The sequence below is a fragment of the Thalia democratica genome, chromosome 3 (genome assembly GCF_965202585.1).
Source record: "Thalia democratica chromosome 3, ktThaDemo2.hap1.1, whole genome shotgun sequence".
Classification (NCBI taxonomy): Eukaryota; Metazoa; Chordata; class Thaliacea; order Salpida; family Salpidae; genus Thalia; species Thalia democratica.
In genome coordinates this window covers 30,667,834-30,739,922 of record NC_139167.1, presented here as the reverse complement: position 1 = coordinate 30,739,922, position 72,089 = coordinate 30,667,834, and the positions used below count along the sequence as shown (strand labels likewise).

Sequence of the window (72,089 nt, the reverse complement as noted above, 5' to 3'; positions counted from 1 at the left end):
TTATTACGAAACAATAATATAGCTAATCTGATTAAACTTTATTTATTTTATTTAGGTTATGTAAATTTTTGATAAAAATTTTAATATGAAAATGAAGTATATGTTTTAATACACTTCTTTAGCTAACTAAATTACGTTCTTATTGTTTATACTACAAGTTTACTACATGTTAATTTATGCTTTCAATAAAATGATAGTTCGTTGCTTTACTGTTTAATTTCTTCATAAATAGAAACAACTATAATCTGGTTAATTATAAACGAGAACAATATTGAATATTATGAAAAAATCTTTTGCCTTTCAAATATTAAGATTTCTTGTAGATTTAAACTAATAAATTCTAGTTTGTTTTAATTTTAGGAGACAGTAGGGCTAGACAAATATTTTTTTTTAGATCAAACTTTAAAAGGTAAGAATAACTTTTAAGATATTCAAAAATTTGGAAATCAAAGAATTTTTTTATTTCCAGAAAGTAGTTTTGGCTTGACTAGTTACATCGCTAATTAAGTACATCACTTTTGAAATGTAAAAAAAAATTAAAAGTGAAGTACCAATAGATGGAATTATGTTTTGTATAATAAAAAATTCTAATATCTAATTAAATTTGCTTAATTTCATTATCGAGTTTTTTCTGATGAAACCTATAACTGTTTACTTACTCAAAATTTATTTATAACATTAGTTGCTAACAAAGGTATTTTATAGGGGTTAGCTGAAATACTTTATAATTGTTTACTCAACAAAAAAGATTTTTTGAAGAATCTTGTCCCAAGTTTTTGTAATTAAAAAAAAAAACTAATTTGTAAAATAGATTTGTAGCAAATGGAATATTATAGCTAAAAAAAATTCTTTAAATAGCTAAAATATAACTCACATAACTTTTATTATTTTCATTTTTCTTAATTCGTATAGTTAAAAAAAATTACGGCTTTAAGAATTTTGTACCAATTTTGGTAAACAAGTGATTAAAAATATCAAATAATCATTCTTAAAATAGATCCTTTTTATTTCATGTTATTCTTATAAATGCTGCTCATTAAATTTTAATTGAGTAAAAAATAAACTTAATTGTGAAAACAATGCATAACATGTATAAAAAGAATGTAATATGTTTAAAGACAAACTTAACTAAATAAAGAACATATAATACTTTGTGTTAAATCAATAAAGTACACATATCCACCTGTATTACATTAGTATAAGATTTGTTCTTAATATGGGTAAAAATGAAATAAGCAAAACTAAGCCAATTACAAAATTGCTTACCTGCAAAGGGTGTTAATAAAGTCTAAAATCAATTTACTGTCTTAATGTTCATCGAAAACTTAAAAAGAGAAAAAACCAGACAGTGGAAGTGTATGTGACTAAAGTTATTGTCAAAAAAGTAATCTAAACTGTTGTCAACAAGTTTATACACGATAAAAACCGTACAGTTTAGGTGTTTCTGGTAAGAATTTTGTCCGAAAGTTTGTTTTTATTTTGTTAAAAGACGCATGCTAGTACATATGTAATAAAGAAATTTCAATACTACTTTTTATTTTTTCTATTACTGTTACCCCTAACCCTCGGTCGATAGCTTTTTTTTTCTTTTAGTTAGTATACTTTTATTTTTTTCTAACAATTAGTATCTATTGTTTGTCTAATAATAGTTTTTATTAGTTATTTTTTTTTTATTTTAATTATCACTGTTACCCCTAACCATTACTCTGGGTAAAACTCTTTTTTTTTCTTTTTCTTTGTTTATTAATTTACCTTTAAGTTTTTTTTTCTGTTTTTTTATTATCGTGCAAAATTTACCTTTGGTGCAAAATTGTCTTTGTGCATTTTTTTTTACCTCGTGCAATTTTGTCCCCTCGTGCAAATTTGTTTACGTGCAAAAGTATCTTCATGCAATTTTGTGTTCTCCTGCAATTTACTGTTTGGCAAGTTTGACAAAACATAGCAAGTGATAGCAAATTATGGTAAAGGATAGCAAATAAGGCGAAATATAGAAACTATGTTAAAATATGGCAAATATGGCAAAATACGTCGAATTTGAAATTTATGGCATATTTAAATAAAAATGTTAAAAGTATTTTTATTACATCTTCATTTATGTCCCTGATAATAAAGTTTAAATTCACTAATCAAGGTTATACATTTGAAATTTTTGCCCTCAATAATATATTTTAAATTAGTCATATTGGGGGCTTTGTTGATCAGCTACAAAATGGCTCTATAGTCTACTATTCCAGGAGGTACATTAACTAAACAAAATTTTGGATGTTTATATTACTATACTATATACTTAAAGTCTTTTAATTCCAGATAAAATTAGTTTACAATTGTTTTTTATCACCAATAAAAAGATACATTAGTTAAACTGTTCTGAAAAATGTTTAATTTTTTTAATTTCTGTTATGTACTTGTTAAGTATAAATAACATTTAATTTCCTTATAAATTTATTAGTTTAAATGTTTTTGAAGTAATTGCATACTTACTTCAAGGTTGTCAAATAACAATGAATACTGGAAAAACCAGGATTTTGAAAATTTAGGCTCAAAAACCTTGAAATGCCTGGAATTTGAGAAATTTTCGACAAAACCTTGAAATTTCAACATAAATCACTAAAATATCTGGAGTTTAAACAAACTTTACATTTTATATGGTAAAATTTTAATTTGACAAAAAAATTCTACCATTTAGATAAAAAAAGTTTTGTTATCATCAACAGTTTTTTTAGTAAAAAGTACATTTAAAGTAGTTTTACAGTATCTTTTCAATGTTGTACAGAGTTGCCACTTTACCTTGAAAAACCAAGAATTTGATAATTAAAAAGATAAACCTGAAAATCCCTGGAATTTGAAAAATTATAAATAAAACTGAAAAATCTTGAAATTTAAGAACCAGTGGCAACCCTGGTTGTTATACTATTTTTCACAATTTTTAATCTTAAAATAAGCTTTAAAATAAAAATGACTCAAAAACCTGTACTTTTAAAAAACGTAAAATTTCTTTAAAAAAGTGACAATCCTGATTTTTGTTAATAAATCTAACATAAATAAATTTTGGACTAAAAGCTTCGTTTTTTTATTTAAAAATAAAACAGTTTACATTTATTTTTACCTTTTTGTTGATAAGACACTACTTTGTTTGTATGTACAAAGCCTAATAAATCAGAGTTACAAAAAAAACTGAAAATCAGAAAATTCCTGGAGTTAGATAATTTGGTTTGAATAAATCTATAAAAACCCAAAATTTTAGAAAATTTGAATATTAACCTGGTAAAACTTGGAATTTTGGACAAAAGTCACATAAAAACTTAACTTTTAAACAATTTATTTATGTATAATATGGAATTTAGATTAGTTAGTAAGAATCTACAAAACCCAGTTTAGCATAAAAAATTGTTGTTGAAAAGTTTTTAAAATAAAGACACATTTAAGGTAGCATTGCAATATCTTTTAAATATTTATAAACCACTTTAGGCAGTTTTTCACCTTAAATTTGAACTTAAACTGAAAACATACTTTTTTTCTTTCTTTTTAAAAACCTAGAAAAGGTTCAGAAAACTCTGAAAAAAATTCAAAAATGTTTTGAATCCTTGATAAGTATAATAAAATATACTACTGATTTGTACAAAAGTGAAAGAAAATGCTTTTGTTTTTTAAGTGTGATAAAACAATTTTCTAATGGTAAAAAGGCACTTAAAAGTCACAAACTATCTATTTTAATTTGTTTTAAATTATTTTAAACTTTTGTCAACATGATCAAAATAGTTTATTATAATAACAAGTTTACCCTTTAAGTGACATTTTTTGTTTTTAATTTTTCTTGTCTGATACAAGACAAACTTTTAATAACGTCAGGGTTGCTTTACTTACACTTAAGATACATAGGGTAACTCAGGCATTATCAAAAATTTTTATCAGCTCAGGCTGTTATAAAACTAAAAAGAATTTTGATAATTTTCACAAATGCTCGTCTATTTTGAAATCTATTTTTTTAGAATTATTAGTTTCCATATTTTTATTAGTTCCTCGATTACAATTTCGGTGTTATTTAATATCTAAGCTTGATCAACAATATCTTTTTTCACTTTGTGGTTCAAATTATATTTTAATATTTTTCCATAAACTCAAGCTAGTTTTATGAAGCTCATGTTAGTTTTTAATAATCAGGCTTGCTTTATTACCACAAGAGTTGCCATCCTGTTATATATACATTTTCATTCTAAAATATTTATTTCATTCAAAAAAGTGTAATAATACTAAAAAATATATACAGTTTTTTTTTTTTAATATGTTACGTAATCTGAATAATACTAGTTTTTCTAAAAAGCACTCATCAATTTCAAAGTTTTAATAAAATTTCACAGAATTTATTAAAATAAACATTCTTTAAGACACTACTCTTATTTTCAAGTTTTTTCTCTGTTTTACAGTCTATAGTTGGTATAAAAAATTACAATAAAATTATTGTAGATGAGAAAATAATAACTTAAATATTCTTAATGTTCTTAATAACTTTTAAAATATTTATTAAAATTAGTTTAAGAATAGAGAGACTCAGGATACTCAGGATAACACAGAATATTTTAAAATTATAAAACATCTCAAGATAAGTCAGGATAGCTCATTTTTAATTTAAAACTTAAGATAGTTCAAGACAGTTCTAATTTTCACAAAATCTCAGGGAAGCTTTTATGATAATTAATCCAAAGACAGATTCTATTTAGATCTTTAATTAGATTTAGTTTATGCAGTTTCAATATATTGCTGCTTTTTATAACCAATTTTTATTAAAAATATGATCTTAATTCACTTTGAAATGCTTATACATTACATATTAGCCGTGGGTAGTTCTTCACTTGTAATAGAATGAACATTGAATTTTTTGTTAAAAATCTGATATCAATCTCGTTCATGATTTATGCATGTGAGGATTTTATGTGGTAAATTGATTTATGTGGTAAAATTAAATTTAGTCATACAAGATGGCTAATAAAATTCGAACTATTTTCCTATCTTATATAAAGGTAACTAACATGATTACACAAAACTATCCAGAAATTTTGCTTTAAAGTTATTAAATTTTTTAACGTTAAATCTTTGAAAACAGTATTTCTCATAAAGTTAGTTAACATTTAAATCAGTGTGCTAGAAACAAAAACTATTTTAAAAAACTTGAAAAAGCATTAGGATGACTCAAGGCAGTTTTTAGTAACTCACAGCAGTTTTCTAACATAAAGAATGGCAACCCTGTTACAGTAAAAGTTTGTTTACTTTTTTTTATGTGGATAGTTTAAGTTTAAAAAAGTAACTTTTGAATAGTGATGTTCTCACACAAATCTTTTAATTGTGGTGAACAACCATGTAGTCTGTCACTGATCTAAAAATAAATTAAGAATTATTCAATTCAAACTTTCATTTCTGCTTAAGCTTTTTTAGTTAATCTTTTTTTGTGTTAAAGTTAAAGCGAATATACAAATTGTAAGGAATATAATTTAATAAACATTAATCAATTTGTTTTATATATGACATATCTGTATGTGCAGTCACTGCCTAGAACAACTCAGAAAACATTTAAAGCAAAAACAGTCACATAGAGATTGAACATTTAACTTTGTTTTATAAACTTCTGTACAAATAGTTTCAATACTCTTTCTATATAGTAGTTCTCTATTTAGCTTCAAACTTTCTTTATCTTTTATCTTACTGAAGTACTTAATTATTTATTTGTGATTTTTGAAAAGGTATTTTTGCTAGTGTTTTTCCCATTTAATTATTTCAACTTATACAAAGTTTTTATACTATAAACATTTAAGTTATATGGGATTTACAGATATTTTTAAAACTTACAGAAACACTTGTTTATTAAGTACTGTAAAATTTTATTTCATAATGCTTTAAATCGGATTCTGAAAGAAGTATTTTTTTCTAATTAAAAGGAATTGTGACACATATGTCGGCTGCAGTTGTGAGGTAGTTTTTTTTTTCATTTGTAGCAATATGCAAACTGGGTAAAGTGATAATGAAGCAATAAGTTAATAACATCTATACCCTAACCCAGCTTACCCGTATATATAAAAAAATACTGAAAAAATATAAAAAATTATAATTCAACCTATCAAAAGCGACCCTAGAACTGCAGCCGATGTCATGACAACTTTTATTCCACTCAGCTCTCTCTAAATAATTAAACTAAAAAAACTCAGACTTATTAAAAATAATTTAATTTTCTGTTGTTAAATAATAAATTAAACATAGTACAGACTGAATTAAATTGAAATATGTCATCCGTGGATGATAACAAAATGTCACTGAACTGTAAAAACTTAAAGAATGATTCTCTAAAAGACGATGATCAGCAAACTATCGTTGCAAAACGCAGACTTCAAAAAGAGCTGAAAGACCTTAATTCAGACTCACCACATTACATCACTGCTTATCTAAAAGAAGACAACTTGTTTGAATGGTAAGCTGTGATTCAAGGAACTCCAGGAACTCCTTTTGAAGGCGGAACTTTTCTTTTAGATCTGACTTTTCCAGCTGAATATCCATTCAAACCACCGAAGGTTACTTTCAAAACGAAAATATACCATTGCAATATTAACAGCGATGGTTATATCAGTTTAGATGTTCTTGGTTCTAATTGGTCTGCGGCTATGTCTATACGAACAACATTGTTGTCCATACAGTTATTTCTCACCGACTGCAACCCCAATGACTGTCTCGTGCCAGAAATAGCAGCTCAGTACTTCAGCAATCCTGAAGGATACGACAGAGTTTGCAGGGAATGGACAAAGAAATACGCAACTGATGAAAAATAATTTTAGTGACTTCATTCAATGAAGTACTGTAACTTATCTGAACATTTACATCTTACAATATGTAATGTAGTATATAGAATGTTTCTAAGTTAAGTAGTATTTTGATAGAACAAATTTCAAAAGAACTAAAACATGTTTCTGTTTATATACGGGTAGTTGTAGGTTGCCTTAAATGAAGTTCCTTTAGTTATATAAAAAAAATTTAAGTTGAAATTTTATGCTTCAGTAGCTTTGATAAATACATTTATTCCTACAATTTTAAGAGTTTTTTGTTTTACTTAGACTTGTTTTTGTTTTAAAACTATACTTAAAGTATATAGAATATGCATAAATTTAAGTGTATTAAAAAAATAAATGTTTGATAACGACAATTAAACCATGACATAATTTTATCATAATGCTTTTAATTTTATTAGGAGTGTTATAAGCAACTTTTATTAATTTTAGTAAAACAAAGTTAATAATAAGGATTTATTTAAATAACTTTATTAGGATTTCTTAAGTATTAACTTAAGTATAATTTTTACAATCAAGAATAAAAAAAAATTATTTTTAAATTATTAACCTTATATAAAAAGTGTGATATAAATGTAAAGAGTATGAGTTTAATTTTTAAGATAATAAAAATGCAAAAACAAATTTTGAAAAAAATATAAATAAAATAAAAAAGTTTTGTTTATATACTGGTTTGTTAACAAGGTTTCAAGAAACAAATTATTCCGATTATTTGATACTCCATTAAAAATTCTTTGCCTAAATTAAGACTTATGCTTGAGTAGTTTTGTAAGAAATACTGGAACCTTAAATGGCGACTATGGTTTCGCTAGGATTTATTTTTATATCGAAACTATTCTTAAATTTATAAAATATGCATTAATATAAACAGAATAGAAAATTTTTAATGTTTGATTACGACAATTAAAACGAATTCTTTTCATCATATCGCTTTTAATTTTATTAGCAGTGTTGTAAACAGTTTATATTTATCATAGTAAATAAATTAAAAGGTAAATTCATTTCATTGTACTTTTCCGGTTAGTTAAAAATTGATAAAAACCTTTTTTTTTTTTAGATTCTGACAAATAAGTCTTTGTAAAGAATTGGATAACAAAATTATTAACGTTACTACAGGAAATATAATTTAAATGTAAGTAGCATGATTGTAGGTAATACGACAATTAAAAAGTAAACACAAAATCACAAAAGTTTTTATGGCTGAAAAGTAAAACTTAACATATTCAACTATTATTATGCACTTACGTTATGTACATTAACTTTAATAAAATCAAATTTAAACATATTTTTATAATTTTAAATGTTAGATTACGATAATTATAACTTGATATCTTTTTATCATAATGCTTTTAATTTTCTTAGGGGTGTTTTAAACAACTTTTATTAATCCTAGTAAAAGAAAATATAATATAGAGGTATATCATTAGTTTTTCAGGTTAGTTGAAGGGTAAGATTTTTTTTTAATTGTTTGTATACTTTTACAATTAAAACTTTGCAAAAAAATAGATAACAAAATTGTTTGTATACTTTTACAATTAAAACTTTGCAAAAAAAATAGATAACAAAATTGTTCTTATTAGAAAAGTGTAATTTAATTGTAAATAGTACGATTTTAGTTAGTACGATTACTAAATAGTAAAGAAAAAATATTACAATAACTTTTGATCGTAAAAAAGTAATAGCTTAGCATATTCAACTATTTTTAAGAACATGTAAAAGGTAAATTAACAAAACTAAAGCTGAATTTGCAATAAGCACGTTAACAAACTGCTGTAACGTAGATTTGAAATGTATACTTTTAGATAATACTTACTTTTGTAAATAATGATAACAAATTTAAAAGTACTCTTTTTTTATTAAACTGACACATGCTTCTGTGTGTTAACACACTTCAACGTAGCTCAGTAAAAAATAAATACTGTAAGGAAAGAATTGAAGTTAAAGTAAGTGTGTATATGTGTTTATTAGAAATAAGAATAAATACTATAGATAAACTGTTGTAGATTAATGGTTCACAATAGATACAATATATAATGTGAAATCCGACTGTTTAAAATTATACAACATTTATTATTTAAAAATCCAAATTATGATTAAACAAAATACAAATAAATAACAAATCAAAATACAAAGCACTCACAAGAAAGTTTTAGAAATACTGATTCATATGACTGAACCATCAAAAATCATTTAAAAAATGTTTAATAATTACGTCAAAAAAATTATTTTCTAATACACTATTTAAAAAAAAAGTCATTCACATTCCAAGACAGATAATTTCTTCTTTGTGTTTGAAAAAAAAACAGTTAGACATTTAAGTTAAAATTTAATTTATAACAATTGTTTTGAATACAAAAAAAGTGATCTCTTGTACAAAAAAAAAATAAAACAACAAACATTAATTACTGAATTAGTTAATTAATTTACAGATTTTATTTGAAGTGCCACAAAACTTTGTATACTTATCGTTTAATTATAATTTAAGGTATTTAAAGCTAGAGAAACTTGGGGTAATATAAAATCAAATTAAAACATAAGTAATCAAACTAGTTATAACCACAATGATCGGCTAAATTTAACGCGAACGGGGCTAAATTGCATGAAGACAATTGCACGAGGGGACTAAATTGCACGAGAACAGAATTGCATGAGTGGAGAAAATTACACGAAGCCAAATCTGCACGAGGAAACAAAATTAAACAAAGACGATATTGCACCAAAAGTCAATTGTGCACAAGTACATTTTTGCACGAGAATTAAAAATTTAAAAAAAAATTAAAATTAAAACAAGCATAAAAAAAGTTGAAAATTAATTCCAGAAAAAGAAATACTGACCGAGGGCTAGGGGTAAAATAGATAGTAAAAGTAAAAATATAAAAATAACTAATGAAATTTTAATAAAGAAAAATAATTTTAAAAATTAAAAACTTGATTAAAAAAATAAGAAAAGCTATCGAACGAGGGTAAGGGTTAGGGGTAACAGTTATATTAAAATAAAAACTAAAAGATATGTATAAAAAGTAAAAACCATAAAAAGTAAAAATTAAAAAAAACGAAAAAAAATAACTTACCGACCGAAGATATGGGTTAGGGGTAACAGTGATAGCAAAAAAAAACTTATTAGATAAAAAAACTATATTTTAAAAAAATCGTAACCCGTGCAAAATTGTTTGCTCGCGCAAAAGTTTCTTCATGCAAAAGTGACCCTTCGTGCAAAAGTATAGTCGTGCAATTTCATCCTCTTGTGTAAAATTATCTTCGTGCAAATTTGTGCACTCGTGCAGTTTTGTACGCTTGTGCATTTTTTATGCAACTACCCGAATTTAACGAGTTAATAAAACGGTTATATAGTTTCCTAATGGTAAATTTTAGACAACAAAAAGTTTTTTTTTTTTTCTAAGTAAACATATAATAACAACTTTAAGCCTATACATTTTCTTATATATGAAAAACTAAAGTTTTAGTACAAAAAAAAAATATCTGTGTAATTTGAGTAAAAAATAAGTTAAAGCGGTATTACTACAATTAACTGCAATATTCAAGTACATGTTTTTAAACAAAAGTGAAAACTAAATTACACATTATATTTAAGTATAAACTGATGTTATTTTGAAAAATCAGCTATAAACATCATTAGCACTTCTGAATAAACTGGTTCATTCTATATCTATTTAATGTTTTGGTTTAAACGTTTTGACAGTTGTTATAAAGCGTATTTATAGGAAAATAACTATACACAAAATAATTTTATATTATAGAAACATTTGTACTCTATAAGTTTTTTTTCTGAAAATGTTCATTCAAAGCCTTCAAAGATTTTTTCCAAACTTTTTTACCCCTTTTTCTTTGACACTTCGATAAATTTATTCAATAAACTCTTCTATATTAAGAAAGAATGAATAAAAACTTATCAATAAAAATTTCAAAACTTAGCAATGTTAAAGTTATCAGGTCAAAAAGGGATATTAAATTTAATTTGTAAAATATTTTAAAACTTTGCTATTGTTTAACCAGATCTAGTCTTTTTTTCAAATATCACTTATAATTTTTTGTAAGTTTTTAATTTTTAAATCTTTTAATCGCTAGTATAATTTTTACAAATAATCTTAAACTACAACGACATTTTGTGGCTGAACAGTTATTGTATGAAGATTAAATCAGCAAGTAGTAACTCATTTACTTAGATTTACATTCTAAATTAAAACAAAATAAAGTGGATTCAGTATTGGGAGTATAAGATCTATTTTTAGTGGAATTTATAAATTTTGTTTTGAAAAATTTTGCAGAATTTCTTTTATTATTATAATGCTTTCATATTATATTAATTGTTATAAGTATACAAGTAATGATTTTTTTTTTCTCAGCACACTACAACTTATATAAATGTGTTAATGCATTCGAAAGAAAGTAAATTACTATCAATGTACAAAACGGTTACTTTAATATTGGGTCCTATTTTAGCTGACCAAAACAGCCTCTAATATAATACAATAATATAATAATATCATAACAAAAACTTTAAATGTAGAGATGTTATATATACTATTAGATATAACTATAAAAAACAAATAATTATTATGTGGTAAACATAGCAAGTTATGGCAAGTAGCAAAATATAGAACAAATTACAAAATGTAGCAAAATGTGTCTAATTCGGCAAATATGGCAAATTCATTTAGCGTCCATAATATATTTTGATAGCTTCTGGATTTAAAGTTTGATATTTTTTGCCATTTTTTTTAATATTTTCAATATTTGCCTAATAATCATATTAGTATTAAAGTATCTAATTAATAATAAAATAATAACTTATATTTCTTAATCTAAATTTAAAATTTTTGTCCCTGATAAAATAATTTAAAAATATAAAGTTTTATTAGGGGCTTTTATAATTAGGCACAATATGGCATTTTATATCTAAAAAGGAACTTAAAAAATAAAAATATATATAATTTTATGAATATTTTTTAGTTATGATATTAGTTTTCTTTCAATACTTGACAAATGCAGCCTACTGTTTTTTTTAGCACAAAAAAAAAAGGATAAATTAGTTAAAAATGTTTTAATTCATATAAAACTTTTATTTAAACTCTGAATTGTTATGAAATTAATTAAGTGTAAAAGCATTTCATATTCTTATGAATTTTATAGTTTTGAATGCTTTTTGTAATAAGTTGCAGACATACTTGAAATTAAAAAAACCAAAAAATAGTATTAAAGCAAAAGTTTATTTTGTATTATGATATAATAATAATTAACAACCATATTTTACCTTTATGTTGATATGAATCTACTTATTTTGTAATTATGCAGCTAAGTAAATCAGGGTCTCAAAAATGCCTGGATACCTGAAAATACCTGGGGTTAGACAACAAGTTAGCCTAAAAAATATCTAGTAAAACCTAGAATTCGAGGAAATGTTTAATAATAACTTGGTAAAACTTGGAATTTTGAACAAAAATCAAATAAAACCTTAAATTTTAGAAAAAATCTTTTTGTAAAACTATGAAATTTAGATTAAATAAAAAATATTTTAAATGCAAAGAAGTTTTTTTTTTGTTCGATTTTTTTTCATCACATTTAAAATTGCATTACAGTACCTTCTGGATATTTTTATACCATTTCAGACAATTTTTTACCTCAAATTAAAATTTATACTGGATTTAAACTAAAAAGTTTGTCTTTTTAAAAACTTGGAAAAAAATTCAGAAAATTTGAAAAAAAGTCCCTGAAACCTTTGACAACCTTGATAGACTAATAAAAATATACCACTGATTTCTACAAAAGTGAAAAAAGGCCTTCGTATTTTAAGTGTGAATTATTTCTATTTTTTTTTAAATTGGTAATAAAGATCTTAAAAATCATATCTATTCAAATTTGTTTTAAACTTTTATCACCTTGATTAAATTAGTTTATAATTATTACAAGTTTAACTCTTTACTTACTTTCCATTGTTTTTACTTTTTTTGTAATACATGACAAACTTTTTATTAAGTCAGGGTTGCTTTAATTACGCTCAAGATACTTAGTGTAACTCGGGCATGCCCAAACTCTATATCAAGCTCAAACTGCTATAAAACTTACGAGTTTTGATAATTTTCATAAACTTAAGGCTACTTATAAACTCATATTTTTCTTCCTTGATTATCAGTTTCCATGTTGTTATTACTCCCTCAGTTTATACTTTGGTGTTTTTAAATATTGAAGCTTGTTTAAAAATAATTGTTTTATTTGTGGCTCAAACTATGTTTTTATATTTTTCCGTGAACTCAGGCTAGTTTTATGAAGCACATGTTAGTTCTAATAACACAGGGTTACTTTATTGCCACAAGAGTTGCAAGCCCGTTATAAATACAATTTCTAATGAAAGCTATACTTTTTATAATAAATATACTAACACTGAGGACCATATGCATTTTTTTAAAGTTAACACTTAATCTGAATAATACTAGTTTTTGTATAAAGCACTCGTAAGTTGTATATCTGAAATTTTAATAAAATTTCTAGAGTTAACTGGAATAAACAGTCTTTAAATAAGTGCTCTATTTTTTTTAACTTTGTTTTCTTGTGTATGATAGATTCAATAACAGAATAATATTGTTCAATTTATAAAAAGCAGGGTTGCCACAAAACCTGAAATCCTGAAAAAACCTTTAATTTAAATATTTAAGCTAAAAAACCTTGAATTAGAGAAATTCTGAAAAACGAACCTGGAATTTTGAACAAAAATCACTGATAAATCTGCAATTTTAGACAAAACATATCAAGTAGTAAAATTTTTCTATTATAAAACACATTTAAGTAGCTTTACAATAACTTTTCAGTGTTGAAATACTATTTAAAACGGTTTTTGTTCCTTAACCTTAATTTTTAACTAAAATAGACAAAAATTTGCACTTTTATAAACTTGGAGGAAATTTTAAAAATCTGGAGAAAATATGTCAAAAGCCAACCCTATAAAGTATTTACTTTTTATATTAGTTAGTGAACAACTTTTCAAATAGTCATTAAAACTAGTTTAGAATAGTGAGATCAAAAATGCTTTAATTTATATCAGGGTTGCCACACATTAGGGTACTTAAGAAAACTTAGCTGTTTTAAAGTTCTGTAAGATCCCAAGTGGATTAAGGGTAGCTCATTATACTTATTTTTTTTTAATTCAGGATGACTTAGGAGAGTTTTGATTTTTAAAAAAGTTTCAGGGTATTTCAAAGATTTTTTAAGCTCGGGACAATTTTTATTCTAGATCTAGAATGAGATTTAGTTGATCCAGTTTCAATGTTTTGGTATTTATAAAACTAATTATGGTTAAGAACATAATTTCTATTGATTTATAATTTTTTCAAAATTGTTCTAGCGTTGCGAATAGTTCTTCGATATTCTTAGGAATAACTTTGTAGTTTCTATTTTAAATCTGAAGTTAATATTTATCATGATTTTACTTTTTTTCATGCAAGTGACCATTTACTCTACCATTTATTAATCAATTAAAATGTCAAAAAAAAAGTTGAAACTATTTTATATCTTATATAAATTTAATTAACATGGTTACATAAAACCATCCAAAATAATTATTCGTAATTGATTCAAAACGAAAACATTGAATCATTGAAAATAGCATTTCTCATAAAACTAGTGAACATCTGATGCAGATTTTACACATGCATCAGTAAACATGAGGTATGAGTAGTTTGCACCAAAGGCTAATTTTCTTTTAATGATCTTAAAATTAAAACTCAGTAGGAGGACGGTTTAAGATCACTCAGAGACCGGTGCGGATTTTTGACTCAAAGGGGGGTAAACCTTGTTACCCTATTTTTTTTTTATTAAGGAAAGTTTTTTTATTAGAGTAACAAATTATGAGACAGGTTACTAGTTAAATTTAACTGTTTAGTAACCAAAAAATATTTTTCTCTTTTTTATAAATAAAGATCAGGAAACAACTTAGTTTTTGTTTTATTGTTTTTGAGATACTTTGTCTTAAAGTAAAACTGTTTATTTAAGTTAAAAGTTATTAGTTAAAATTATTAAGACATTTAGTGTTATAAAAACAAACTAATATTTCGAATGTTATAGCATTTATAACAGAATAAGTTTTTACAAATCAAGTATATTTTCTAACAATAATTTTCAATAAACTTAAGTACTTGATTTTCTGTACTTGTTTTTTTGGTGATTGCATGGGATGAATTTAATGACCAAAATTTAAATGTTCATTTGCTATACATAACTTAAATTAATTTTTACTAAAAAATTGACTTGCAAATCTTTATATCTTTCTGAAATAGTTTTCTATAAAAATAACAAATTCAAAGGTAAAGATATGGAAAATTCAACAATATCTATAGTTAACTTTTGCATTATATTAGTTGGTTTTTTTTTTGCTGATTTAGTTTTATTTTTCAAAAAAACAATTCAAATATGTGAGAGATATACGTTTATAGAGATAATTCAGCTGTGTAGAAGTGTTTGTATTAAAAATAACTTACATATTTGAAGTTTTACAACAAATAGGCTATTTTTCAGTTTTGTAGAAAAATTTTTTTAACTATTGTTTAGTTTATGCAGTTTTGCAATTCAGTTTTTTTTTTCTTTAAACGTTGTGATTTGTTGTCTAGCTGATTATTGATATTTCTGAATGAAAATTAATAAAATAAAAATAAGTATTTTACTTTTATTAATAAAAAAATAGCACGAAAGAGGAAGAAATAAATTTTTCAATAGAACAGCTTAAATGATTTATGTAAATGTTTTTACCTACAATTTCAGGCATTGTGTAGAAAATTTACCAATGATTCCGTGAATACGGTTTATTGTCTTAAAAGGTTTTTACTTTTATAGCTGGAGATGCAAATATTTAAAATCCATGCGCTAAACAGGGTTGCATAAAACCTGCAATCCTGAAAAAAAAAAACAAAAAAGATCTCGAAATTTTGAACAAAAGTCTTTAAAACCTGGAGTTTTATAAACTTTTACAAACTTTTTAGTGGTAAGATTTCAATTTGACAAAAAAATATCCATCGTATAACAATTTTTTTTGTCACTAAAAAAAATTATAAAATAAAACATACAAAAAAGCTTTAAGGTGTCTTTTCAATGTTGTTATACAACTGAACACATTTTTACCTTAATCTTGAATTTTAATTTAAAAATTGACTCTAAAACGTGTAACTTTGAAAATTGGCAACCTTTTTAAAATAAATATTAACACCATACAAACGCTAGATTTCCAACAGCTAGGGGATGATTGTATACATTGACTGTGTTTTGGCTTCAACATTTATTTGTTTGGTGCTAATTTCAAAAACATTCGCAAACAAACAAATTGACTTATCGAATAATTTCAGTAATAATTCTTTCAATAGTCTCTGGTATAATAATCTAAGGGGTACGACCAAACCTTATTTCAACTCGAGCTTGTCTTAAAGCATAAAACAGCCCAGATTAAGGACAACTAGTTTTTCCTTGATGTTTTTCTTTTAAATTTTATTCAACAGTAATATTTAATTGATGTTTTTTACAAAACTAGATATTAATGACTGCAAGTTTTTTTTAAATAGTTTATCTTTAAAATTAAACTTTTATACAATACGCAGCATTTGTTTAAATATTGATTAATATGTCATCCGGTCAAATAAACGAAATTGAAGACAACTTAAATCAGTTAGAGTTGGTAGAAGCAAATTCTGATAGTGAAACAGAAAAAAATTCTTGGACTAAAAAAGAATGTTGTTGTTGTTGTGCTGAAACTATGAGCAATTCTGTCAATGATCAACAAAAATTGTCGTCTTTGGATGCTTACAATGAATCGGTGCAATACAAAAATTTTAAAAATGCTTCTGTAGATGACGATGATCAGGAAACTACCTTTGCGATACGAAGACTTCAGAAAGATCTGAAACAATTTAAGTCAAGCTCACCAACTGACATAACCGCCTCCTTAATTGACAAGAACTTGTTTGAATGGGAAGCTGTGATTCATGGACCTCCAGACACTCCTTATGAAGGTGGAAAGTTTTCATTGCGCCTGAAATTACCCAAGGACTACCCATTTAAGCCACCAAAAGTTATTTTTAGAACAAAAATATATCATTGTAACATCAATAGTGATGGATATGTAAGTTTGGATATTCTTAGTACAGCATGGTCGTCATCTTTGACTATAGAAAAGATTCTGTTGTCAATTCAGTCTTTGTTTACCGACTGCAACCCTGTTGACTGTCTTGTGCCGGAAATAGCAAATCAGTACGTCAACAATCGCGAGGAACACGACAGAGTTTGCAGGGAATGGACAAAGAAGTACGCAATTGAAGAAAATGATATGTAGTTACTTCGAACAACAAATTACTTTGACTTCTTTGAAGATTTCTACTTTATTATTTGTTATATAGCATGTCAGTTATATTTTTGCAGGCTCAGTAGTATTTCGCTTGAATAAACTATAAATGAAAATAATATTAGCTTTTTTAGATTATCAAATAGTTCAAAAATAACGAGTTTTCAGTTTTTAATTAGTATAAATAATTAAGAAACAATCTTTATTTCAGAACATGAAATACTATGATTCTAAAATACTCTTTTAAAACTTTTTCATCTAATGTAGGTTTAATAAAACTTTAAAACATAAAAATATATTAGTAATTATAAGAAACCATGATTTAAAACAGTTAAAAATTGTTATGTTGAACATATATATATAATTACTAAAAAAACCTAGAACATATGTTTCATAAAGCTAAATGCTTTAACTTTCAGCTAGTTTATTTGAAATAAATACATAAAAGTTTAAACATATATTACAATATTTTTTTATTGTTTAAAAGCCCTTCAAGTGGGTTCTGTAGAAGGTGTTTAACTTTGAATAAATACCTTACTTTATGTATAAAAAAGTGTTATAAATTCAATACAAGTTTTGCTTTTAGAAGTAATTCCTTAGGATAAGCGACAATATCTCCCTCGCTCTGTTTTCAAGTTTAGTTTCTTTAACTAAAAAAGCCATATATGTTGTATTTTTTTGTTATAATTAATAAAATGATTAGCACCTTTAGATTAAAGAGTATTTATTTAAATTGGTTCCGCATTGAAATCAAACTTCACTTGACCCAAAATTTCGGTTCAAAATGACAACTAAGTAAACCACTTTTAAACACCTAGAAATTAAATCCGCACTAAATGTTCTCACAAATGGGTGGCTGGTTGCAGCATTAATTTAAAAACTTAATTTAGATAAATTTAAGTAAGAATTCATATGTTTAAGACCAAGTAAAAAATTTTGTTCTTACTAAAATATTCCTACTTTCGTACTTTATGCGGCCTTACTTTAGATAATGAATCTCTAATGTTTTATAATTAACAAGCCAACTTTATAATACTCGCTAACCTTACTCTATACAGAAAAATCTCCTGAAGGGGCAGCAGTATTTAATTGTTTTTAATAATAGATATTAGTAAAGACAAAAGTTTTTAAAAAATTACAACAAAACGCACTAGTACTTTATTAACTTTACTGAATCAAGAGCCTGATTGATTGTTTTATATCACAAAACGGTTTATCAATTTAATATGTTTTTAAGATAAAGAGTGCATTTCGGGTTGCAAATTTTTGCTAAGCGGTTACATGGGATTGCAGTTGCTGAACAATCTTAAGATAATAGTTACCATTCAGGCATTAAGCTTATTGTCTAAAATTACTCAGGCGTGAAACTTAAAATTTGAAATAACTTAAAGTTTTTAAGAATCTAGAATTTTGTATTTAGCAACCCTGCTTTGAATTTCATTAGTTTAAAATAGATTTGAATACTAATTAAAACATATTTAGACTTTTTGTTAGATGATAAAACTATTGTTTTTATTGTAAGTGTAACTAAAAAAAGTTTTTTGTTTTTTTTACTTCAGTTATATAACTTCAGTATTGTGTTCTTGATGCTTTATGTAGAAAAGTTTTAATATTAAAGAATCCTTTTCAGTTTAATTTACTAAAAAAAATGTGTTTCTTATTAAGTTGTAAATAAACTTGAATGTTTTTAACAATTAGGGTGTCATGTATTTAAATTAAAACAAAAAAATAATAATAACAAATTTTCATGACTAGCTGTTCCAAAACATTACTTTTTTTTTCTATACCTGTACCACAGTTTTTTAGACCTGCATTGGGGTATTTGACCATCACTGTTTTTGTTCCAGATTAGTTTTTTGCTGAAGCATTTAAATATAGTATAGCTTCTCTACTAGATAGTTGTCTAAAACTTCTAAAGTACATAACAATGTTTAAAGTTTGAAAAATTACAAGACAAGATCTAAATATGTAATCCAGTTCTTTTTTTTAGTAAACAAAATCTTGAACATAAATCTAATTCCTTTTTTATTGAAAATGTTAAAATATTTTCTATGCATTGTGAAGCTAACAGGAATAATAAAATGTTTTATACGTAAGAAACATAAAACTAGTGATCTACCGAATCCAAGACTCGAATTCAGATTAGGCTGAATATTATTTTCAAAATTGGACTCGGATTCGGCCGAATCCAAAATTTCAAAATTAGATTCGGATTCAGTAGAACAAAATTTAATTTTTGAAATTTTTGAATTCTACTTAATTGTTTATCAAAAGTTAAATGAACATGTAAACATAATTTATGATTTCACGCTTTAGTTGACAAAACAGTGCTTTTTCACACTTATAAAAGCCTTCCAATTTTTGACTTTAAGTTTTGCACACAGTATAAAAATTATGATAAGTTATTTTTGCTAGACTCTCAAACTAAATTAAGTACATAGTTAAGGCGTTTAATCTCAGCTTTTTAGATAACTGTCTTACTTATTCTTCATATTTTTAGTTTTTTACGTTTGCTGGTGAACCTATTAAGTTCAAATAAAGTTTGGTATTTCTCTTACGAGAAAATAAAAAATGAATAATCTTGTGCGTAATTTAGTTTAGTTTATTTTAGTAAGGTTTTCCTCAGATAACCTCAGTTCAGTGAAATCTTATCTCCATAGCTTAGGCCTTACCAGCATTTTTATTTCTAAACTTCTTTATTAAGGTTGTTTTGATAACTTATGACATATGTTTTATGGATAAATTTATGGATTTTTTTACTACAGAGGTCTAGTTTACAAAGACCATGTAACTATTTAAAGTATCTTTTGCTTGGTTAATATGGTTTTCAGTATCCGTTTAGATGTTATTAACTATTTATTTAATTCAGTCATAAATGACTTCTGACAAAGATTGTTAGACTTTTATATTTTACTTTACTTTTTTCCAAATATTTAAAAACGAATTCGTGTTATTGTGTATTTTTTGGAAACCCTGTTACTTTGTTGTTTCATTTTTTTGCGATTTTTCATATAATAGTCAATTATTTATATAAAGAATAAAATTTAAAGAATTTAACTTAAATATGTAACATTAAAGCAGACGTTTGCATAATTTAAGCTATATACTTTTATGTAGATATGTTTTTATATATCTAACTAATAATTTTAATTTATGACATATATGTTATAACTTCAAAAATTATAATATTTTATTTTCAAAACAATGTTCTATAGAAAAATATTCTGTTTATAATAAAATCTTAAAAAACTTTTAACTAACTTTTACTTTATTAGATGTTCTTTTTTTTTTTGAGTTAAAGATTGTTGTTATGAAAACAAAATCTTAAAATAATTGAAGTTAAACCATTCTCATTAGCAGTAAGTGGACAATTGTTATTAGTCTTTGAATCATATATTTCTTTAAACGTACAATGAAAATTTTGACTGCAAACTCCGTGTTTGCCATTGCCGGGAAACGGAGAGTGAGCACACTGGCCAAAACATTTATAGTTACATTCATGATATGCTTACTAATTGAAGTATTACCTATATTCACGTTTTTTGAGACAATGCAAAAAATATTAAAAATCCGAAACAAAACAAAAAGCTTCCTTCCTGTTCAAGATGTGGAAACAAGGTGAAACTCAAATATTTTATGCTAGAGAGACTTAAAATGTTAAATCAGATGTCCGGTACCAGGTGGCTAAATATAAAAACGATCAAGATTTGATTATTACAGCTAAAGAATAGCAAATGGTTATTACATTATTCAACTGTTCAATCTTTTTTTGTAACAAAGGAGTGTAGTAAAAGCAATGCATTGCTCTCAAGCGTGATGTCGCATGCAAGATCAATGACGATTTTGTTAACATTAATAAGATTCAGAAGAACTATCTAATGCTTGTAAAATTTTATTTAAAAAAAAAGGAGAGGTTTGCGAAAGAAGGCTCTATACTAGTGGGTGGGTAACGTTTTTAATCGTGCCCGATCCGGAAAATTCTTGTCTTTGGCAGGCCGAGCATTTTGGTTTAGTGATTTACCAGATACAGTATCTGGATAATGCGTTTTTAAATGCAGATTCCGCCAGATGCTAATTTAAAAACATTATCCGCATCTAATTAGATATTAATTTTAAATCGAGATCCGGATCCGGGCGGAATCTAACTTTAATAATAGCTTCGAATTTTGCCGGAATCTAGTTCTATAGATACAGTTGATCACTTTTGTGAATCCTTTTAATTCACAAAAATTTCTCAAACGTGACAGCTTAAGATGTAGGTTGAGAAATGTCAGATTTTTATATTATGTCTACAAACTGAATTGACATGGTAATTGACAAAGATTGGTATGTAAAATATCAAGTTTAAATAAAAATTTAACTAAGTTAGAACAACACTAAGTAGTAGGAAAAAAATGTTTTTTATCAGTAGACATTAATTTAAAAAGTTATTTTAACCTGATTTTATATGAAAATCTTACAGTTTTGTTTTGTAAAAGTTTACACAAAGTTTTATAGAAGTTTTGAAGTATTGAAACTTGCGTGCAGGACACTTCTATCGCAAACCGGTCTTTTTAATCTGCGGGTCGGATCCCATTGTAATTCAAAAAACGTGACTGATTCAGCTTGCGGGCCGTACATTGCCCATCCTTATTCTATACCAATAACAACAACTTTAATATGAATGACAACAAATTACAACTAGTCAAAATAGCTGTTGATCCACGATATCGACTTACCGCTTTCAATTCTAACCTCAAAAATAATGTTGAAGAGTAGCTAAAATTGAATGTTAAAATACATATCGCTTTTGAGGCTAATCAAAAAGTCGATTCTCAAATATTGCCACCAGAGAAACACAAAACCACAACCATCCGAAGAAGCTTTCAGCTTAATATTCCTGGTTTGAAATAGAATCAAATACAGTTACACTGGAGGACGAGCAACAGGATTCTATTGATAAAGAAATTGAAGCAGAAATAAAGGCCTTTTTTGATACAGAGAGTTTGAATGTAGAAACTGAAGAGAATAAAGTCTTAACTGGTGAAACTTAATCAAGACAAAATACCCACATCTTGTCCGCTTTGCAAGGAAATATTTTTTGCACAATCTCCTTCTGTGTATTTGGAAAGATTATTTTCTGAAGATGGTAAATTTTACGAGGAAAAGCGTAGTTGATTGAATCAAAAAAGCGGCAAAAAATTTTATTTCTGCACCACAAATTAAAAAAACAAGAGTATTCTTTTTTAGTATAAAAAACATCTTTTGCAATTGTAGTTCGTTTTGTATTTTTTAACAGTTGCTAAGGTTAATTTGTATTCCATTTTTTAAAGATAAAGGTGTAATCATAAGTGAAATTTAAAAACTGTTTATTACAACTGTAATTCCTATCTTTTCATAGGCATTTACTATAGTTGGTAATATGTTTCATTTCATTACTAATCCATGTTATTTTCAATTGCAAATTGTTTTATAAGTATGAACGCTTGCAAAAGTTTATTTTCTAATTCGTTTATGGTCACAATAAAAACTAACTTTTAGTTAAACGTAAAATTATTTAACTTTCTTTGTAATTAATTTTCTGCTTTAAGCATTTAAGAAGTTGATGATTTTTTTTTATGTTGCATAACAAATTGCAACTTAATTGTTAATGTTGCTAGCATGATTATCACAGAATTTAAAACTAAGCTCTTGTGTATGTAGCTTGATTTTTTTTAGCAAGACAATTGAAATTTTTTTGTTCGCTTTTAAAATAAATTATCTTTAAATAAAAATTTATGTATTTATTAATATGTGAAAAAAATTGTTCAAACTTAAATAAATAATAATATAATAAGTATTTATTGTTTAAAAACTTGTATTGTATTTATATTAAAGCAGCTTAAATCTTTGGAATATTAATTGTTAAAATAATCGGATTCGGACTCGGATTCGGATTTGGCCGAATCCAAAGTTTTTGGACTCGGTAGATCACTACTTAAAACAAAGTACTTACCAAAATAAGTAATTAACTTGTCTAAATAAAAGAAAAACATATTCAATGATTTGTTAAAAATATTTAACTAAAAACTACCAGTTAAAATAATTTAGCTCAAACACCATTTAAATCAAAAACATTTTATATATTTTAAACTAAGAACAGACGTGAACCATTATTTTAAAACCTGATGAAAAAAAAAGCAAACAATAAAACTACGGTTTATTTAATGTTCTAAAAATAAAAAAAGTATTAAAAAAATAAAATCGTCAAATGTTTTCAAAGTTGAAAATTAACCCTTCGAGTTGTATAATCTTTCATAGATAATTTTTAAACACTTTTGATAAATTATTTTTTAGTGAAAAGTTTCATTAGTAAAGTTGTTCAAATTATGTATTTTTAAAAGTTTTGTATAGTTTATTAATATTTTCGACAAAATTAAACATAAGTTAAACTTTACTAAATATCAAAAACCAACTACATTGATATGAATTTTTAATAAAATACTTCAAATAAAAACCAATTTTAATCGCTTTTATTTATAAGGGGTACAAAGAAAAGAGGAAACCAAAACACGCCTTTGGAAAACACACATTGAACAAAGTATAAAAAGAGTAAACTTTCATTTAAGTTAATACTGCCTAGAAATTGAGCTGAAAGTCTAATTCTAAAAAGACAAATTTGTAAATTGTGCTACTTATTTAGTTTTATATATTTTTTACAGCTAAGGAGCTTTAAAAATAAATTTGAAAAATTAAGCTGGTAAGTGTGTTGAAAATTTTTTATCAATTTAAAATTTTCTTTGATTAGTAGTTTTTTTTATATTAATGTTGGATAAAAACAAAATGAGAATAATTTTTGTTTTGGTCAAATTATTTTGTATTAGATTATTTCAGTGTTTACTCAGATAAAGTTGTATTTTATTTATTTAGGTCTAGATTTTTACACTTTTCACATAAGGTTAAGAAATTGATTTAAAAAAACAGTTAGCAAAAGTTTAATAAATAATGTCTAATTATTCTACTGTTTAAACTTAGATTTAACTTTCTAGATCTATTTTATTATTTGAATAAAACTTAAATTAAAATAGTAAAATTCAAAGAAATTAAGTTATACGAACTAATTTAAATGTGCATGATCAGTAGGTAGTCCTAACATTAACACTGATAGATACTTCTGTTAAGTTTTTATTAAGATTTTTAAATACTTTTTATTTTTAAAATTAAAAATTTCATGCTAAAATTATGTTCATTACACTTAAGTTCAATGATAGGGTTATGAAAAACTTGAACGTTCAATCATAATCTTTTACAAAATCTATGGAACTATTTAAGTTACGTTTAAAACTTATTTAGATATTATAACATTTAAATAGTATTGTTAATATATTATTATTAATATATTATATATTTAATCTTTTTTAAATAAGTTTCCCACACATTCATTTGACTTAGGCTTAATATTAATGCAATTGATAGAAAGTAAAATATTATCAATGTACAAATGGTTACTTAATATTGGGTCCTATTTTAGCTGATCAAAAAAGCTCTTAATATGGCTAATAAGTTTAGACTACTTATCAAGGACAAAACTCCAAATGTAGAGATGTTTTAGCTTAGATATTAATAAACTGTTATAGTAAACATTGATAATTGTGGAGAAACATGTCAGATATAGAAAATGTAGCAAAATATGTATAATTTGGCAAATATGACAAACTAAACATCAATAACAAATTTTTAAAATGTATATATTAAAAGTTTTAGTCCTTGACAAAACAAACTTGTTTTAGGGGCTTTCTTGATCAGTTATAATACGGTTCTTTAATTTTTCAGGGGGTATATTTACAAAAATGTTAGGTTTTTTTTTTTTGATTGTTATTTAATTTTGTTGTTTGTTAAAAAGATGAATTATTTAATATTTTTAAATATTTATTTACTTTTGAACTTTCTTAATTAAGTATAAAATATCTTAACATTCTAATGCATTTAACAATGTTTAGTGTTTTTTGAAATAAGTTGCATACATACTAGTTATTAAAACTACTAAAAATAGTATTAAAACAATAGTTAAATTTTATATTATACAAAAAGATAAAAACTTACAACCATACTTTACCTTTTTGTTGATATGACACTTAAAAGTTTGTGAATATACACTATACAGCCAAATAAATCAGTTTTGCAAAAAAAAATCAAGTACTTTGAAATACCTGGGTTTAGACAATTTAGTCCTGGAAAATCTAGAAAATCTAGAAATTAAGAAGTTTTAATCAAAAACCTGATAAAACTTGGAATTTTAAACATAAATCACATAAAAACCTGAACTTTCAAACAATGATATATGTAAGTTTATGAAATTTAGATAAAATAAAATAAAACTCAACTAAATACAAATTATTTTTTTTTGTTTTTAAGATTTTGAAAAAAAAAAACATATTTAAAGTAGCATTACAGTATTTTTTATTTATCTTTAAACCATTTAAACAGTTTTTAATCTTAAATAAAAAACTTTAGTGAAAATAAAATATAAGCTTTGTCTTTTAAAAACCTAAAAATTTCAAAAAACCTGGATTATTATTCTAAAAACCTTTGACAACCTTGATAAATATATAAAAATACACTACTGGTTGTGCAGAAAATGTTTCTTTTTTTTCAATGTGAATTTAAATAATTTTTTTGTTTTAATTAGAAAATTTAAAAAAAAAAGCACAAACAATTAAATTTTTCAAACTTATTTAAAACTGTTTTTAATTTTTATCACCATGATCAAAATAGTTAATGATTATTACAAGTTTACCCCTTCACTGATTTTCCATCGTTTTTACTTTTTCTTGACAAATACAGGACAAACTTTTAATTACGTCAGGGTTGCATCACTTACACTTAAAATACTAAGACATGGTTGAACTTTTTATCAAGCTTAGGCTGATATAAAACTTAATAGGGTTGTTTTGACAATTTTCATAAACTCTAGGGTATTTTTGCCGATGGATCTTTTTCTTTATTAGTTATTGGTTTCTATGTTTTCATTAGTCCCTCAGTTAACACTTTGGCTTTGTTTGATGCTTAAGCTTGATTAATGATTTTTTCTTCAATTCGTGGCTGAACTTATTTTCGATGAACTTTTCAATTACTTTTCGATGAATTCAGGCTAGTTTGATGCTAGTTATTAGTAACCCAGGCTTGCTTTTTGACACAAGAGTCGCAAGCCTGTTATGTATACAATTTCATATCTAATACTATATATTTTTTTTAAATACTAAGGACTACATACATTGTTTTAGTTCATTATAGCATCTAATCTAAACTCTAAAAGTTTTTATAAAAAGCACTTATAAGTTGTAAATGTGTAAGTTTTAATAAAGTTTCTAAGTTTTCTAAAGTTAATATTTGATTGAAATTAATAGTCTTTAGAAAAACTTATCTTAATTTTTGAGTTTTAGCTTTGTTTAAAAGTCTATAATGGATGTAATAGATTAAATTAATTTATTTAAAACGTATGATGCAGGGTTGCCACTAAACCTGGAATCCTGAAAAAACCTGGAATTTAACTATTTAGGCTATAAAACTTGGTAAAACCTGAAATTTGAATATTTAAAAAACTTTGAAATTAAAATTAAAATCACTTATAAATTTATATTTTTATACAAGTTTTACATAATAAGTAGTAATATTTCGGTTTGACTCGAAAAATTTACAATGAAGATAAAATTTTTGTCAGTATCAAAGTTGTACTTTATAAAAAAAAATAAATTAGCTTTACAGTACCATTTTAATGTTGTTTTGTTACTTAACCGAGTTTTTTAAATTAGTTTTAAACTAAAGATAAACCCAACACGTGTAACTTCAAAAACCTGCAGAAAGTTTGCAAAAAAACAGTGGCAATTCAGAAAAGTAATTACTATTTAATTTTTTTAATAAACGATTTTGTAAACAATAAATGAAATTAGTTTTAGAATAGACAAATTAAAAATGCTTGAACTTATAGCAGGGTTGCCACACATCAGTGTACTCAGGATATTTTATAACTCTAGAAAATGTCAAGATGACTCAGGGTCACTCATGATGTTTAATTTTTTAACTCAGGTTAAAAAATCACAGTTCTGAAGTCAATAAAATCACAGGATAGTTTTAAAAAAAATTGAAATATCAGGACATGTTTTTTTTATAGATCTAGAATGAGATTTAATTGATCTAGTTTCAACATTGCGTTGTTTTACATAACAAATTTTGTTTCCGAAAATGATTTATATTGATTTGAAAATGCTTATAATTATTTTTTAGCCATTGGGCTAGCTCTTTGATATTCATAGAAATAACAATTGAATTTTTGTTATAAGTCTGAAATTAACATTTATCATGATTTGATTTAGTTCATGCAAGTCAGTATTTTATGTTATAAAATTAATATTAGTCAATTAAAATTACAAAAGAAAACCTCAAACTGTTTTCTATTCTATATAAAATTAACTAACATAATTGCACAAAACAAAAAAAATTGTATTTATTCTCAGTTGTTTTAAAACTTTAACATTAATTCTATAAAAACAGAATATTTTCATAAAATAAGTTAATGTTTAATGCGAAAACATACATGAGCATCCTTCAGGGTCAAAAAATCTGGAGTTTAACAATTTAGACTAAAAAACTTGAAAAACCTGGAATTTGAAATATTTAGAAAAAAACCTGAATTTTCTAACAAAATCACTAAAAACGCTTGAAAATATCTGGAACTTTAAACAAGTTTTGTATGTTAGCTAATAAGATTTTAATTTGACAGATAAACCTATAGTAAAGTTAAAGTTTTTTGTCATCATTAATTTTTCTACATTTATAAACACATTTAGAATAGCTTTATAGTATATTTTCAAGGTTGTTATACTAATAAGTACAATTTTTACCTTTAACTAAAAATAGACCCAAAAGGCATTCTTTAAAAACCTAGGAGAGATTCAAAGAACCTGGAAGAAACTTCCGAACAAAATTTGGCAACCCTGATTCTTCCTTTAAATTATTAAGAATAAAATAAACAAGAGGTTTAAGTAGCTTGCATCCGAGCCATTATCCAAGGATCCGAAAAAAAAACTAAGGATGATTTAGGAAAATTTATACAAGGTATAAGCAGTCTTTACTCAAGCGTGTCATTAATAACATGTATCAAAAATAAGTTTTATACGCTTAAGTGCTCAATTGACATGACAACTATTGGCATTTTACCAACTCTGGTTTAAGGTCACTCAGAAACTAGAGATTTTTTTTTGAATCAAAGAGAGGCAATCCTTATAATGTAAAAGTTAGTTTATACTCTTTCCTTAAAATGGAAAATTTGAATTAAGAAAAAAAAATCTTTTGAGACATGTTACTAGTTAAATTTAACTCTTTATTAACCAGAAAATATATTTCTTATCATGATAATTAAAAATCAGGTAACTACTTGGTTTTTGTTTAATTAAATTTTTGAGATATTTTGTTTTAAAACAAAATTTTTGTGAAAGTTAAAAATTAAAAATTACAATTACAAATAAATACAATTTTATATATATATAATAGTATGTTGAATGATATGGCATAAGCTTATTTAAAATTGAAGTTTAGGGAGCTACCTAAATAAAACAAGTTTTCACAAATCATGTGTAATTTATAACAAGTAGTTCTAATAACCTTAATTTTTTATTCCTAGTTTTAGAACGAGTTTAATAGACAGTATTTTTATAATTATTTTCACTAATTATTATTAGTACTATTATTAATTATTAAATTGACACTAATTTGTGGGAAAACATTGATTTGCTACCTATTATAACTTTTTTTTAAAGTTCTTTATATAAATAACAAATTCAAAGGTAAAGATATGGAAAGTTTGTCAATATTTTTAACTAACTTTTACATTTCATGAGTTGAATTGTTTGCTTACTTGATTTATTATATGGAAAAAAATTGCAATTTAATTACGAGAGAGATATACATTTATAAAGATAATTTAATTGTGTAAATGTGTATAATTTTTAGAAAACTTATAATCTTAAAATTTTACAAAAAATGTGCTATCTTAAAGTTTTTTATCAAAATTACAGGGTTGCAAAAAGCCTGGAATCCTGGAATAACCTTGAATCTGACAATTTAGTCTAAAAAACTCGGAAAATCTGGGATTTAAGTAATTTTGAAAAAAAACTTAGAAATTTAAACACAAGCTACTTAAAAACTGGAACTTTGAATAATTTTTAGACATTCAGTGGTAATATTTCGATTTGCCACAGAATATACATCAAAAAAATAAAAACTTTTTGTCATTAACAAACTTTTTATAGTAAAGGACACATTTAAAGTAGCTTTACAGTATTCTTTCAATGTTTTTATATTGTTTAACACAGTTTTTAATCTTAAACTATATTCTATACTAAGAAAAAAACCCAAAACTTGTACATTTTTAAATCTGAAAAAAACTTAAGAAATCTGGAAAAAATTTGCCAAAAACATCTGGCAACCCTGAATTTAGTCTATTGTAGAAGTATTTTTATGTTTGGTTAATTTATGCAATTTTCTAATTCTTTTTTTTAACATTGTGTTTGAATGTCAAACATTTATTGTTATTGTTGGATAAAAATCAAATAAAAAAACAACAGTTACTTTGGCTCGAATAGCTTTTTTGCATTTTTTTAAAATTTCTATACTTTAGATCAAAAAAATTTCCTTATTTTAAAAGCTAACTTAATAATTTTTTCTAGAGAACGTTCATTTGCTTTTGATTTATTTTATGAAAATTTATTGCATTAGGGTTTGACTATAGTAGTAAGACCGCTTTAAAGTTTAATTATTTATTTTATTATTTTATTAAGCGTTATTATATTTTACTTAATTTAGATTTTCATTAAATATAAAATAAAAAATTAAACTTACTTATTAGAATAATTTTTCTAATTTTTTTTTCTTTTTAATTTTTTTAATAAGATTTACCCGAATATCTTCAAATATAATTGTCCAAAATTTTCAAACTTATCATGGCTTTACTGCAAAAAAAAAATTATTTTAAACATTTTTATTTACAATTTTCTTAGTTAACTAAGTTTTACATAAAAGAAATGTTAGTTTTTCTAACTTTTTTATTTATTATATAAACTATGCAAGTTTTACATAAATTTATAAAATTCATAGCACTTGAGTCAGAAATCTCTCAAATTATGTAAAACTTGCATAGGCCATAAAATAAAAAAATAAAAAACAACTTAATATTTCCTGTATATAAAACTTAATTAAATAAGAATATTGATAATAGATATCATTTGAAAAATATTATGCATTTGCAGTAAAGCTATGATAAATAGGAACATTTTGAAAAATCTTATTTAGGATATCTTGAAAAAAAATTAAAGAGAAAAATAATTCCATCATAAAAAACTTAGTTTAATAATTAAGTACAAAAAGTTCTTTTATTATTTTGGGAGAAAAGCTAAAATAAGTAAAAAGTTTAAAAAAGTATGTAAAATTTTCAAATTGGTCCAGTACTAAATTCAAACCCCAAAATGTTTTTTTTCAGACTAAAGCCGAAGGAGCGTTGTTTAAAACAAAAAATTCAAAGTTTGATTTTAAGATAAGGGAAATAGTTTGATTTAATTTTTAAACATTTTTCAAAAACTGCAAAAAAAGCTATTCGAACCAAAGTAACCTTCGTAAAAATATAAAAATAAGGACTATTCTTTTAAAACTAAAAAGTTTGCATGAACAATCTGGCAAAACTGAATTTAGCTTGTTGTAGAAGCTATTTTATATTTGGTTATTTTATGCAACTTTGTAATTCAGTTTTTTTCTTAAACATTGTGTTTGTTTGATATTGTAGTTGAGGATGCAAATATTTTAAAAACAATGCTTTAAACAGGGTTGCTGAAAATCTTTGAATTTGATAGTTTAGGCTAAAAAACCTTGAAAACTCAAATTTGAATTTTCAATTTGCAATTTCGAACTATAATCACTGAAAAACTTTGAATTCTAAACAACTTTTACAAGTATCAACATTAAGGTTTGACATGGTTATATCGTGTAGATAAAAAAAAACTGCCATCATCAAAAACTTTTTATTTTAAATAACACATTTAATAAACCTTCCAGATATTTTTGAATCATGCTATGGTTAAACACTTACACACCTTAAACTTTTTGTTTTTTACATTATACTAAAAATAGATCCTAAAACGTGTAACGTTGAAAACCTGGAAAAATTTTTAAATTTGGAGCAAATTTGACACAAAACATTTGGCAACCCTTTTTAAACAAACATTAACACATTAGAAATGCTAGATTTCATGCAGCTAGGGGCTAATTGTATATATTGACTGTGTTTTGGGTTCAACATTTATTTGTTTGGTGTTAAGCCTTTGAAAACTTTTCATATACAGATAAGGTGTTAGGTTATCCGGTTGCTACTGACTGACGAATGTTAGTAAAAAGTTCGAAAGTATTATAATCCGATAAGGTCAAACCTTGTCTTAATTCGAGCTTGTCTCACGGCATACAAAAGTCAAGGCCTAGGCTTTGTGTTTTTACTTGATATATTGTTTCTTATTTTATTTATACAGTCTATATGAATTTGATTTTTTTACATAACAATTTTTTTTATGAATTAATATTATTTTACATCAACAATTTTTTTTTTACATAAAAAGTATTACTTTTATACAATTTTGCAGCATTTGTTTAAATATTGATTAATATGTCATCCGGTCAAATAAGTGAAATTGACAGTGAATTAAGCAAACTCGGAGTCAAGGTTAACCTGTTAAGTTTAGAAAGAAAAAAAGAATTATGGAAGATTTTCAATACTAGGCGAAACGTATCGTCTTTGGGTGCTTACAAAAGGTCGGTGCAAAGCAAAACCGTAAATAATGCTTGTGTAGATGACGACGATCATAAAACTACCGTTGCAACAAAAAGACTTCAGAGAGATCTGGAAGAAATTAAGTCAAGCTCACCAACTGACATAACCGCCTCCTTAATTGACGAGAACTTGTTTGAATGGGAAGCGGTGATTCAAGGACCTCCAGACACTCCTTATGAAGGCGGAAAGTTTCTATTGAACCTGAAGTTCACTACGGATTATCCGTTCCAGCCACCCAAGGTTACTTTTAAGACAAAAATATACCACTGCAATATCAATAGCGATGGGTATGTAAGCTTAGATCTTCTTGGTTCTGGATGGGCCCCGGCTATGACTATAGAAAAACTTTTGTTATCAATTCAGTCTATGTTTACCGACTGCAACCCTGATGACTGTCTCGTGCTAGAAATAGCAGATCAGTACGTCCATAATCGATTAGAGCACGACAGAGTTTGCAGGGAATGGACAAAGAAGTACGCTACTGAAAAATTTGAATTTTAGTGACTTAATTAAATGAAGTACTGTGACTTATTTGAACATTTGTACTTTATAATACGTAATTTGGTACAAAAAAGACAATATTTTCTTAAGTTGATTAGTATTTGAATAAAATAAATTTAAGATAAAACAAGCTGCTTTTTTTATATACGGGTAGATGTAAAAAAAATTGCCTAAAATAAAGTACTTTGAGTAATTGATCCATTTTTTTTAAAGTTAAAATTTAAGTTAAAATAACTTTGTGCGGTATGCTTATACTCACAATAGCGGTTATGCTTATAAATTTACAGAGTTTTAAGTTTAGCTTAGATTTGCTTTTTATTTTCAAACTTTCCTTTTTAAATATGCATTAGTTTTAATTTATTAGAAAAATTTCAATGTTGGATTGCGACAACTAATACATGGTGTCTTTTTATCGTAATGCCTATAATTTAGATAAAAGTGAAGTAAACACTTCTATTAATCCTAAAAAAATTAGCTGTATAAGAAGAATTAATTCATTAACTTTTTGGGTTACTTAAAAGAGTTAAGTTTTTTATATAAGTTTTAGTTTACTTTTACAATTAAGGCTTAGTAAATAATTTGATAACAAAGTTATCAACCTTAATAAAAAAAAAATTTAATACTAAGTAGCATGAGTTTACTTAATGCGACTTAACAAAAGCTTAATTTGCTATGTCCGTGTTGACAAATTGCTGTAATATAGGTTTTAAAAATTCAAAACGCTTAGATTAGGGATGGGCAACGTTTTTCAATCAACGGGCCGGATCCGGAAAAAATTAGTGGTTTGCGGGCCGGAGCATCTCTAATTAGTAATTTACCGGATTCAGATCTAGCCGAATAATGACTTTTTAGATCCGAATCCGACTAGATACTAATTTTAAGTCGAGATTCGGTCGGATTCTAATTTAAATAAAAGTTTTGGATCCAATCGAAATCTAGTTTTGTAGATACAGTTGATCCTTAAAATTCATAAAACTTTTTCACGTCTGACAGCTTAAGATGTAGATTGAGACATGTCACATGTTCAAACAATAACTATGTATATAATTGACATTGTAATTGAAAAATGTACGTATATGAAATACCGTACTTATAAAAATGTACTTTTGCTTGAGGTAATGTGACAAAAAGATATTCCAACTAAGTTTGAACAACACAAAATATTTTTTTTATTTTATTTTATTCTATTTAATTTGGTTGTTACATTGTATTTATGTTTGTATTGTGTAAAGATTTTGTTTTATAGTTGCAACATTCCCGTAAAAAGACCATTTCTGTTTTCTAAAAATCCCCTATAAATCTTAGTATTTACATTTTTTCCAAAGTCTAATATATCAAATGCTTAGTAAACAAATTATCAAAATATATAAAATCTATAGTTAATAAATTATTTAAACTAAACTTACCTATATTTCATTTTAATTTAACTTAACTTTAAAATTTAACTTTTGTAAACTACATACTAATTAAAACTCATATTTAAATGTGAATTATATTTTTATTTATGTGTGTATTTTTATTTTCCAATTCCTCGCCCTGTATACTTTTTTTTCACCTTTTTTTAGCTTCTGATGAACTGCTCTGCAGGGAAACGGCGTAACGCAATAAAAGTTTAACAATAAATTTATATAACACAAAATATTAGGACGAAATGGTGTATTTATTAGTACACATTAAATTATAAAGTTATTTTTTAGCATGTTTTAAAAGTAAAATTCTTACAGTTTTGTTTTGTAAAAACATAATACTAAGTTTTATAAAATTTCTATAATATTGATCCTTTGCGGGCCTGTCACTTCGCTCGCGGGCCTAACGTTGCCCATCCCTAGTTTAGATGATATGTATATAACGGTAGCTGTCAAATTTGTACGAACGTTCAAATTGCAAGAAGGGACAAAATTGCACAATAAACTTTTGTACGAAGACACTTTTGCACGAGATAAAATTGCACGGATACATTTTTGCACGGGTTATTTTTTTTTTACTATCACTGTTACCTCTAACCCTCGGTCGATAGCTGATTTTTAATTATTTTTTTATAATAATTTTTATTAGTTATTTTTTCTATCACTGTTGCAATCGGCCAGTAACTTTTTGTTTATTGATTTTTATTTCTGTTTTTTTTTTACTCTGGTGCAAAAATTTAACTAGAAGCAAATTTGGCTTCGTGCAATTTTGTGCCCTCGTGCAATTTTGTTTTCGTGCAACTTAGGCCCCTCGTGCAATTTAGTAACCTCGTGAAGTTTTGTCTTCGTGCAATTTAGACCCGTTCACGTATATAAAAATTACTATTTCTTTATTAAAATGAAACATTCTTCTGTGTATTAACAAGTTAACACGCTTCTTAGAAGCTATGTAAAAAATAAGTATGCAAGGTAAGGACAGAAGCTAAAGTAGGTGGATATATGTGTTTACAAAAAATTAGATTAATGCTATAGATATTTGTAGGTTAAGGGTTAATAATAGAGACAGTATATGTAGTGTATGTCAAATCCGACTGTTATACAATTATAAAACACTTAAAACTATTTAATCTAAATACTTTTAAGTAAAGTAAAACACAAAACAAAATAACATATCAAAATATATAGCACTCACATGAAAGTTGTATATTAACTTATTCGGAAGACTGAATCGCCTTTAAACATTCTAAATTTGTTTAATAATTACGTCACTATACAGTTTTATAATACACAAACATTGAAAAGTCATACTTACCTTGCATCGCAACATAGACAATTTATAATTTGTGTAACGAAAACAACAGTCAAGCACTTAAATTTAAAATGAAATTACACTATTTATGAATATATAAAAAGTAATCTATTGTAAATAAAAAAATTTAAAACAACAAGCATTAATTACTAAATTTTCAAATTGAGTAAAATTTAAGTACTACGAAATGCTGTATACTTATAAATTAATTAACTATTGTTTAATGTAGTTAAATCTATAAAAAATAGAAAGTGTTTACCAAACTCGATATGGTAATGTAAATATTAATCATGCACTTTATGACGTAACAGACTTATAGTAAGTCAAGTGCATTGAAGAGATATGAATATTATATTAACTACAACAAATTTTCAAGATTTGTTTTCAAAAGCTGGAAAAGCTGGCATAACCCTTAATCTAAAGAAGTTCCAACTCTATCAAAAGTCAGTTGATTTTGCAGAATTTTAAATTAACGCATAGAACCTTTACCAAAGTACTTGGCCACAATTTGGAAATTCCCAACACCAAAGTCTGCCACAGATATACGGAGCTGGTTTAACCTAAAAAATCAATTATACAACAATGCTAAATTATGGCACCTATTGGAGACTTTCTCAGCCTAAAACAAAAATTAATTGTAACTTAAAATTTGCACCAAGCATTTAATGAGTCAAAACAAATTATTGTTGATGCAATAAAAAGCAGATACAAACTTTTGATCTTGGAAAGTTAATATTTTCAAAACCTGACTAGTCAAAGCAAGGCTTAGGATAAATTCTCACGCAGAAACACTGCAATTGAAATAGCCGATTATCAAACTGCTGCACCACTGGTTAAAATATGACAGTTATAAGTTCAAGGTTTTTAAATGGAGCAGAAAAGAATTATGCTGCCATTAAAAGGATAGTCGCTAGTCATTGCTTGGTCGTTAGAGCAGACAAAGTATTTTACTAAGGGATGCAAAGATGTTGTGATTGTTACGGATCACAAGCCACTAAAAAATTTTTGGTGATCGTGCTTTAAACGAAACTCAGAACACATGAGTATTTAGACTGTAACAACGCACACTACTATGGCTTTTTGAAGTATTGTACATGCACGGTAAAACAGATTTAGCTGCAGACATCACGTTATCCTACTTTTTCAAGTAAATTGAATTTAAATTATGGTAACTTGACTAATGACTCACTTCTCATAAACTTACTTAAGTAATGTAAAACAGCGTTCAATTGCATTCACTCGGGAAGAAGTTGTGGACGAAACGTTAAATGACAAACTACTTTCAAGAGTTTTTAAGTTTATCGAAAAAGGTCGAAGTTTAAAGCATGATGAATCTTTGTCAGTGTATTTTAGATAAGATGTTGCTGTGTACGTGAATGATGGAGTTATACTTTTCAAGGACAGAGTAGTGGTGCCCTTAAGTTTATGACCTCGTGTTCTCAATAAGTTAGCACAGCGCATTAAGTTGTAACATCAATGCATTGCATGCTCATGCCCAACAGGTTGTCATCTGGCCTGGTATTACAAAGGACATTGAATCAATTCGAGAAAAGTGTCAAAGCTGCAACCAAAACTTATCTTCTAAGCTATCGTTACCACAAGAGTTAACTGATATTCCTACAAGTCCTTTCGGGAAGATATTTGCGGATTTTTACTACGTTACTGAAAACAATTTTCCGGTAGTAGGCGACAGATTGTCAGGTTAAACAGAAATATATTCAACACCTGAAATTTTATTTTTTTCTAGCATTCGCAAAAAAACAATATTTTTGTTACAATAAGATAATACTCACTCAATTAATTAACTTCAAAACAACTTTCTTCATAAATAAGTTTGTTAGATTTACAGTTTTCATAAGCTATTAACAATTTTAAACTAAAGAGCAAACAAAATAAATTTAGACCCTTAAAAGTTATTTTAATCAAACTTAAAGGTTTATAATTAATCTACATAACATTACTAACAGTCTGGTGAATTTATGTATAACTTTTTTTTTCAATTTTTGTGAAACAAATATCTTAAGAATAAAAGAATAAAAACTTACGAATAAGAATTTCAAAACTCAAAAAGGTTTTAAATTATCCGGTCAACAAGGGATTCCAAGTTTAAACAATATTTAAAAAGTTTTGATCAAAAGTCAAACTATTTTCAACCAGAACTAGTCTTACTTAAAATTCTCGTTTATAATTTTATTGTTAATTTTTATATTTTGTTATGTTTAAATGGTTAGAATAATTTTCCCAAATAATTGCTATACTGTCAGATTGTGGCTATACAGCTATTGTATGAAGATTTCAATTACCAAATAGTAAGTTATTTACTTAGGTATTCTATTTTAAATTAGACAAAATGAATCGACATTCAGTATTCAGAATCGAAAATCTATTTTATCGGAAATCTAGTAACTTTGTTCTAAAAATATTCAGTATATTTTTTTTAAATAAAGTGCTTCCATTATTTATTACATTTTACATGTTTAAAAGTGACGAGAATTTTTTTTTAGCACAATGCACCTTATAAAAATGTGTTGATGCGTTTGATAGAAAGTAGAATATAATTGATATACGATATAGTTTCTTAGATATTGGTTCCTATTGAAGCTGATCAAGAAAGCCCCTTATATAACTAGTGAATTAAAACTATACATTAAGGACGAAAATTAAAAAATGTAATTATTGAATACAACCTATACTACCACGAATAAAAACTTAAAATGAAACGATGTTTTATACATTATTGAATGTAACTATCAATTTTATTGAAATCATTATTTTGTAAACACGGTAAAATGTAAAAAAATATAGCAGGTTATGAAAAAATAAAGAAAATAATTTAAAATTTGACAAGAAATGTCTAGTTGAGCAAGTATGGCAAATTTAATTAACCACTTTATCGTATTTTATAGCATTTGTATTTAAAGTTTAAAAATTTTCTGCCATACATGCCATATTTTTCAATTTTCCATATTTTCTATTAATGGTATTAATATTACCTTATAAGTAACATTTCTGACATCTAAATTTCAAGTTTTTATCTCTGGTAAAATAGTTTTAGTTAACTAGATATTTTTAGGGGCTTTTTCATCAGCTACAAAATGGCTCTTTACTTCTTAAAAAGGAATTATTACGAAATAAAATGTTGGAGAAAATTATATGATTATTTCTAAAGTTTGCATCAGTTTTATCGCAACAACTTATAAATCTAGCTCACTTATAATGTTTATCACAATTAAAGAGATGATTTTTTTTTTTTATCTTATAAAGTTTTTTATTAGAATCTTAATTTATATGTACTTTATAAACTATAAAAAGAATATTATATTCTAATGCCTTTCTTAGTTATTAATGTTTGTTTAAATAAAATGCAGATATACTTTATATTAAATCTACTTTAAAAATTTTTTAATCAAAGTTTTAGTTTTTTTTAATATAACAATTTTCAACCATATTTTACCTTTTTGTTGATAAGAGACTACTTAGTTTGTAAGTACAAGCAAAGTTGTCAAAATTCCTAAAGACTTTAAAAATACCTAGAGTTAAAAAATTTAGTCTGAAAAATCTAGAAAAACCTAGAATTTGAGAAATATAGAATATTAACCTGGTAAAACTTTGAATTTTGAAAAAAAATCACATAAAAGCTTAAGTTTTTAGATAAGTTATTTTTGTAAAACTGTGGAATTTAAGTTAAATAAAAAATATACTAAATGCAAAGAACTTTTTTTTTTGTTTAAAGTTATTTTTTTTTTAATTAAAGTAGCATTACAGTATATTTTAAAAATTTTTATACCACTTAAGACAGTTGTATTGTATATTTCAAATTAAAATTCATACTTAATAAAAACTAAAAACTTTGTCTTTTAAAAAGCCTGAAAAAATCAGAAAACCTGAAAAAAATCCTTTGGCAACCTTTGAAAATATATAAAAGTATTCTACTGATTTCTAAAAAAAGTGAAAAAGGCTTTTTTCTTTTAAGTTTGAATTTTGATAATTTTTTTGAATTGGTAATAGAGAACTAGAATAAAATATTTTTGTTTAAGGTAATTTTACACTTCTTAGATTTTTATTATTGATTTAAATAGTTTATGATTAATATAAGTTTATCGCGTCACTAATTTTTCTTTGTTTTTACATTTTTTGTGTTACTTGAAATATTTCTATTAAGTCAGGATTACTTTACTTACGCTCAAGGTAACATAAGCATTCCTAAACTCTATATCAAGCTCAGGGTGTTGTGAAACTTTAAATAGTTTTGATATTTTTAATAAATTCCAGGCTACTTTTAAACTCAGACTTTCTTCCTTAATTATTAGTTTCCATGTTGTCATTACTGCCTGAATATATACTTTGGGGTTATTGAATATTTAAATTTGGTTAACAATGTTTTTATTACTTGTGGCTCAAATTATAGTTTATGTTTTTCAACAAACTCAGGCCGGTTTTATAGAGCACATGTTAGTCTGGCACATGTTAGGCTAGCATTTTTGCCACATGAGTTGCAAGCCTGTCATATATACTCTTTATAATGTAAAACTGTATATGTTATATAATAAAGTATACTAGTATTAAGGACCATATGCATTTTTTTAAAAGTAAGCTCCTAATCTGAATAACACTATTTTTGTAAAAAGCACTCATAAGTTGTAAACCTGAAATTTTAATAAAGATTCAAAGAGTTAATTGGAATAAACAGTTTTTAAATAACTGCTCTTAATTTTTCTAATTTTAATTTTGTTTTATTGTCTATGATAGATTCAATAAACTAGAATAAAATTATTCAATATATAAAAAGCAGGGATGTCACCTGAAATCCTGAAAAAAAAACCTTGAATTTAACTATTTAGGCTAAAAAACCGGAATTCGAGAAATTTTGAAAAACAAACTTGGAAATTTGAACAAAAATCACTATAAAATCTGCAATTTTAGATGAGAAATGTTAAGTAGTAAAATTTAAATTTCACACAAAAAAATTTGTGAATAAAAAAAATTGTCAGCGTAATGCATTGGTAATGCATCCCTGATATTAAGTTTTGAATATCAAAATGAAACTTTACAGCCAATCATAACCAGCACATTGCTAGTTAGCAAATCACTTATTACTATGCATAAAAACTGGATTATTAATGCAATAAAAGAAAAAACACACACTTTTTGTTACTTGCAGCCACTTCTGTGTTGTTGAGTCACAGTTTTATATTTGGACTTGAATGTTGGTATCACTTACAGCTTAATTGATTTGGATTTGTTACTTGTTTGGACATAAATCCTATATTTGAATTTAAGTGTTAGAATCAGTCCACTTACAGCTTATTAAATTTGGTTTTGTTACTTGTTTGGACACGAATCCTATATTTGAATTTGAGTGTTAGAATCAGTCCATTTACAGCTTATTAAATTTGGTTTATAATCTGTTTGGACTCAAATCCTATATTTATATTTGAACAATTAAACTTTCAACTCAGCAGTTAGATTTCAGTTCAAAATAAAATAACAATTTTAACTAGCTATCTGTATAATTTTTTTTAGAGTTTTGTACTATTACGTTAATATGTTTTTTATATTTGACTTATTTGCTAATTTATACAAACTTGTCAGGACTGATAACTATTTAAACTAGCTTTTATAATAGTTGTTCATATTAGCTTAATAAAATCATTATCTTGCATTGGCTCTATTTAATAAATTAAATTATCTTAGTCTCACTTATAACTAACTATAAACCCCCTTCTAGTCTAGATGTAGCAAAACTACCCACGAGAAAACCTTCCCCACGATTTAATATTGCCACTGATGTGTTCACCACCCCGGAGCACTCTCCTTCGTAAGTCACATAAGACAGGGTTGCCACTTTACCTGGAAACCTTGAATAACCTGGAAAAACCTGGAATTTGAGAAATTTCGAAAAAAAAAAACCTGGAAAAACCTGGAATTTTGAAAAAAAAAACCTTGAAATTTATATAATTTTAACATTTTCAGTAGTTAAATTTCGATTTGACACAAAAAATCAATAAGATATTTTTGTCATCATCAAAAAAGTTTTTTTATTAAAAAACACATTTAAAGTAACTTTACAGTATCTTTTCAATGTTTCTATACTATTTAACACAGTTTCTTATATAGAAATAAACTTAAATCTATAAATAGACCCAAAAGTGTGTACTTTTAAAAACCTGGAAGAAATTTTAAAAACCTGGAAAAAATTTTGAAAAAAGGAGTGGCAACCCTGATAAGAATCAAAAAAAAAATCATAAAACACATTTAACTAGCTTAAAAGTATCTTTTCAATTTTAAAATACTATTTAACACAGTATGTTCCTTAAATTTAATTTTAAACTTAAATAGACAAAAACGTGCACTTTTATAAACCTGGAGGAAATTTTAAAAACCTGGAGAACATATGCAGGGTTGCCACTCGGTCAGGAAATCAGGAAAAGTCAGGAAAAATTTAAAAAAATGACAAAAGTCAGGAAAAAATGGGGGGTTTTGAAAAAAAGTCAGGAAAAGTCAGGAAATTTGATAAAAATTTTAAAAAAGTCAGATTTTGTTAGGTTAAGTTTACTAAATTCCTTGTTTTTCAAAGCCTTCAAATGGTAAAAATTAATTAAAAGTCCTTTAAAGTCAGAAAAAATTCCAAAATTTTCCTAGAAATTTACAAAAATATTTAATTTTATTTCCAATGCCTTCATCTGGTATAAATTAGTAAAATATCCTTTACAAGACTGCAAAAACTTTCTATTAACATATTGAACAAGTACACTACTTGAACAAGCAGATTTAGTATTGATGATCTGTAGCTAGACACTTCCATAGTGAAACTGTGATATATACACGAAAATTTATTTAGCATAACTTTAGAATCAAAGTGTTTTTTTGTTTAAGTAAATAATTGAGTTCTTTATAACTAAGCAGATAGTTTAGTATTTTATGTAACTAGTTAATGTGTATACTTTACCTATTTATAATTTTTTCAAAGTTGTTTAAATTTATAAAATAAGTTTTAAGAGAGATATATGCCGAGTTTAAATTTACTTATTACTTGTATTTTTTGTAGAGTAACTTAAGTTTTTAAAGTGAATAAGAGTATATTTACTTGTTAAAATTTTTATACTAAATGACACGAGAAAATATTTTATAAATGAAAGTAAAAATAAATGAGTGCCAAAAGAAAAGAAATGAAGCTCACAAGTTGTGGCTTGATTTAGAGAAAAGATTCTCTTCAGCAAGTGTAGGGGTAGCAGATGAGAGCGATTTAAATTAAATGAGGCAAATGATTTTAACTGCCAAGAAAACGAAGCGGAATGCAGTTTAGATGAAGGAAACCATATCTTCATTAGATGAAGAGGTTGAAGAGTTAATAAACAAACGGAGAAAATAAATTTTATTACATACATTTAAAAAACAGTATTTGATTAAGTTCTTTATTGTTTTAATGTTTTAACTGCAAAAGTTCGTTATTGTTTTAAGGTTTGAGTTGTGAAAGTTCCTTATTTATTTAAGGTTTTAATTGTAAAAGCTCCTTGTATGTCGTTTCGTTTATTTAGATACATTTATGCTAGGAAATTATAAAAAAATTGTGTACCTTATTGTATTAAGGTTTCAACTGTAAAAATTTTTTATTGTTTAAAGGTTTTAATTGTGAAAGTTCGTTATTAATTCAAGGTTTTATTTGTAAAAGCTCCTTATATGTCGTTTGTTTATCTAGATACATTTATGCTAGAAAATGCTAAAAAGTGGTGTCTTTTTTCAGACAAGCTGTGTTTATAAGGTAATAATACAAGTATTTTGCTGATAGAGCTGTTTATTACAAACATCAATCATACACAGATGGTTTAAATGATGTACTGGAAGTTTGATGATAGAATTCAGCAAAAAACTGTTGTTTTTAACCTGCATTAAAATAAGATTGAAAGCTTTATATAGTTTCAAGTGTTAGATTATGTATTTTAGAATAAGTTTAATTTAAGAGTTTGATTTAGAAAAATAAGGAAAATTTTAGTAAAAAGTCAGGAAAAGTCAGGAAATTTTTCTCAGCTTGATCAGTGGCAACCATGCATATGCCAAAAACCAACCCTATACAGTATTTACTTTTTATAGTAGTTAGTAAACAATTTTTCAAATAGTTACTAAAACTAGTTTAGAATAGAGAGATTAAAAACTCTTTAATCTATAGCAGGGTTGCCAAACATTAGGGTACTCAAGATAACTTAGGATATTAATAAATTAAAGATAATAAATTTCTCAAAAGAACGACTTGAATGATTGATGTAAATGTTTTCGCCTACAATTTTAGTATTATGTAGAAAATTCACCTATGAGTCTGTGAATACAGTTTATTGTCTAAGAAGGTCCTTACTTTAGTTACTGGAGGTGCAAATATTTAAAAATCCATACGCTGAATAGAGTTGCATAAAACATGCAATCCTAAAAAAAAAAAACAGAAAAAACTGGAATGTTTAACAAAAGCCTTTAAAACCTGAAATTTTAAAAAACTTTAACATGTTAAGATAAGATTTTAACATGACAAAAAATATCAATCGTTTAGACAATAATTTTTGTCATCATAAAAAAGCATTTTCATTAAAAAACATATTCAAAAAAGCTTTAAGATTTCTTTCAATGTCGTTACACTATTTAACACAGTTTTAACCTTAATTTTGGTTTTTTAAATTAAAAATAGACTTTAAAACGTGTAACTTTGAAACCTGAGAAAGTGTTGCCAGAAAAGTCTGGCAACCCTTTCTAAACAAACATTAACAGCATACAAACGCTAGATTTCGAGCAGCTAGTGGATAATTGTATATAATGACTGTGTTTTGACTTCAACATTTATTTGTTTGGTGCTAGTTACAAAAACATTCACATACAAACAAATTGTAGGTTTTTGGTTGCGACTAACTGAATAACTACAGTAAGATTTAAGAGCGTATCGAAAGCCTCTGGTCTGATAATGTAAGTAGTATGATCAAACCTTATTTCAACTCGAGCTTGTCTTACAGCAGACGAGAGCTCACCTAGACTAGTTTATTTTCCTCAATATTTTTACTAGTATTTTTCTTACAATAATTTGATTTTTTTACAATACTGAGCACTAAAGCTCTACCAATATATTTTTCAAATAGATTAAAATGATAAATATAATTTTTATACAATACGCAGCATTTGTCTAAATATTGATTAAGATGTCATCCGGTCAAATAAACGAAATCGAAGACAACTTAAACCAATTAGAGTTGGTAGAAACAGACTCTGACAGTGAAACAGAAAGTGATTCTTGGGTTGAAAAAACACGAAGTTGTTCATATGATAAAACTAAGAGCGATTCCGTCAATAATCAACAAAAAATGTCGTCTTTGGATGCTTACAAAAAGTCGGTGCAATGCAAAACTGTAAAGAATGCTTCTCCAAGAGACAACCATCGGCAAACTACCCGTGCATCAAAAAGACTTCAGATTGAGCTGGAAGAATTCAATTTAAGCTCACCAAGTGACATAAGCACTCACTTGAAAGAAGATAACTTGTTTGAATGGGAAGCTTCCATTCAAGGACCTCCAGACACTCCTTATGAAGGCGGAACCTTTATTTTAGACCTAATTTTACCAGCTAATTACCCGTTTCATCCACCAAAGGTTACTTTCAAGACGAAAGTCTACCATTGCAATGTTAACAGCGAAGGTTATATAAGCTTAGATATTCTTGGCTCTGAGTGGACCTCAGCTATAACTATAGAAAAACTTTTGTTGTCAATTCAGTCATTTCTCACCGACTGCAACCCTGATGACTGTCTTGTGCCAGAAATAGCAGCTCAGTACGTCAACAATCGCGAAGAACACGATAGAGTTTGCAGGGAATGGACAAAGAAGTACGCAACTGAGGAAGCTGATATGTAGTGACATCATTGAACCAATTACTGCGACTTATTTGATCATTTGTATTTTATAACATGTAATGTAATATATTAGATTGTGTGTTCCTAAGTTGACAAATATTTCAATAGAATAAACTTAAGAAATAAAAATAAAAAACACTTTTTTTATGTATAGCTAGTTTTCAAGAAGGTTGCCTGAATTAAAGTACTTTGAGTAATCGATATAAGTTTTTTCTTTAGTAACATTTTAAGCTCAAGTAACTTTTTGCAAAATGCAAATACCCACAATTGCGACTGTGGTTTAAAACTTCTAGAGTTTTAAGCTTTTCTTATAAATATTTTTACATCAAAACTGTCTTTAAGTTTATGAAATATGAATTATTTTAAATGTATTAGATAGTTTTAAATGTATGATAACAACAGTTAATGTAATTTATTTATCATAATTCTTTTAATATTACTAGGGGTGCTAAAACAATTTAATACTTCTACTAAAACTTAAATAAGTTTACAAAAGTTTATGATGGTACAAACATAAAAGTTAAGCATGTATAACTATTCTTAAGCACTCATATCGTGTACATTGGGTTCATGAGTTACATTGCGACAATTCAAATTCTTAAAAAATAATTGAAAGGGCCACAATTAAAAAAGTAATGTATTTTATTCAAATATAAAAAATATATATGTTAGTCCTGACAGTGTCTACGAGCAATTTTTTTCTTTTTTCAAAACATTAAATATTTTTTGAGATATGGCTTAAATAAAGTAAAAAACTTAGTTATTTTTATTAAATTTGAAACATTTTTGAATATTTTTAATATTTTTTGAAAAATAAGAAGTGGCTTGTAGGTATTAATAAGATCTATACATGCTTGTAGATATTAATAAGATCTACATATGTACTTTATTTTTAAATGTATACTACTTTTTGGGATTAAGTCTTTTAGCCATTTTTTAAGAATTTGAATTGTCGAGTTTGGAGTTTTCTGAATTTGAATAGTCTTGAACCGCGTAAATTAACTTTAATAAAAGCTGAATTTGCTATAAGCACGTTAACAAACTGCTGAAACATAGGTTTAAAATTCAAAAGTTTAGAAGGTTCTTCTTTTTTAATGTTAACAACAAATATAAACAGTATTCTTTCTATATTAAACTGACAAATGTTTCTAAGTGTTGTAACACTTCAACTGAGCTCTGTAAAAATAATACTGTAAGGAAAGAATAGAAGCTAAAGTAGATGTATGTATATATGTGTTTAGAAAGACTATTGTAGATTATTGGTTAATAATAGATACGCTATACAATGTTAAATCCATCAGTTATAAAACTATCTAATATTTGTAATTATTAAATCTAAACTATAATAAAATAAAATAACAAATCAAATTACAAAGCACTGACATGAAAGTTGTAGAAATACTGATTCCTAAGACTAAACCATCGTTAAACATTCGGTAAAATATTAAAAAAATCGTCATAATGTTAACCTCTTACACATTAACATTAAAAAAAGTAATTTACCTTGCATTGCAAGATTGATAATTTATTCTTTGCGTTTGGAAAAAAACAGTTAGACATTAAAGTTTAATTTTTTTTAGCAATATTTTAAATACATAAAAAGTAATCTATTGTAAATGAAAAGAATTAAAACGTAAACACTTTTAAATGAATCATTATTTGATATAAATTGAAGTGTCACGAAATTCTGTATACTTATCATTTAATTGTAGTTTAAGGTAATTAAAGCTATAGAAACTTGGGGTAATATATATTTATGAAATGTTTTAATATGATTTATAAAACAAGTAAAGTAAGGTACAACTAAAAACAACTTATTAAAATTAAATTTTTTAAGATTTAAACCACTTACACGCTGACTTGAAAGACACCGAAACAAAAAAAAACTAAAAAAGTATAATTTTTTAAATTAACCTTTCAAACTTATTAGATACTTAATGATCTACTAAATTTAACGAGTGAATAAAAAGGTTTAACAGTTTCTTAATAGTATATTGTATATAACTAAACATTAAATACTTTTTAGAAAGTTATCTAAGTAAACATATATTAAAGCCTTTAAGCCATTACCTTTTTATAAATATAAAAAGTTAAAGTTTTAGTACAAAACTTAAAAAAAGTTTTCGTTTTAATATAGTGAAAAAAAAAGCATTAAGTGGTTTTACTACATTCAACTGAAAAATTTAAGTACATGTTTTTAAACAAGAGTCCAAACTCCAAAGTACATACTTTATTTCAATATAAAACCATGTTGTTTTGAAAAAAATAGCTTTAATCATCATTAGCACTACTGACTAAACTGGCTTATTCTATAACTCTCAACTGTGGTTAAAATACAAATTAGATAACCAGGAAATTTACCATACAACATAAAATTCCCAAAATGCCAAGTGACTAAGCACAAAATGTGAAAGAAAAGGAAAGTAATTGAAGATATTGCATCATATCATTGAAGTATTTTGTTCTTTTTAAGTTTTAAAATTTCATCATGACTTACAATATGAAATTAGCTATTTAATTAAAAAAAATTCTACATAATGTTACATCTGAAAAATTAGTTGTTGGTTTTGATTATTTTTTAGTGTAAGTATGATATAGGATTTGATTATTAAAATATATATTCATTAATTCTTGTTATATAGAATGAGTTGTATTAAGTTTTATTTAATAACTAATCTTAAAAGCTTCTTGACTGATTTAAATGTTTGTAATTTATGTTAAAATTAATTAATTAAATTTTATTTTGATGTAACTGCAAGTTTTTTAAACGAAATACACACTAATATTACATATATTAAGAAAAAACTGTTAATTTGTGTGAATAATTAACGGTCTTTTTTGCATTTTTTTTTTAATGTTTAAATTATTAATGTAATGCATTCAGTCTGTTAAATGAAACCCTTAAATCTAATTAAATGTCGTTACCCCTCCTATCACCTCACAAAAAAAGCTTTAGATTGGCCACTGTATTTTTGAAAAATTTGCATCTAAAATAAATGAAGTATATAAAATGTCTTGTCCTGACGTTAAAAGTATCCAAGTGGTGTATGACTCAATAAGCAAACTATTTTTTGTGCACCGTGTCCTAGGTCCTAATATTTTGAGCGCTCTTTTTGTTGTTTAATATTCAGTATGTATTGAAAAAAGCAAAAAGCAAGTGTGTAACTAATTGATCTAAAATTAGTAGTACTGTTTACTCACCATCAGAAAAAATTGCAAGTTTTTGTTTTGAAAAAGCTTAAAGTCATAGGGTGGTTTTTACCTTAATTTTTACAAGTTTATCTTGATTTGTAGAGTTTCGTCTTAGCTATAAGACATTTTTGACCATTCAACAAAATTAATATTTGAGAAATATGTGATCTAAGTCTTTAATCTCTGATGGTACAAACACTAATAACACAGAAAAAAGACTATTCCATTAAAAATCTATCTTTTTCTTGATTTTTTTACCAATCTTCTTTGAATTTACTAGTAAGTCCATTAGTAATAATTAAATGGATTTTTGTGAATTTTGATCAAATAAAAAAATTCTATTAAAATTTTTTTTAAATTATTAATTTTCATATTTAGAGACTTAAAAAATCCCCAAATTCAAAGTCCTTTAAACTATTAAACAAATGTTTCTTGAAAATTGGAGGTCTTGAGCTCAAAAAGTTTTAAAGAAGATAGGATTATAGTATATATTTGAATTTTCCAGCAAAATGCAGCTCCCATAAGGAACCTACTGTTGACTCCAACCTTGACAGGCTATTTAACAAAAATTATTTTGAATTTTTAAAATCTGTATAAAGCATCTTGTAGTTAGTAAAAACTATGTAAAATAAAATCAAATTGTGAAAAAAGTAACCCCCCTATGCTATTAATTACTCTCACTGTACTTAAATTTACTGACTTAAAAATTCATTTTAATTTTGAAATATTCATTTTGAATTTTTATTTTCAAATTTTTTGAAAAACTTTTTTAAAACTATGTTAAGTATTATGCAAAAGTTAGAAAAAATAGTATTAATATTAAAAACAAGGTTTATTTATAAATTTCATAGCTATAAAACTGAAACAGTCTGTTTAGATCAAGTTCTAACTTAAACATTCTCTTGATTTCAGGGTGGCCATTTAACCTAAAATAACCAGGATTGAGAAAACTTTAAAACCTAGAATGAACAATATTAACATTATAAAAAAGTCATGGAAAATCTGTAATTTTGAATTTAAATTATTATAAGCCTGATGTTTTTATTTTTTGATCAATTTTACTTTTAAATGATAAACCAGAGTAGAAAAATCACACTAAATAGTTATAATACAATTTTTTTTATTATAAAACACATTCAAAGTAGCCTTGCACAGAGTTGCCCTTCTCTATTAACTCAGGACATCTTAAGTATTTTGAATTTTTATTTTGAACAGAATTTTCTTTATCTCATATGAATAAGATCTTTCTGAATATTTATCCAAAAGATCTGCTATTGCTGAACACTTAATAAATAACCTTGATTGTGCAAGTAATTATAATTTAAAAAGATTTAAAATTATTAAAAATTGTTTTCACATTTCTGATTTAATACTTGAGGCTATTTGTATTTTGTTAAGAAAACCTAAGTTGTGTAAACATAAATATTTTGTTTATACTGTTTCTTTGTTTTCTTAAATTGTTTTAAACTTATTTATCATAAACAGTATAAAACTAACACACCATATACATATAATTGCTTTTATTTTACAATGTACAGCAATTATATCACTAATTATATACTTTATATTGATCAAAATATTGTAAATTAAAAGTGATTAAATATTTAAGTTTTAATAATTAATAATAAACAAGTTATATTTTTATTGTATTTATAAAGCTTGACTAAAACATGATATCTTTTTAGACTTAACGTATTAGGCTTAAAACATTGATTTTTAGCCTAGATTTATGGTTTTAAAGGACATCAAGCAAAATATAATTTTAGCTTGATATTGGTGCAACATTGTGCTAGGTACTAAGCTAATTTTTTGTTAAAGATATTCATTTTTATCACTTATGAAAGTTTATTATTTTTTTTCAAGGAATTGAAAAAAATGCTGGATGACAGTTTAAGGTCACAGAAAACCATTTTTTGAATAAACTTTTCTCAATCTTGCTTGCAGTGTCTTTCCAATAATATTAACACAATTTTAAATCTTAAATTTTGCTGAGAATAAATAAAGAAGCTTTTAATAGGTCCACCAAAAATCTTGAATTTGACAATTAAGGCTAAAAAAAAAAGGAAAAACCTGGAATTTTGAACAAATTTTGGATGTTAAATAGTGAAGTTATGATTAAATACAAAAAATTTTTCATAAACAGTAGTTACAAAAAGTAATTTTGAATTTTGTATAAAACAAAATACGTTTAAATAAGCATTACAGTATCTTTTCATTATTTTTTTTACCTCAAACTTAATTTTAACTTATATATTTATATAAAAACATCTACTTTTAAAACTGGGATAAATTTCAAAAATGTTTTGGCAACTCTGTTTTAAAAACCTTGAATGAATTTATTAAAAACCAGTAGTTTTTAAATTACAGGGTTGCCACTTTACCTGAAATCCTGGAATTTGACAATTTAGGCAAAAATAACCTGGAAAAACCTGGGATTTAAGAAATTTTGAAAAAACCTGAATTCTGAACAAAAAACCTGGAAATTTTAAGAATTTAACATGTTCACTAGTAAAATTTCGGTTTGACTTGAAAAATTTATTATATAGATAAAAAATTTTTGTCATCACCAAAAAAATTTTTATTAAAAATCACATTTTAAGTAGCTTTACAGTATCTTTTCAATTAATTAATACTAATTAACACTGTTTCTTACCTTAAATTTAACTTTAAACAAAAAATAAACCCAAAAATGTGTACTTTTAAAAACCTGGAAGAAATTTGAAAAACCTGGAAAAATTTTGAAAAAAGGAGTGGCAACCCTGAAATTAAAATCATGAAAAGTTATGCTGGAAAAAATATGTAAATTTTTAGCTAAATAATATTTAATTAATTAAAAAAAAATTCTTATTAATACACATTATCTTAACTTATGTTCAGGTTGGAACCCTTTGTTAAAACAGGCAAGATCAAATTTAATATAGTTTCTAAAAATTTCATATTTAGTGCAGTGTTTGTTGTCGTAGACTGTACTTTAACACTACAGTAAATTTAAGTGCAAATGGTGACAGCAGAGAAAAAGACATATTTAAAAATAGATTTGCTTGTAAAAAAAAAAATTAAAAACAAATTAAAAGCAAAAAAATGTACTAACTAAAAAAGAAAAACAAACCAAGGGTAAGGATTAGGGGTAACTGTGAAAGTAAAAGAAAAATTAATGTTAGGACAGTAAATATATAATAAAATAAAAATAATAAGTGGGAAAAGAAAAGTTTTTCAACGTTTGCAAAAGTATCCCTTCATGCAAACTTGAAGAGATATAAAAAAATTGTTCCTTTTTAGGTCATAATGTATTTAAAATCTCAATAAATTTTATTATTAAGCTTAAAAAAAAAGACTAAACAAGTTAAAATAATTCTTATATTTAGCAAAATGAATTGTGTCCATGCTCAAATTATTATCAGGGTTTGTGCGCGTCAGGCTAAGTCAGGCTAAATCAGTTTTTTTGAAAAAAGTTGAAAAACGTCAGGCTAAATCAGTTTTTTATTTAAAAATTTGAGAATCTCAGTTGTTATCAGTTCAAATGCTTCAATATTTTTGATTAAAAAAAATTGAGAAATCTTTTTAAGATCAAATTGAGATGTCAATTTATTTCTAAATAAAGATTTACTTATTAAAGACAAAATCAGTCAGTATTTGTAAAAATAAATGCTTAAAATCTTTTGTTGAATCTCTAAAATTTTTTTTAAGAATCTTAATTAATATGTTTTTAGTAGATTATATACGTCATGGTTATGACAAATCATGAAATAAATACAGTTTAAGGGCATAGGGGGGGTAAACACCCTTTTTTGGTTTTTGATCTTATTTTATATAGTTTTTACTAAGCTACAAGATGCTTTTTACAGATTTAAAAAGTTCAAAATAATTTTTGAGATATAGCCGGTCAAAGTCGGAGCCAACAATAGGTTCCTTATGGGAGGCGCAAACTAAAACAGCAAAAATAGACTATTTTACTAAAAATCTATCTTCTCCTACATTTTTTGAGATAACTACCTCAAACTTTCAGGAAATGTTCCTTGATATATTTAAAAAATTCTGTCGGAAGGAATTTTGAAAAAAATAAAAAATAAAAATTTTATATAAAAAATAAACAAAAAAAACAGTTTTTTTTTTGTATTTTAGTTATAAAATTTTTAATTTTAATTTTTTTAAAATTCTGTTCCGACAGAATTTTCTAAATACTGCAAGGAACATTTCCTGAAAATTTGAGGTAGTTATCTCAAAAAACGTAGGAGGAGATAGATTTTTAGTGATTTCTAGTTATTTGCTGTTTTAGTTTGCGCCTCCCATAAGGATCCTATTGTTGCCTCTGACTTTGACTGGCTATATCTCAAAAATTATTTTGAACTTTTTAAATCTGTAAAAAGCATCTTGTAGCTTAGTAAAAACTATACAAAATAAGATCAAAAACCAAAAAAGGGTGTTTACCCCCCTATGCCCTTAAACATTACAGTTTAGTTCAAACTTGGCTGTTTGTTTGAATTTGTTTACATCAGCTATGTTTTTCAGAGCTTGATTAGTTGAACTGTTTTAATTTCTAATTTAAAGGCTTTATACCAAATACTTTTTAGATTAAAACTGTTAGCAGTTTATTCGTATATTTTACTGATTGTTTAAAGTTGTTAGAGATATTCTCAACACTAAAACTTAGATTTAAGATATAAGTACTAAGTTTTGTAGGAGTATAAATTTTAGGTACAATTCATTTTTCTTTACAAGAACAAAGTATTAAAGGTTTTTTTTTTAATTTAAGTGTCAGCTTTTCAAATCTGATACAACATCAACAATCACTGTATTTATTTAGAGTTTAGGATTTATAATTATGTATCAATTTTAAGTACTAGTCAAAATACAATAGTAAACAATTTTTACTTATTTTAATACTCGTGTTATTTTAGCGTTTCATTAGAAATTTTAATAAAACACACAATGCTCATCTTTTTTTTTAAATCTTCTGGTTATTAAGTTTTTAATTAGTGTAATTAAAATGAACAATTGTGTTTAGTGATATATTGTAAATTTTCAAACTAGAACTTTATTAGATATGACACTTAATTTAAAACTTATCACTGAATTTGTTATGTTAAGGGTATAGGAGGGGGGTCAATCACCTTTTTCACAATTTAGTCTTATTTGAATGAGTTGTAACTAAGCTATGAGTTGCTTTTTGCAGATTTTTAAAGCTCAAAATATTTTTGAGATAAAGCTGGTTGAAGTCAAAGACTACAATATTACTTATCAAGACCCCCCAATACCTAAAATGACTTTTAAAGAGAATTTCCTCATTTTGAAAAAATGTCAGGCTAAATTGGTCTCAGTCAGGCTAAATGAAAAAAAATTTTGCGCACGAACCCTGTTATTATATTTTTCTTATGAATTATGAAATACATTTAAACTGTTTTTATTAATTCTGTCAATTTATATAAGAAATAAAAGTTAATATTTATGTGTAAAAATTAAATAGATTTTAATAAGTTAGTTTTATATGAAATTGTTACATATTTTAGCTTTTTTTCTGCAAACAAGAAATATTTATAGGTGTGATGAAAGTGTGTATGTGTAATTAAAAAACATACATGTTTGTATATGTAAACTTCAGTAAACTTTCTCCTTCATGAATGTCAATATTTGCTCTGATGACTTGTCTTTTTCAACAAACAAAGTTACAGCCCAAGTTGAAAGCTACTTGTTTAAATAAATCTCAAGTTTTATAAACACAATTTTGTTTTGTTAAAAATCAGTTGTGTTCATATTGACACTACTTAACAACTATAAACCAGAGCTGCCATCATTTGTTTGTTTGATGTCATGTGGCTTTTAACTTATTAAAAAATGGAAATGGTGCTATAAACCATACTAAAATAGTTTTAAACCAATAAGTTTGTAGTCGTTTTGTAGAATTTTAATCTTGACACTATGAAAATGTTTGGTTCATATTGTTTAAAATGTTTCAAACACGTTTAAACATCTAACAGCAATTAAATAAAAATGGATATTAAATCAGTTGAGCAGTATACAAAACACTTTTTTAGAACAAAAGTTAGTTCTTTCTTTACAGACAAAATGTAAAAACAGTAAAAAAAGTTGTTCACCATTATAAGTTTTTAAATAACATTCAGTTTTCTAACAGCTAATATATAATTAAAAATGTGTATTAAATCAGTTAATCAGTAAACATGGCAAAAATGAAACTATTGTTAAATATTCCTTAATTGTACTTCAAAATAAGCTTAATTATCATTAAGGAATAAAATGTAACACTAACAACATTATTCACAATTATTTGGTGAAACACAATATTGACAATGCTTTATTTCAGCAAATATATAACTTATAATGGATATTGAATCAGTTGAGCAGTACAATCAGCAGTTGAAGGCTGCAGGAGAGACCCTTGTTGTCGTTGACTTCCACGCTCAGTGGTGCGGACCCTGCAAGCAGATCGCTCCCAAGTTGGTTTTTGGAAAATTGTTTATTCATTTTGAAATATTTAAACATTAAAACATAAATTGATGTAGTGAAGTTTTTTATTTTTGTATAAAATAAAAGGTTTTTTAAAACATGTATTAACTGCAGTCTGTTTGCCACAATATATGTTTAATTTTTTGAAAATGTTTTTCTTTAAACATTCATCAATTTATTTAATTAATACAACATATCATGTAATCAGATTGCTCCAAAAGTTTCTTTTTTGATTAATTAGATGTTTTAGTAACTTCTCTGTACGTTAACAACCTTTTAACAATTTTCTTAATTTTTTTCAGTTTTATTTTGGGTCCATATAGTTGTACAGAAATGTTTTAAAAAACATGTTACATCTTAAAAATTAATTGATTTTTTATTCTATAAAAGGTGTTGAATACTATAAATTTTAAGCTTTAAAATAAGAGCTAATATTATTAGTTTTAGTTTATTAAAAACAATATAAAAATTTTTTTACTTCTAGAGGAAAATTAATATAGTTAAATCTTTAAGGACTAAATTAATAAACTTTGTTTTGGTAATAGACTTAGAGCTAATGCTAATTTTTGTAAAAGAAGATTGAACAAAAATTACTTATTTTAATAAATTTTTACATGCTAAGTATTGAAATTTTGATAGGGTACAAAAAATCTATTGTATAGATAAACAAATTTTGCTTTCATCAAAATGTTTTTTATTAAGAAAAAGATTTTAAGTAGCTTTAGTGTATTTTTTTAATGTGGTTATACTATGAAATAAAGTGTTTTACCTTAAACTTCATTTTAAACTAAAAATAGACTCAAAAACAAGTACTTTCAAAAACTTGAAAGAAATTTTAAAAATATGAAGAAATTTTGTCAAAAACCAACCTTCTAAGAACTCCAGATAGTTTAGGAATTTTGCCAGTCTTTTATAGATTAGATGATATACATAGTTTTAACCGGATTTTAAAAAATTCTGAAACCATGATAAAACCAAAAGTTCGAGAATTGAAAAAAACCTAGAATTTTGAACATAAGTTACTAAAATTAAAAAAAAAATATGTTATTTTAAACAATTTTACTTGTTAAGTAATGAAACTTTGATAAGATACAAAAAATCTATTGAAAAGGTATTTTTTTGTATAAAAAAAAACAATGTAAAACACATTTATAGCTTAACAGTATCTTATTAAAGTTGCTGTACTATTTAAGATTTTTTTTTAAAACTAAGTTAAATTTTGTACTAAAGTGGACCAAAAAATTTGAAAGAAATTCAGAAAACTTGCAAGATATTTAATATAAAACCTTTAGCAACCCTGTTTCAATATTTGTTATTTAAAAAATAATTTTGTTAAAGAACTTGATTTTATAATATTAACTTTGTAATGTTAAGAACATTGATTTTGAAGGATTTGTAAAAACTCGGGATGACAGTTTTTTTGATTCAAAATTGTTAAAGCTATATCTTCTTGATTTTTTTTTCTAAAGTTGACCAAGTTGTAAAAGTCTTTTTCTTTATTTCTCTGGTGTTGTATATTATAGTTACAATTTTTTTATTAGTAACTTTCAATTAATGGTCAATTAAGTTGAAACTGTTTTGCTTAACAAAAAATCATCTCTAAATTTAAAACTAAAGATGTGTTGTTAAACATGAAAAGCTGAGTATGTAATGTAATTTATCAAAGTCATCTTGCTCAACTAGTCTCTGTACTTTCATCAGAATTCATTTATAATATATTAACAGATTGAAGCAGTTTGTCGAAGAGCACCAGGTCATCTTGCTGAAAGTCGACGTTGATGATGCTGACGACGTTGCCAAGAAGGAGAAAATCACCGCCATGCCAACCTTCTTCTTTTACAAGGTTTGCATTTGTTTGATTTACTTAATTGTGTTTTTGTATATACTAGTACTCTGCTTACTTGGATGTATAACCTTCTTCTTTTACAAATTTTTTTGGCTGTTATGTGTTCAAATATTTTTAATCGTATACATTTCTTTCTCTGACCATATTATGGTTTCCAGAACTAAATTTAATAGTCGCCTCTTTGTTAGATATCACCTTTTGTTTCCCCTAATAAAACGCATTTTGGAAAACCCCGATTAAGGCCATAGGGGGGGTAGAAGCCATTTTTTGACCAAAAATAACATATAGACTTATATTATAGTAAATTTCATAATCTTTCAGATGCTTTTTTTAGATTTCAAAAATATTAAGTAACTTTTTTTTTATGACCGGTTATATAAAGGGTTGTCTTTATAAAGGGTATATAAAGGGTAACTTTAAAGCCGTTTTTCTCGAGTTTTTAAAAACGGGCTTTAAAATCTATCTTCTCCTTCATTTTTCAAACAATCTTCTTCAAATTTTCAGGAAATGTTCCTTACATTATGAGAAAAAAACGTTATTTGTGAATTTTAATAGTTTTAAAAAATAAAAATTTTATGACAAAAATTAAAAAAAAAAAGTGATTTTTTATCAAAAAATTTTTTTTTTTTCAAAAAAAAGGTATTTTTACTTGAAATTTTTTAAAGTCACAAATAACGTTTTTTTGTTATTGTATAAAGGATAGACTGTAAAAGTTTGAAGAAGATTGCTTAAAAAATGAAGGAGGAGATAGATTTTGAATGCATTAGTCTTTTTTCGCCGTTTTAGTTTTTCCTTCCCCATAAGGAACCTGTTATGCGGCCCGACTTTGGCCGGTCATATCTCAAAAACTAATTCGAATTTTTAAAAACGGTAAAAAGCAACTTGAAGCTTAGTAAAAACTCTATAAAATAAGATCAACTTGTAAAAATTATGGCCTAACCCCCCTATGGCCTTAATAGTAATGTTCAAGGTGATTACTTCTTCTTTTAAAGTAAAATAAGAATTTAAATTAGTATATGTATTTAGCATGCATCTCTGACTTTACAAGAAATGTATATTTTCATAGGTAACAAAATTTTAATAGTCATGTGAATACTATTAAATAATTGTTTTAAATTTTAATAATTAAAGTAACTTCCGTATTTTGGGAGGTGATTTAGTTAATGCTGTTATATCTATTTGATACAGTTATAAGGATATGCTGAATTTCAAATAGTATTTTGACAATACTTTAGGTTTTTCAGAATATAAATACTACGTCTAAGTTTTTGATTTTGATAATTGTGTTAAAAGGTTATTTCAATTCATATTAGACAAAAATGTCTTCAGTCAGTAAATGTCAAAGTTGTAACTTTTTAAAGGTTGTCCAATGAATTTTGTTAAATATTAGATAAACTAGTAAGCTAATTGTCGTATCTTAAGTTCATAATAAAAAGGAACTAGTTTTGGAATATACTTTTGTTCGTAATAAACACTAACTATTTTCCAAAGATACTTTAGTTCATAATTAAAAGTAACTAATTTCTAAAGATACTTAAGTTCATAATAAAAAGTAACTAATTTCTAAAAATACTTTAGTTCAAATAATAAAGTAACTAACTTATAAAGATACTGGGTATTTTTATGTGGCTTATATTATTGATCATGTATCAGTTTACTTTCATGACATGGAAATCATGTTCTTTGTCATTAAAAATAGAGTACAAGTTTCTCAATTTGTAAATTTTGAAACAAAAAAACTTGACTTATTGATTATAAATTTAAGTATCCTTATTTTATAATGAAGTATTTACTCTTATAATATTTGAGTAAATGTATAAACTAACTAACTTAATCCAATGTCCTTAAATTATTAAGTTTAGGCAAGTTTTAATTTTTTTTATTTTAACAACATAAGGAGTTTGTATGCCTAACATCCCCTTTGAAAACTATGATAAATATTTATAAAGTTCTAGGTATTAATGATAAATAGGCAAAATATTAATAAAAAGTTAGGTTATAAAAGTAGTTTAGTTTTTACAATTATTCTTAAAAAAAACTTTTATTTAAATACAGAAAGTTTAAAAATAAATTTGGCCTAATTCTAATACTGTTCATGTAATATTAGCTCTTTAAGAATTTTAATTGTTTTATTTACAAAATTTATGCATTACAAGTATATGAATAATAAAGTTGTTTTATATGATGTTTTTACTTTGTACCTTGAACTGATATTGATAGAAAAATAATTTAAATGTTTTATTATTTTGTACGTTGAACTTGTATTGATAAAAAATTATTTAAATAGCTTATTACTTCGTACCTTGAACTTGCATTGATAAAAAATAATTTAAATGTTTCATTACTTTGTACCTTGAACTTAAATTGATAATATGAGTTAATTTTAAATAATGTTTTATTTGTACCTTGAACTCTAATTAATAAAAACAATTTATTCTTTACTTTGTACCTTGAACTTTTATTGATATAAAATTTAGTTTAGATAATATATTTATTTGTACCTTGGCATTAAATTGAAATAGATAATGTAGTAAAAAATATTTTGGGTTTGTAGCTTGAACTTATGTTGATCAAAAATGTTTATTAAAACAGCATATGTGTACTTAAATAAACAATAAATAATTTTATTTTATTACATTTTCAATATGTTAGGGTGTTAAAATCAGAGACACTTTTTTCACTTGAAATTTAAAGTGTATTTTTGCTGGGTAAGATTAAATAGGGATGGAAACTAAACCTGAAATTTTACAATTTAGGCTAGAAAAACCTGATATATGAGAAATTTCGAAAAAACCTAGAACTTTGCACAAAAACCAGGAATTTTAATTAATTTTTACATGTTGAAGAGAAGAAATTTATCATAAAGATAGAAAACAATGTTGTCATTATAATTTTTTTATCAAAAGACTTTAAAGTAGCTTTACAGTTTTTTCAAATGTTGGTATACTACTTGACCTAGTTATTAAACTTAGTTTTTACCTTAACTATAAACTATAAATAGACAAAAAAACGTGTAATTTCAAAAATCTCAAAGAAGTTCGAAAGCCTAGTAGAAATTTTTTAAAAACCAGTGGTAATACAAACAAAATTTTGCTTTTTTTACAGTTTTTTAATTTGTTTTTAGTAGTCTTAATTTTGTACTTTTTTGTTAATTACAATATCTTTTATATATATAAATGATAAATTTTATGGCTTTTTTTAGAAAAAATTTTTTTTATAAAATTTAATTTAAGTATATAAATATTGTTTACTGCATTATTAAATAAATAGTTTTATTAGTTTAAATAAATTAAAACCACTTTCAACTATACACAGGTAGGTAAAAGTAACTATTATAAATTACAGTTTGTAGAAGTAAATACAGATTTCAATCAAACAATCATTAAAACTTATATTTCTATAGTATTAATGTTAATTGATTAATTAGTTAACATTATTGAATATTAATTTTTCTACAGGGAGGCAAGAAAGTAGGTGAGATGGTCGGGGCCAACGCGCCCAAGTTGGAAGAGTCCATCAAAAAGTTCAAATAAGTTAAATATTTAAAATGTTCTGACATTCGTTACATTGTAAATTGAAATTATGTTTTTATAATAAACCTTTTGTAAGATAACTCGTGTGTTTTTGTGTAATTAGATCTTGAATTTGAAATTAATAATAGCTACATGTCATAAAAAGTAAACAACAAACTGTTGATTGATTTAATGTTTATTGCCCTTCAAAATGTGATATAACACGTCATTGAGGTGTAAAACTTAAAGAGAATTTCATAAGTTGTTGATTGATTTACAACCGTGAATTTAATTATTTTCATATTAACAAGGTTTACTTATTAGAGATTTTGTCTCCAATCTATATTAAGATTAAACAACTTTTATAAAGTAAAACAGAGGTACTAGATTATACGTCATGTAATAAAAATAAAGTTTTAAATTATTTCATACCTGTGAAATATACGTAAATTAAATATATGCTTAACAAAGGTCAGTATAGCTTTATGTTAAAGTCAATGAACGATGTTAAGTTCATACTAGTGATGAATAATTAAATCTCTTCAATGCACTTGACTTACTATACGTCTGTTACGTCATTAAGTGCATGATTATTATCTTTATCACCTTACCGAGTGTGGTGAACACTTTCTCCGTTTTTTGCAGTGTTAAATTTATTATAAGTTAGATGCTATTATTGAGGCAACCTGTAAATACGTGCTTAAATAAAATTTAAGTTTGTTTTATTCCATCATATGACTAATAATTGTGGCAAAGTCTTATTTAAATCATAGCCCGTACGCCCACACTGTTTAAATTACTCTATTTTTGTATTGCTTCAAATAATACAATAGTAATTTATAATGATATAAATGCACCTTTTAACAGCTTGATTTATCTAAAAGTTTAATTTAAAAGTTAATTTTGCACTTCCTTAGTTTAACCTAAAGTTCAAACAATTCCCTTCAAGCTAACTAAAAACCACACTTCATTTCCAACAACTATTATTTTGCGCTATTTTCCAACGATAATACATTATAAATTGTATTTTAAAGATGGCTTATTGAAATACTATGAGCACTGTAATACACCAGATTCAATAAGAAATACCGGCTTAATACAACATATTTAACACTATTGTCATCGAAGCTTGAGTAATAAAGAGCGTCTCCTATGAAAACATTACATGCTTGACAAGCCATTAAAAACGCCCTTTGTGCGCTATGCAAATAACAATAGCTTCCTACACAAATATTATTGTTGTTATGATTTACTTAATTGCTAAGGAAACTGTTTGTATTATGTTTTCTTCGCGGCTTGTAAAATTTATTTTCTAGATTGGTAAAGGTTTTTTTACAGTACATAAATTCTCTTAGTTGAAGATTTGCTGAATTTTAAAGAATATTTTTATGGCTTTTGGGTTTTTATATCATAAATTAAATTAAAAAATTTTGAATAAATGATCTAAAAGAGAATGGCTGAAGTCTCAATTTTATTTCGCACTAAAAACATCTGTATAAGATTTATTTAGTTTACAACCCGGCTGATAATTAAGTGTTTCAACTAATATGTAATGTATATGCAGCTTAAGTTTAGTGTTTTTATGCACGGTGCTAAAACTAAATTATTGGTCAGGGCTTCGAATGCTTACTACAATTTTAGTTGTTTCTTTCGGGTCTGCGTGCAAGTGTCTTAAACTAAAAAAAAATTGCTATTTTAAGTTGTTTCTTACATTACTTATGTTATAATTCAGTTTTAACCATTATAAACATTTTGTTAATAGATATAACATCAAGTTTCCATAGCTTAAATTACCTGAAACTATAAATAACTGATATGTATACAGAATTTTGTGACACTTCAATTTGAATTAATTTAGTATTTAATGTTTGTTTTTTTAATTCTTTTTATTTACAGTAGATTACCTCGTATGTATTTAAAATAATTTATATAATAAATTGATTTTTATTTCCAAAAAGCAAAGAATAACTCACCTGTTTTGCAACGGTAGGTAAATAAGTTTTTTTAATGTTAATAAGTTAGAACATAATGTTGTGACATAATTATCAAATTAATTTTGAATGCGTAACAACGATTTAGTCTTATGAATCAGTACTTCTACAAATTTTATGTGAGTGCTTTATATTTTTATTTTGTTTTACTTTAACATAATTTAGATATAATAATTACAAATACCATGCAGTTTTATAACAGTAGGATTTAACAGTATGTCTTGTATCTATATTAACCATTATTCTACAGCATTTATTCTTACTTTTAATCAGTACTTATTTACACATACATTAGCTTATATTCTTTTCTTACAGTATTAACTTCTTTGCAAAGCACCGTTGAAGTGTGTTAACTCTTCGTTTGATACTCAGAAAAAATGTGGCAGTTTGATAAAGAAAGTTTATTGTTTAAGTTAAGTTGTTATTTAAAAATATAAGTATCATCTAAACGAGGGTTTTCCAAAGTGGGCCAAGTGAAACTCACACTAGATATTTTGGAATTGTTGATGAAGAGCAAAAAAAGGTCTTAATTGCTTTAAGTGGTGATTTTTTGATAGAGAGGGCAATAGTTTTTATAACTTTTTCAAAGGGGGCCATTTGAAAAAATTGTTTGGGAAACCCTGATTTAAACGTTTGAATTTTTAAATCTATGTTACCGCAGTTTGTTAACACGCTGATAGCTAATTCAGATTTTGTAAAAGTTAATTTACATTTTAAAAGTGTTAAAGAAGAGTTGAGTGTGTTAATCTATTACTTTTCTACCATCAAATTTTTAAAACATCTAATAATTGTTTTATCTAAACTTACAATTTAATTATATTTTTTGTAACAAAAATAACAGTTTTATTATCAATTTTTTTACAAGGGCTTAGTTTTAAAAGTTTAGAAAACAAAAACTATTTTAGCCATTAAAATAAAAAAAGAAAAAATCTACACTATAGAGTTATTGAAACACCACTAACAAAATAATCATTATGATAAAAAGACACCATGTTTCAATTGCCGTAATCCTACATTTAATAACTTTCTAGTAAATTCAAACAAATGCTAGTTTTGTGAATAAAAAAACAAATTTAAGCAAAACTTGAAACCCTTTAACTTTTTAACCATCATTGCGATCATAAACATGTTGCACGAAGCTTCTGAAGCATTAAGTTTTACTTAAATAAAAAAAACTTGAATTGGTTACTCAAAGTATTTCGTTTCATGCAGCCTTGTTCACAACTCCCCGTTTATATATAGAGACAGATCTTTGTTTTATCTAAAGTTTATTTTATCGAAATACTACTCAACTTAAGAACATACTAGCTGTTATATACTACATTACATATTATAAATATAAATGCTCAATTAAGTTACGGTATTTCTTTCAATGACGTCACTAAAAGTCAGCTTCTTCAGTTGCATACTTCCTTGTCCATTCCCTGCAAACTCTGTCGTGTTCTTCGCGATTGTTGACGTACTGAGCTGCTATTTCTGGCACAAAACAGTCATCAGGGTTGCAATCGGTGAGAAAAGATTGAATTGACAGCAAAACTTTCTCTATGGTCAAAGACGGGACCCATTCAGTACGAAGTATGTTTAAACTGATATAACCATCGCTGTTAATATTGCAATGGTATATTTTGGTCTTAAAAGTAACCCTCGGTGGCCTGAACGGATATTCAGCTGTGAAACTCAAGTCTAAAATGAAGGTTCCGCCTTCAAAAGGAGTTCCCGGAAGTCCTTGAATCATCGCCTCCCATTCAAACAAGTTGTCTTCTTTCAAGTAAGCGCTTATGTAACCTAATGGGCTTAAATTAAAATCCTTCAACTCTTTCTGAAGTCTTCGTTTTGCGAGAGTAACGTCATCTACAGAAACATTCTTTACAACTTTGCATTGCACCGACTCGTTAGCATCCAAAGATGACATTTTTTGCTGATCATTGTCAGAATTGCTCTCAGTTTTAGCAAAGGAATCATAAGGAATAACTAGTTCTATTTCAGAGTTTCTAGCTTCCACCAACTCCAACTGGTTGAGTTCGTTTTCGATTTTGTTTATTTGATCGGAAGACATTTTAATCAGTATATAAACTAATGCTGCGTATTGTATAAAAATGATAATATTAATTTGGTCTAGTTTTACTGAAAAAAAAATTATTCAAATTACTGTACAAAAAAAACATCGAGGAAAAACTACCAAACTTGAGCCTGTACTTTTGTATGCCGTGAAACAAGCTCAATTAGAACAATGTTTGATCATACCTTAGCGGATTATCATACAACAAGCTTTTGATAGACTAAATTTTTCCAGCTTTTCAAAGTTACACATTTTAGGGTTTTTGTTTAGTTAAAGATTAGGTTTAAGGTAAAAACCTGTGTTAGAAAGTATAATGACATTGAAAAGACATATTAAAACTTCATTAAATGTGTTTTTTAATAAAATTATTTATGAAGCTGACAAAAAAACATGTCTAGATGATGAAGTTTTTGTGTCAAATCGAAATAATTCTACTTCACTTATAGTTATTTATAACCTTTTTTGTTTAAAAGTCTTGTTTTTTTTTGAAAATTTTTTTAATTCTAGTTTTTTTTTTAAATTTGAGGTTTTTTAGCAATCCTCTTTAGGGTATGATTTTGATTTTTTAAATATTAACATCTCCAGCTATGAGTCAGAACCTATTTAGAAAATAAACAGTATTTTAGGACTCATTGTAAAAATTTCTTCATAATATCTGAAGATGTAGGCAATAAAATTTAGAATCAATTATTAAGTTGTTCTCTGTAAAATTTATTTCTTTCCTATTCGTTCAAAATTTCAAATTTTAAAGAAGATACTTTGTTTTGATTTCTATTCAATAAAAGTTATAAACGGCTTGACAACCAAACACAACATTTAAAGAAAAAAAAATTAATTAAAAAGTTGCATAAACCATCCAATTTTCAAAACACTTCTACACTAACCTAAATTTGATAAGTAACTGCAAAATAACTTATTTTATGTAAAATTTTAGGTGTATAAGTTATATAAAAACAAACTTCAAGTAATCTGATATTTTTTTGCAATTTATTAAGTTAAGTTAGAAAAAATTTTAACTCATATATTTTTTTATTTCTTTATCTTTGAATTTTTTATGTAAAACACTATCTTAGAAAGACATAATAGATAGCAAATCAATGTTTTGGTATTAATTAGTGTTAATTGTTTATAGCAAAAAAAAAAAACATAAAAGTACTAACCATTGAAATCATCAAAAGAAGGTAAAAAAAAGTTATGTGTATTAGAACTACTTGTTAGAAAATATACTTGATTAGGAAAAAAAAATGTTTTGACCTGTTCCAGTTTTCATCCAAAGCTGTAAGTCCTAGCTCTATTAGCAGGAAGTATTGTTTTTAAATGCCCTTTGCTCAAAAACTATTACACTTTATGTATAATATTAATACACATTATTAATTCTTACTCTTCAAAACCCTTATTAAAGGTTGCCACCGGTTTTTGAGAAATTTTTTCCAGGTGTTTAAAAATACACACTCTTGGGTCTATTTTTAGTTTAAATTTATTTTAAAAATTATTTAAATCAAAACAAAAGCCTTTTTTATTTTTTTGTACAAATCAGTAGTATATTTTTTATATATATATCTAAGTTGTCAATTATTTCCAGGCTTTTTAAACTTTTTTCAGGTTTAAAAAAAAATTTTTTCTTTATTTTCAGTATAAACTTAATTGAGGTGGAACTTGTCTGGAATGGTATAAAAATATTTAAAAGATGCTGTAATGCTACTTTAAGTATGTTCATTTTAAAAAACTTTTATGAAAAAACAAATCTTTTTATTTAGTGGATTGTTTTTTTTATCTAAATTTCATAAAATTATATACATAATTGTTTAAAAATTCAGGTTTCTATGTGATTTATGTTCAAAATTACAAGTTTTACCAGGTTATTTATTGTTCAAAATTTCTCAAATTCTAGATTTTTCGAGATTTTTTGGGCCAAATTGTCACTCCAGATATAATTTATCTCTTTACTCGTGGTAAAAGTAAGCTACATTTATCGAGTATTGAAACGAAACTTACAACAAAATTAATTATAAATAAATAAAACCAATATTTTTGTAAATTTAGCTTTTTAAAATATAAAAACCATACTGTAACTGATCAAGAAAGACCTTAAATTTAAATTATCTTATTAGGTCAAATACTTTAAATATACATGTTATAAAAGTAAGTTATTAGTGTTTAATTTATTTTGTCATACTTGCCAAATTAGACATATTTTGCTACATTTTGAGGGTTGCCACTCTTTGGGTCAAAAAATCTTACCCAAGTGACTAGAAACTTCCTTATGTAACCTTAAACTTTTATGAATTTTTTTCATATCCTTAAAAATTATATTATTTATTGAAAAATTACAATGCTAATTCTAAGAATATTGATGAACTAGACGCAAGGCTTAAAAATTTCTAAATAAGCACTTACAAATAAAAAAATTAAATGTTTTGAACAAAATTTTGAAACTGTATTAATTAAACCGCATTCTAGCCAGATCTGGAAAAAACAATCCCTGAGATTTTTTAAAAGAGTTTAAAATTTTGCTGAAATTTTTAGAAAAAACCAAAACTGCCCTGAGTTTAAAAAAAAAAGAATCAAAATTCCCTGAGCTTCCCTGATTTTTTTATAACTTAAAAATTCCCTAGTTTTCCTGAGTATGTGGCAACCCTGCATTTTATACCTTTTGTCATGCATAGCCATGTTTACCAGATAACTTTTTATCAGTGATAATATAGTTTATTTTTAATACTTGCATATTTGAAGTTTGGTTCTAAATAAATAATTAAATTAATTAGTCATTTTATGGCTTTCTTGATCAGCATAAATAGTGCCCAATATTAGAGTAACCATTTTGTACATCAATATATTTTACTTTATATTAAATTCATTAAAGTATTTATAAAAAGTGTAGCGTAGTGTGCTAAAAAAAACTTTCTAATTACTTGTATACATATAACATTTAACAAATAATGAAAGTTTTACAACTTGAAAAAACAGTAATAACAATTATTTCCTATCAATTGCATTAACATTAAGCCTGAGTGAATTAAAACCTGTTTTTCAATTTAGATAAAAATGCGGAAAACCTAATTTTTTATAAATAAATGAGTTTTTAACACTACTTATATATTATTTTTTATAGATTGTGTAAAAAATAATAACTAAGAATTTAAGTTAGTTTTTTGACTTCTGTCATTAAATTTTAATAAGATGAAAACATTTTTAGCTTATACATTTTCAACTAAAAAAAATTTTGAACATGAAATAGAAAATTAAAAAAGCATCTATTAAAAAAACAGTGTACATATTAGGACTAGATACTAATCATGCACATTTTAATTAGTTCTTATAATTAAATTTATATGAATTTACTCACTTGAGTTAAGTTTTATTGAAATTAGTTAATTTTAATTTTAGAAATTTTCAGTAAGTTAAATAAAAGTTTATAAGTAAGATAATTTCCTAATTATCATTAAACTTTTGCTAAGAAAATTTATGATTCAATTCCTTAACTTAGACTAAATGTGAAAAATGTAAAAATCTGGACTTAAGCAAATAAAATATAAGCTAACCTAAAATATTGAAACTAATTAATAAAATTTAATTTGACCAAAACACAAATTATTCTTATTCTGTCATATACAACATTAATAAAGGAAAAAAATGCTGATTTAAGAAAATTTAAGTTCATTTAAATATTTAACATATTTACTAGGAGTAACTTAGTTCATCTGAAAACTCCTTACCTGTAAAAATTTATAAACAACAAACTAGGTAGTTATTTTACTAATGAATCTCGGCATAGCTTACAAATTTGGACTTTATAAATTAGACTTTCAGCTAAACTTTTAAGCAGGTTTGACTAAAAAAAGAAAATTCTTCTTACATTTTGTTAAAATTGTATTTTCTATAAATTTAAAAAACTGAGTTACAGGTATCAAAAAGTACTAATTGAAAAAATTTAAGATGCTGGAACAGCTAGTCATAAATATTTGTTAGATAATAGAAATTATTTTTTGAAATATAAACACATGATAGCCTTGTTGTTTTAAATACTTCTGTTTAGTTACAACTTATTCAGAACCATAAGATTTCTAGTATATAAAACTAAAAACAAGGCTTAGTATAAAAACGTTACCAAAAAAAAGCATAACGAATATAAAAGTGTTTTAATTTTATAATTAAATAATTAGAGCTTCTAAAAAACTATTGTTTTAGCATCTAATAAAAAGTCTAAGTATGTTTAAATTCGTATTTAAGTCAATTTTAATTAATGAAATTAAAAGCAGGGTTGCCTAATATAAGATTTCTAAACATTTAAAAGTTTTACTTTATTTTTAAATTCAAATTTTACGCCTGAGTAACTTTAGACAATAAGCTCATTGCCACAACGGTAATTATGATCTTAAGCAGGGGTCAGCAAACTGCAATTCCCGAAACCGCATAGCAAAAATTTGCGGCCTGCAATGTACACTTTATCTAAAAACTTACTAAATGGATAAAAAAAAATTGATTTAAAATTATAACTTACGATTTTAGTTTAATAATCTTTATATACAATTGCATTTAGTTGCAATACTTATTAAATTTTTGTATTTTCTAATATCTACTGCTAAAATTAATTAAAATGCTTTCCACCTGTGTAGGTTTTTTTTGAATAGAGTAAGCTTAGTGTGATTAGTTGGCTTGTTAATTATACGACATTGTAGACCCTTTATCTAAAGTAAGGCCGAATAAAAAACGAAAAATAGAATGTTAATTTAAAACACAAACTTTTTGAAAGTTACCAAATGATTTTTTATAACAAAGAATTGCAAATAAAAAAGAATATGTTCTTTTTAAGTCGTAGGTTAGCATTAATTCAAATTCAATTTTTACTATACTTCTTATAAAAGGCCTTCAAATTTAGTTTATATTTTAAAATTAAGACTGCAAAATATTTTTTAACAACTTTCATTACTTTTTATGTAACTGAACTCCAGTCATAAACCAAAATAAAAAATTCTTAAAAAATAAAATTTTATTTGTAAAACAAAGGTAAGCTTTAGTTCAAAGAGTTATTTTCATACTTTATAACAATTTATTGTTTAACCTTTTTTATTTTGTTTTAAAGGAACTACCTGCATAGTTAAAACAAAGCTAACTATAATGTTTATCAAACAACGATTTTGGTAAACACTATCGCACCCATTTTCGTAATCAAGAATTTATTTTTTGTAGGAAATGTTAGTTTTTTTTTTTGTAAAAAGGCTAACATTTGGTTTTAGATTAATTACTACATCTTAAAACTAAGTGTGTTTCAAAACCTAGACTTATTGTTTTGCTTTATTTTTTTACTGCTAAACGTTAGAAAACCATGTTGCGGAATTTCGACCACAAAAATCTAAATTTAATGCATTGAAATTTAACTAAATGCATTGAAAAACAAACTAATTTGTATTTGAACATAAAATAGTTTTATGTATAAATATAAAATAATAACCAAAAGAAAATTGATATTTCTTAAATAAAGTTTTTAACTTTTATAATTTCAAAACATTACTTCAAACCATATAAATTTAACTATAAAATCGTTTGAGACGTATTACATTGTGATTTTTGTTGAAATAGAAATTTATCAACTAAATTAGCAGTATTTTTTTAAAGGTTTTAACTAAAACCATGTCTTTTTAAATTTTTTAAATTCAGAACATAAAATAAATATACCTTATATAACTGTTCAAAAATATAGGTTAAATCGTTTGCTAACAAAAGACCCTAGTGAAGTAACTTCACTGGAATATAAATAAAAACAAATTGTACAGTAATCTTACTTTTTTGTACCAACATATGTTTCTGTGTGTTAACGAATCAACACACTTCAACTGGGTTCTGTAAAAAGAAAATTAATTTAATAAAAGAATAGAAGCATAGAAAAAAGTAGTAATATTTAATCCGACTATTATAAAGCTATATAATATTTATGATTATTAAGTCTAAAATAAGTAAAGTAAATTAAACTACACAACAAAACAACATTATTTTAGACTTAACAATCATAAATATTATATGGTTTAATAACAGTCGAATTTAATATTAAGTATTTTACCTGTTATTAACTTTTATCTGTAAAAAATATTTTATTTTAATGAAAAAATGTATACACCTACTTTATTCTATGCTTCTATTCTTTCATTACAGTAAATATTTTTTTACAGAACCCAGTTGAAGTGTGTTGATTCGTTAACACACAGAAACATATGTTGGTACAAAATAGGAATATTACTGTACAATTAGTTTTTATTTTTATACCATATATATATTTTTTCACTATAGGGTAAGCTTTAATTTCTAAGGAAATACAGTTTAACTATATATTTCGCTTTTTATATGAAATTTGTCAAACTTAAAAATTGTTTTTTAAACATAAGTGTACATATACCTATAAAAGTTCAATAAGAAATTAAATAAATTACTATTAAAAAATTGGTACATATTATTTATCAAAACAACTGGTTTAAAATTTGTTATTTTGATCGTATAAAAAATAACAATAACTGTACAATAATGCTTAAAAAGGGGAATAAATTATAATTTAAGATTTATATTTTATTTTGAGTAAAACAGAAAACTTGTGTTTACTCGCATAAGACGTCACTTAGCAACAAAACTTTTGAAAGTTCAGTTATTAATTTGTTAAAAAATAGTTTGACCTTAAACTTATTTACACAAAAGTATTTGAAGCTATTTTTTTAGTACTAAATTCATTGAAAGCTTAAAATTTATGAACTTCTTTAAGTAATATTACTATTAAACTAATGTACAGCATTTAAGGCTGCCGAACTTTTGAACAGTATAAATATTGTATAGTAAGCTTTTTATATAGGTTATCATATTTTAATAGACTAATGAATTATAAACATTATAATATCTAAAGTTACGAATGGTCAGTTTTGCACGAAGTCACTTTTGCACGGGTTGAATTTTTTAAATTTTTTGATTATTTTTAATTTCGTATAAATTTTATTTTTTTAAAATTTTATTATTCATAACACGTTTTCGAAGCTTCCGGTAAATACCTGCTGAGTGCTTATTGATGATAAATTGTTTAGTTTTAGCCTTGGTATTTTTAAAATAACTACAATAGTATCTAACTTTGACTCACAAAATTCTAAGTTACACAACAGAAAACTTAAACTTTATATACTAATGGTTTTTTGTTAATAAACTTCTTTTAACCTTTTAAGTTTATAATACTTTGTTACAAAAACTTGTCAACAAGCTAAAAGCAAATACAGTTTTTGTTAAAGTAATTTATAAGTTGTAGTACTTAGGAACTCTTGAAAATGTTGAACTTATACTTTTCTAAAATCAACTACTTTGTAAGACTTTTGTAATGACGTCAATAATTTTGTTTACAAAGCCTTAATTGTGAAAATAAACTCATATATAAAAAAAAACGTTAGTTTTTAGCGCTTTAAAATTAACCCTAAAAAAACTAATGAAATGATATTTAATAGACTTACAAGAATTTTACATTATAGAGTTTTTTTTTACTAGCATTAAAAAATCATTTATAAAAACCCCACTAAAGTTAAAATCATTGTGATAAAAACACATCATGTTTTAGTTGTTCTTATGATTTTAAAATCTTCTATGCATATTTTATATACTTCTTTTCAAAAAAAAAGCTTTTTGTCAAAAGGTTTTTGATTATTCAAAACTTTAAGGATTTGAGATTTTAAACGCTGTTATAATAATTGATATCTATAAATTTAATTTCAAGTAAAGATTTTCATTTAAACTTTTAAGTTAGCTATATAGAAAGTAAAAAGCGATGTACGTTAATAACATTTAGCCTGAGTTTTTTATTTTGAAATAATTTGAGAATTAGAACCCGTCATTACCTAAACATAGTGATTCAACTAACAATGTGTACATAATAAAAATAAAAGCAAGTTAGTTTCCTACATTAAGATGTTTTACATT

General features: G+C 25.2%; 2 protein-coding genes and 4 pseudogenes across 2 annotated transcripts; 5 read left to right on the top strand and 1 right to left on the bottom strand.

Moving 5' to 3' along the window:
- Positions 1–6,272: 6,272 nt before the first annotated feature.
- On the top strand, positions 6,273–6,812 carry LOC145832172 (ubiquitin-conjugating enzyme E2 2 pseudogene; annotated as a pseudogene).
- A 9,634-nt stretch (positions 6,813–16,446) lies between these two features.
- Positions 16,447–17,154, top strand: LOC145832171 (ubiquitin-conjugating enzyme E2 D4 pseudogene; annotated as a pseudogene).
- Positions 17,155–31,825: 14,671 nt separating this feature from the next.
- LOC145832169 (ubiquitin-conjugating enzyme E2 D4-like) lies at positions 31,826–32,491 on the top strand. The gene has a single exon (XM_082939513.1). It carries the CDS (start codon positions 31,826–31,828, stop codon positions 32,489–32,491), a length of 666 nt encoding a protein of 221 aa, XP_082795639.1.
- Positions 32,492–44,382: 11,891 nt separating this feature from the next.
- LOC145832168 (ubiquitin-conjugating enzyme E2 2 pseudogene) lies at positions 44,383–45,090 on the top strand (annotated as a pseudogene).
- Positions 45,091–54,598: 9,508 nt separating this feature from the next.
- On the top strand, positions 54,599–60,202 carry LOC145831780 (thioredoxin-like). Its single transcript, XM_082939117.1, has 3 exons — positions 54,599–54,733; positions 56,469–56,586; positions 60,048–60,202. Exons 1-3 carry the CDS (start codon positions 54,618–54,620, stop codon positions 60,120–60,122), a joined length of 309 nt encoding a protein of 102 aa, XP_082795243.1. The 5' UTR covers positions 54,599–54,617; the 3' UTR covers positions 60,123–60,202.
- A 3,271-nt stretch (positions 60,203–63,473) lies between these two features.
- On the bottom strand, positions 63,474–64,148 carry LOC145832167 (ubiquitin-conjugating enzyme E2 2 pseudogene; annotated as a pseudogene).
- Between the last annotated feature and the right edge of the window lie 7,941 nt (positions 64,149–72,089).

Excerpts from the sequence above, each read along its gene's own strand:
- LOC145832169 (XM_082939513.1), top strand. The coding sequence starts at position 31,826 with ATGTCATCCGGTCAAATAAGTGAAATTGACAGTGAATTAAGCAAACTC.
- LOC145831780 (XM_082939117.1), top strand. The coding sequence starts at position 54,618 with ATGGATATTGAATCAGTTGAGCAGTACAATCAGCAGTTGAAGGCTGCA. Across the intron at positions 54,734-56,468 it reads TGCAAGCAGATCGCTCCCAA|ATTGAAGCAGTTTGTCGAAG; the intron begins GTTGGTTTTTGG and ends ATATATTAACAG. Across the intron at positions 56,587-60,047 it reads CAACCTTCTTCTTTTACAAG|GGAGGCAAGAAAGTAGGTGA; the intron begins GTTTGCATTTGT and ends ATTTTTCTACAG.